The following is a 72,089-nucleotide window of genomic DNA, read 5'->3' on the forward strand; positions in this document are numbered from 1 at the left end:
ATATTCTGCTTGTGCAAGAACTCATCCAGGCCCCTCTTAAAGGCATTAACAGAATCTGCCATTACCACATCACTAGGAAGGGCATTCCCCAACCTCACTGCACTGTTGATTTCAGAACAGTTCCATTTGTTTAGGCTGATGGATCTGGGAGACGATGCCCCATCCACCCATGAAGAAGGGGCATCAACACAGGAATCTTTTTTGGTAATTCCAATAGGTTGGTGGAAACTGACCCCCCATGAGGAGTTATACATGGTCTTCTAAACTATTGGTGAGACAGTCATCCTACTGTAGTTCCAAGGCATATGAGGAGCACTGATCCAATTCTCACACTGAGTGGCCTTCAGCCTGGGCTCCCTTAGATCAAAATAAGGTTACAGATATAGAAACCATTGTTGTAACCATCCATGCAATTGTTCTAAGGCTACCCAGGGCACAAATAAACACTCACCCATTTGCAACCACCCTAACTGGCTTTCAGGCTGAGCCCCCTTAGCCCATAACAAGGTTACAGATATATAGAAACATTGGGGTAACAGTCACCCAGCTATAGTTCCAGGGGTACCCAGGGCACAAATAAGCACTCACCCCAAATCTCCCCCTAACTGGCCTTCAGGCTGGGCCCCCTTAGCTCATAACAAGGTTACAGATATATAGAAACATTGGGGTAACAGTCACCCTGCTATAGTTCCAGGGGTACCCAGGGCACAAATAAGCACTCACCCCAAATCTCCCCCTAACTGGCCTTCAGGCTGGGCCCCCTTAGCCCATAACAAGGTTACAGATATATAGAAACATTGGGGTAATAGTCACCCTGCTATAGTTCCAGGGGTACCCAGGGCACAAATAAGCACTTACCCCAAATCCCCCCCCCCTAACTGGCCTTCAGGCTGGGCCCCCCTGCTTAATGCTTAATTTCCCAGTGAGTAACTATACTATACTCTATGGCACAACTGAGAAGCATCAGCAGGCATTGTGGGGGCACGGGGAGGGGGGCTCTTTGCTTCTGCTCTCGGCTTGGCCCTTCTGTCCTTATTGTCATTGGCACCTCATCAACTCATCCAAGCAGAAGGCACCCAGCTGCGCCGGACCGCCTCACCTCAGTAAATCTGCCAGGGATAAAAGGAACTCTGCTAATCTTTTGAGAAAGGAAAGAGCTGTCGTGGAGGTCTCCTGGCTAGCCCTGACATTTTTACTTAACATAAATGGGTTCCCATGGAGATTCTCAATTTCTGAAATGCTTTCTGCTGCCACAAAATGCATTAATTCAGAAGACCTACTTTATGAGCCCAGGGGGACCCTTTCCACATCCCTACGTTGGAAGAATTACTTTCTGGCCAGGTAGGTACAGACATAGAAAACAAAAAGTCCCTCGTGTCAATTACGATAACAAATATGACTTTTTACTAATACTTATGATTACACCTCTACATACGAAGTATATATTCCTAAGGGGTCTATAAAATAATCTTATGATCCACTTCAAGCTACATCAATGTAGCACAAAGCCTTGAACATGAAGACGTTTGTCCTATTCAGTGGTAGCCATTTTGAATCCAAGATAGAAGCTCTAATAGCCCGGACCCTTATAACCAAAACCATATAACAGCTCAAAAACCTCCATTCACGTAAGATGCTAAGTCATTAATATAACACAGAAGGACCACCAGCTCAGAAAACAGAATTGGCTCATCTCTTCTTCATTTTTATTTGATTAAAACCAGTTGCTTTTCCCCCAACTTCATGTTTGTGCACAAACAGCATTTCATAGCATTCATTTCAATGGAAAAATGTGATAATGAAGGTATTAGGCCAAGACGGCTTAGACTGTATGTTCTACGGGAGGACCTTGTTTCTCCTGCACCTTAAGGTGGCCATGTCGAGGGAAAGATCCTCTATTTTGGTGAGGTCTCCTTAATACTTTTATACTAAGAAACAGTTAACTGGGTCACCAGTGACCTCCATCCTCAAAAGCCAATAAATGACCCCGAAGTCAGTCCTTCTCTCTTTGAGGTTTGTGGCCGCCATATTGGTAACACCAAGGGCTTCCCATGTCTGTTCTATTGAGCCACAGTGTCAATTGTGGATATTTCGAGTGCTAGGAAAGTGGCTATTCTTTAGGCACCATAACACATATCCATGAGTTGCTGAGAGTTTACTTGTCCTTCAACATTTGTTTGGTTCTCCCTGTTTTAAAGCCATAAACCATATTATATAAGTAGCCTGAACAGGGTTATCATTGCAGGAAGAGCATTCAGTATGTTCATGGACATTCCAGTACAGTATAGGCTTGATGGCTTTCCTTGCTATCAACAGGAGGTCTTGAACTGATATTGATGGAGGCATGGCTTTGTTCCCCCCTTAGCAACTCTGTAGTTCTGACCATTTCTAGGGGCTGATTCCCCTAAATACCGACTGTTAAATCTGTATCATCGGTTTCTCTTGTGCTTCTTCTACTTCAGGGTTAACAAAAAACTGAAAGGTCTAAAGAAGATACACTTGGCCAAGATAACTTATTATTCACTGTGTGTCTCATACTTTGATTAATAGTAGGAAATCTGCCACAAAATCTGTCAACACTTAATGGAAAACGTACCACATATATATAGAAACATTGGGGTAACAGTCCCCCTGCTATAGTTCCAGGGGTACCCAGGGCACAAATAAGCACTCACCCCAAATCCCCCCCTAACTGGCCTTCAGGCTGGGCCCCCTTAGCCCATAACAAGGTTACAGATATATAGAAACATTGGGGTAACAGTCACCCTGCTATAGTTCCAGGGGTACCCAGGGCACAAATAAGCACTCACCCCAAATCCCCCCCTAACTGACCTTCAGGCTGGGCCCCCTTAGCCCATAACAAGGTTACAGATATATAGAAACATTGGGGTAACAGTCACCCTGCTATAGTTCCAGGGGTACCCAGGACACAAATAAGCACTCACCCCAAATCCCCCCCTAACTGGCCTTCAGGCTGGGCCCCCTTAGCCCATAACAAGGTTACAGATATATAGAAACATTGGGGTAACAGTCACCCTGCTATAGTTCCAGGGGTACCCAGGGCACAAATAAGCACTCACCCCAAATCCCCCCCTAACTGGCCTTCAGGCTGGGCCCCCTTAGCCCATAACAAGGTTACAGATATATAGAAACATTGGGGTAACAGTCACCCTGCTATAGTTCCAGGGGTACCCAGGGCACAAATAAGCACTCACCCCAAATCTCCCCCTAACTGGCCTTCAGGCTGGGCCCCCTTAGCCCATAACAAGGTTACAGATATATAGAAACATTGGGGTAACAGTCACCCTGCTATAGTTCCAGGGGTACCCAGGGCACAAATAAGCACTCACCCCAAATCTCCCCCTAACTGGCCTTCAGGCTGGGCCCCCTTAGCCCATAACAAGGTTACAGATATATAGAAACATTGGGGTAACAGTCACCCTGCTATAGTTCCAGGGGTACCCAGGGCACAAATAAGCACTCACCCCAAATCCCCCCCTAACTGGCCTTCAGGCTGGGCCCCCTTAGCTCATAACATGGTTACAGATATATAGAAACATTGGGGTAACAGTCACCCCGCTATAGTTCCAGGGGTACCCAGGGCACAAATAAGCACTCACCCCAAATCCCCCCCTAACTGGCCTTCAGGCTGGGCCCCCTTAGCCCATAACAAGGTTACAGATATATAGAAACATTGGGGTAACAGTCACCCTGCTATAGTTCCAGGGGTACCCAGGGCACAAATAAGCACTCACCCCAAATTCCCCCTAACTGGCCTTCAGGCTGGGCCCCCTTAGCCCATAACAAGGTTACAGATATATAGAAACATTGGGGTAACAGTCACCCTGCTATAGTTCCAGGGGTACCCAGGGCACAAATAAGCACTCACCCCAAATCTCCCCCTAACTGGCCTTCAGGCTGGGCCCCCTTAGCCCATAACAAGGTTACAGATATATAGAAACATTGGGGTAACAGTCACCCTGCTATAGTTCCAGGGGTACCCAGGGCACAAATAAGCACTCACCCCAAATTCCCCCCTAACTGGCCTTCAGGCTGGGCCCCCTTAGCCCATAACAAGGTTACAGATATATAGAAACATTGGGGTAACAGTCACCCTGCTATCTATTGAAGGCACTGGTGCCCAAACAAGCCCCGGTCTGCCCTGTATTATTAGTTTGTATCACACTGGATCACATTTTCACAAAGAGTTAAATATCTCCCCCATTATATGAATTCCTGTATATGAATCTGCTGTAACTCCCCCTTGTAATAATTTTGTAGACAACTCTGGCCTCCAGTACATGTACATGAAATACTCCCAAACTCCTAGTTATCAGAGAATTATGCTTTACTCTGGCACAATAAAAAAAAAAGAGTCTCATGGGTAGCAAGATGTCTAAAATTAATTTAATGGGGTCTGCTAGGTTTAGTGTAACATAAAACCACTTTTGCCTGTATTGGACCTTCATTAGGAATGTAGTGAAATCAGAAACAAATGCTGAGAGAGAGGGAGGGAAAGAGGCTGGTGAGGAGGGGGGAGTGGGGAAAAGAGCTAGTGGGGTCTTAGTGAGTGAATCGAGAGATTTTTGTGAGACACACACATCTCTAAGCACAAATGAGCTCAGTAGACAGTGGCGGATAAATGAAGACACTCAACAGGATGAGTCTAGAACCTTGATTTATTTGTGTCCCTAAGAGGGTCCTCTATATCAGGGATCCCAAACCACACTGAGATGAAAAAAGTGTTGTTGAGCAACACAAGCATGAAAAAAGTTCTTTGGGGAGTAAAGCTCTTCTTGGGGTAAAGCTCTGTGCTTCAAGAACTTGCCTCCAAGCCAGAAATGTAAAAATGGGCACCAACTTGGGGCAACATCAAAGGGGGTGGTGAGCAATTTGTTGCCCCCGAGCCACTGAGCGTATAGCTCCTACTTTCAACATATGTCCACCCTTCTCCCTACTACAAGCAGGAGCAATCTCTGCACTTTTGGTTCCGACTTCTGGACCAATGAAGCAGAAGTCAGATGATTGAAAGAAGTGGAGAAGACTTCTTCAACACTGTAGAAGTTGGATTGTCTCAACTTCTTCCCCAGGTTCCCCTCCAATGTTCCTATATTTTGTGAGTTGCATTATGCATTTTCAAGGATTTCCTTAGAACCACCCATTATAAAGCTCTCATCTGGGAACTAATTGAACTCCATAAGATAAGCCCTTGGATAGAGGGTTGGACTGGTCTATGAGGTGATGAAGTCTTTAAAGTGTGCCTAGCTGGGCCACGAAACACAGCATACATACGCATACCCAATAAACGTGCCGCATTTCCACATCCCAAGGCTTAGACACGGCCCACCAGAAATCCATGGGAGATCGACTGGTGGACCAGCGATCGACGTCTTGGCCACCCCTGCCTTAGAACCAACCACTATAAAGCTCTCATCCTGGAAATAACTAAACTCCATAGGATAAGCCCTTGGATAGAGGGTTGGACTGGTCTATGAGGTGATGAAGTCTTTAAAGTGTGCCTAGCTGGGCCACCAGTTTACACAACCATGGGTGGAATGGCCTTCTGTGTTTGTACCATGGTCATTAGTGAGCAAGAAAACAGTCTGGAACAGCACCACTTGTGTTCGTAATTAAAATACCTTTATTGAATGTATCTTTTAGGGCATTACAGCAATGTTTTGGCCACCCCTGGTTTAGAACCACCCACTATAAAGTTCTCATCCTGGAAATAACTAAACTCCACAGGATAAGCCCTTGGATAGAGGGTCGGACGGGTCAGTGAGGTGATGAAGTCTATGGAGTGTACCTGGCTTGGCTCCAGTTTAAACAACCATAGGTGGAATGGCCTCAGTCAAGAAGAGCAAAGTATCTGAGGTATCTGACGATAAGGAAAGAAAGGGGGTGGGCAGAAAACCAGTTGAGGAAGGCTGAGGTTTCAAGGCAAATGAACTACTTAGTCACCAAAATCTCTTTTATGAAGATGAACTCCATCTTCATGCCATGGTCATTATTAGCCATGATCTTGGCAAGCACCTGTGATCTGTTGCACCTTAGTATAGAAGAACGTTTTCAAAATGTCTTGCTTGGACTATTATCTCCCTAATGACATTGGGCAGATACTTTGTGATTCCTTCCAGTCACCCAAGTTGGAAACAGAGTGTAAAAATGCAAGACATGTGTCTCCATTGATCAGAAAAACGCTGTCTGTGCCTGTGTCTGTGCTTGTTTTACGAGTCCAACCCTTTGCTTTGTGTGTAATCCTACCTGAATACGTTCATTTGCTTTCCAGAGATGACTTAAGCTTCTCTCAGTGGGAATTGAGTGATATAAGAAATTTGATAGGTGAGATGTGAGATGAAGAGAGTGTTCTTGGCATGGTAGATCTAATGAGAAGAAAATTCAGACACACTATACACACTAATAGCCTTGTGGGACTGTTGATGGGTGTTCCTGCCTTGGGTGCCAATACTTACAGTGTTATTACCCCCATAGGTAAGCTGTTTAAACAAATGTAGGGGCGCACTAGTCACAAATATAATCCATCCTGGTCCAGCATGCACTGGGACCTGCAGCCACTGAATTCTTTATTGCCATAACTGCTTGACATTGCACAGGTGTGTTCCTATTCAATTCCTGGCTTTGACCCATTGGCCGTCTACTGGACTTTGCTGATTGGTATCTGCATTGACCTCTTACTTGAATTTTGACTTACCCATTGGCCTCTACCCTAGAATTTTTTGTCTGCTCCCAGTTGTGACCCTGGCCCTGGACTTCTACACCATTAAGTCTCACAACTGTTGCTAAACTATATGGTCTCTCGTTGGCTGGCTCCCTGGAGGTACTGCTACAGAAACCTCCAGACCCCAACTACTTACACGGCACTTCAGATCAGAATTTCTGCAAAACTGTGTAGCTGGTCCTAGTACCGTACTGTTTGGTCTGATTCTTTTGATATCTTACCTTGGCCTGTTCCTGAATGTTGACTGTTCTCGGTTTTCCTTGACCATTGTGTCTTATTTTTCTGAAAGCCTGCTTCCTGATCCCAATATTGCCCACCTGTAGGTGGGGGATATCGGGAGAAGATCCGCTTGCTTGGCGACATCGCCAAGCGAGCGGATCTGAAGGTGTATAGGGACCTTTAGTCCTTAAGGAGCTAGGCCAGGAGATTGGGCTGGTAGATCACAAGTGGCTCAAAACGAAAGAGAAGTGGAGCCTTTTATACCAAAAATGGCCACCACCCGTACCACATTACCCATGCTTCCAAAAATCAGCCACCATACCTTTGGGCCCCATACAGAGTGTTGATAGTGACCACCATGTTTGGTCATGGCCTCCTGTCAAAACCCCTACTGCTGTGGTCACTGACCAGGAACGTGTACACTGGAAACCATACAGGTGCTACATGTTCCATAGAACAGCAGGCAGAGCACTCAAACTAGGTGGCCAACATCCAAGTGGGAAGCTCTGCATTGGGGGAACAGGGCTAGACTGAAACTTCTAGGCTTAAGTCGCAACAAAGCACCCAGTTGAGGGCCACCATTCTCTCATCAGAGATCATCAGTCTGACTTAATAAGATGGTCCAAGTTTCTTGGAATACTCTATCCCCCAAAATAGGATGATTTGGTAGAATGAAGGGTCTCTCCCAGTGCATTGGGCACTGTAGATAGCAGACATTTATATTAGTATTGCTTCACCCCTGAAGCAGTCAGACAGTAATGGTAAGGTTTGATGGATGGGCATGACTTCAATTTATATATAACCCAAGGCAACCATTTGGCTCATGTTGGAATATTGGAAAAATCCCTTTAAACTATATTTCCTAAGAGTTGTTCCACTTCAAAGCTCTGCTGAATTCTCTCATTTATTTTACATTTTTGTTAATTCTGCCGTTTTTCACAAGGAATTAAAATAAATATGAAGTGACACAAATTAATCCCAGCACTGAGCACTGAAGATCTGGGAGAGAACAATCTGCTGCATATTGGATGTCTCTTCTGGACTGGGAAGAGCGTGCCAGGAAAATCTACAAAGCTTCTCTTTTTTTTTGGTCTCTTGCGCTGTGTGCGACCCTCTCCCGAGTCTCTCTGTGACTTCATTGTCATCTCTCCTCCCTGACAGTCTGGCCCGAGAACTGGATCCAACTTCCAAATGAGTTTGTTCTTGGTGGCCCTGTTTTGGTTGGCACTGGGGCTGGAAAGACATTTAGCCTTGGGTCACCGACATATTAAGTGAAATGCGGAACAGTATATTCCAGTTCTACAGAATGAAATGTTATTCAGTAAGTAAGCTTGTATAAACACAGGCCTTAGGCCAGGGATCCCCAACCTTTCTTACTCGGGAGCCACAGTCAAATGTAAAAAGACTTGGGGAGCAACACAAGCACCATAAAAGTTCATGGAGGTGCCAAATAAGGGCTGTGATTGGCTATTAGGGGCCTCTATGCACACTATCAGCTTACAGGGGCTTTATTTGGTAGGAAATCTTGTTTTTATTCAACCAAAACTTACCCCCAAGTCAGGAATTCAAAAATAACTACCTGGTTTGGGGGCACTGAGAGCAACATCCAAGGGGTTGGGGAGCAACCGAGCCACTGGTTGGGGGTCCCTGCCGTGATGTAGCTAATGGATGTTCAAAAGGGCCTGTACCAAGTAGTTCATATGAAGTGTTCCTCATAACTAGGCCTGTAACAGTTAGTCAATATACTATCTTGTCAGCTAGAATAGTAAAAACAACTTGTTTTGTTGCTAGGGGTTACCACATAGCGCACATGTGTTCTTGGTTATTGTATATCCTATTATTTTGATTGGTAGGTTTATTTTGGACTTCAAAATGGACGAATATACTGTATATATAGTGAATCAAGTGCCCCTATTGTAAAATATAGGGATATTATAAGTCACAGAGGAGTTCCATGGTCATATAAAGGTTATTTGTGGCTCCTGTATATTATATAGTGAATAACGTACCCCCTATTGTAACATATAGGGATATTATAAGTCACAGAGGGGTTCCATGGCCATATAAAGGTTATTTGTGGCTCCTGTATATTATATAGTGAATAAAGTACCCCCTATTGTAACATATAGGGATATTATAAGGCACAGAGGGGTTCCATGGCCATATAAAGGGTATTTGTGGCTCTTGTATATTATATAGTGAATAAAGTGCCCCCTATTGTAACTTATAGGGATATTATAAGTCACAGAGGGGTTCCATGGCCATATAAAAGCACAAGGCTCACAAGTTTTAGTGAGTCATGTGACAGAAATTACATTACTAAGCTCCGATTATAATAATTCCCCATTGGGAAATGACCAAACTGTACATTATTACAGGTATATATATATATATGTGTGTGTATGTCTTTAATAAATGGGTCCCCCCCCCAAAAACAAAATCAAGCATTTTATTGCCCTTCCTTTATAAAAAAAAAAAGGATTGTTCTTGTTATGTTTATGGGTAAAATCTTATTATAAATTGCCAGCTCATAAAACACGGAAGGTTAAATGTTTCCAAGGAACGTTGATCGTTCCAAGCTATTTTTCTATTTCACCATTGTTTCCCTTATATCGGAGCAAGTTCAGCTTTACAGGGCCTTTTCATTTCCCCGAATACAAAGCCTGGTTTCAACAAAAAATGTTTGTCTCTTTTAGACAACAATCCCCTTGGCTTTCTGAGAGAGGAAGAAAGGGTTTATCGAGTAAAAAGAAGAAAAAAAAAAGACTTTAAAAATTCCTTCCAGATGTGCTTGGGCTATGCGCTCTTGCCTTTTATTGAATCTTTACAGCGCCCCGGCCCAAGTCGACTTAGTAGAGTCCTGTCTCTCTCAGTAGAACGTAAATCATCCGGTAGAAAAGAGTTACGTCCAGCGCTTGTTGCATGTCCTGCCAGAATTCCGGATGCGTTCCAAGCATCTCAGAACCAATAACTTGATTATTAAATGAAATATATCACTCACGTACATATTGCTCCGTGCAGTGCCTTTGCTATTTAGACAATAGGGAGGTGTGGTTGCTGGCAGCAATGGGCCTTTTGACCATAAATGTTTTTCCAGGGCCTACACAAAAAAGCCATCTACTATAAGCCTTAGACCGGCCTTGAACTAAGAACCAAAGCAGAGAACCTCTTTCCCCAAAAATTCCAGGTTGGTTATAAAGGTGAGCTATGGAAACTATGATAAAAGGCTCCCTAAGCATGGGGTGCATAAAGTATCCTTTTATCTGGAACTATAGGGGTTCGAACCCTGGACTTCATGGGATCGGTTGCCCTAATGTCCCCTCTGCCTTTCTACCAGTTTCCCTGTCTATATTGTTCATCACATGTGTGGCTGCTTTGGTAATCACCAGACTATATAAACCCTCTCTGGGCTACACCCAGTGCCTGGAGAGCCTGGTCTTGCCACTTCCGATTCCTGATTCCTGTGTTCCCTGCCTTGTTCCTGTTTGGTTTTTTGTGATATTGACCCCTGCCTGACTAACGGATCTGCTAGAACTCTGCCTGGACTGACCCCTGCCTGATTAACGGATCTGCTAGAACTCTGCCTGGACTGACCCCTGCCTGATTAACGGATCTGATAGAACTCTGCCTCGATCGACCCCTGCCTGATTAACGGATCTGCTAGAACTCTGCCTGGATCGACCCCTGCCTGATTATCGAACTTGCTAGAACTCTGCCTGGACTGACCCCTGCCTGATTAACGGATCTGATAGAACTCTGCCTCGATCGACCCCTGCCTGATTAACGGATCTGCTAGAACTCTGCCTGGATCGACCCCTGCCTGATTATCGAACTTGCTAGAACTCTGCCTGGACTGACCCCTGCCTGATTATCGGACTTGCTAGAACTCTGCCTGGACTGACCCCTGCCTGATTATCGGACTTGCTAGAACTCTGCCTGGACTGACCCCTGCCTGATTATCGGACTTGCTAGAACTCTGCCTGGACTGACCCCTGCCTGATTATCGGACTTGCTAGAACTCTGCCTGGACTGACCCCTGCCTGATTATCGGACTTGCTAGAACTCTGCCTGGACTGACCCCTGCCTGATTATCGGACTTGCTAGAACTCTGCCTGGACTGACCCCTGCCTGATTATCGGACTTGCTAGAACTCTGCCTGGACTGACCCCTGCCTGATTATCGGACTTGCTAGAACTCTGCCTGGACTGACCCCTGCCTGCCTTCGGATTCACCTGTTACTGGACTCTGTATCTTATCACAGGCTTGTACATTACTTTTATTTCCATTCTGTTTTGTTTTCATTAAAACTCCTTCGTTCATCTCACTTGGCTGTCTGGCCCTTTAAGGGAGTTCTGGGTTATCTGCACATAGGCTCCTACCTGCCAGCCACCCACCTGTGGCTGCACCTGACACCTTTATGGGCCCCATTTGGGAGGTGAACTCCCAAAGAACTTATACAAAGTTATCTTGGTTGAATCACCACCACCATGGCACACTTGTGAGCCCCACAATGGAGATTACTTTACCCTAATGAGTATCGGCCCTATGGTTGACTGCAGTTTTAGAACCCTTCCTGATACCCTCCTGTTATAGTTGAATAAAAAAGATTAAGATGCTCGCATAGCTCAGCCTGGCAAAAAGACTTGAACCTCACAATTGATCCAATTGATTGGAATATAGCCTTTGCAATTATATCGGCTATTTCAAAATCAGTCAGGCTCATGGAAACCAGTATCAAACTCATGCTCAGATGGTATCTGGTACCCTCAAGGCTTTATAAGATTTACCCACAAACAGCCACTAAAATGTGCTGGAGAAAATGTGCACATCTGGTGGAACTGCCCTAAAATACAAAAGTACTGGCAAGAAGTATTGGAGTTAACAGTGTAATTAAGCAGCCGATGAACCACTCACCTTCAATAGCTCTTCTGAATCTGGATTTGGACTTTCTGAAATTTTCCAACAAACTCCTTGTAGTGCACATATAAGAAGCAGCAAGGCTTCTTTTAGCTCAAAAATGGAAAACCGATCTTATTCCCTCAATGCTAGAACTAAGAATCCTTATCAGCCTCTCATGAACCCTTGAATATCACAACGCAAGGATTAAGAACTCTCTATGTAACCCCCATAAGAAATGGGACTCATGGCAGAACTTTACTGAGGCTGATACCCAGGAATTATAGCTAAGAATTTATATTATTTGCTCTTCATATTTTTTTTTCCTTTCTTCTTTCTCTTTCCCCTGTTCTCTTCCCTTCTCTTTCTTCCTACTTCACTTCCTTCTCTCTCTATGCTCTCTCTTCCTGTGATTGTATGTCTTAACACGTACAGACACATTCAGTATTTGAGATACATGTAGATATAATGCAAATCTTGACTGTTAAACTTGTAAATGCAAAAAAACTGTCAAAAAAAAAAAAAGATTAAGATGGTCAGATATGGTAGGATTTCCCTATGATCCATATACCTAATGCCCAGTGTCGGGCTGGCCCACACTGGGCATTAGGTATATACCAGGAAAACTCCCGGTGGGCCCAGGTGTCAGTGGGCCCTCCCTACTGCTTCATAGTAACATAGTAACATAGTAAGTTGGGTTGAAAAAAGACATACATCCATCACGTTCAACCATAATGCCTATATATAACCTGCCTAACTACTAGCTGATCCAGAGGAAGGCAAAAAACCCCATCTGAAGCCTTATGGTCATTCCCTATTTCTGAATGGGAACAAAGAGGATAAATAGATGGAAGGATAGATGCTAGCGTGTAAATAAAAGAGAATAAAGGAGAATAAAGACGTTGAGTGAGGAAAGGAGACAAAATACTTTGGAGACCTTGGGTCTAAGGCAGTGATCCCCAACCAGTGGTTCGTGAGCAACATATTGCTCCCCAACCCCTTGGATGTTGCTCCCAGTGGCCTCAAAGTAGGTGCTCATTTTTGAATTTCTGGCTTGGAGGCAAGTTTTGGTTGCATAAAGCCCAATGTAAAGCCAAACAGAGACTCCTGTAGGCTGCCAGTCCACATAGGGGCTACCAAATAGCCAATAAGAGTCCTTATTTGCACCCCCAGGAAATGTTTCCATGCTTGTGTTGCTCCCCAACACTTTTTCCATTTGAATGTGGCTCCCGGGTATAAAAGGTTGGGGATCCCTGGTCTAAGGTTTTCTGGTGGGCCCCTGGGTCCCAGTCCGACATGACTAAGGCCACACCTATTGATGGACAAGTTACAGAGGTAAATAAGAGATCTGTGTGTTTGGCCTTCAGGCTACATAAGCAGATTGATAAGCATGTAAATAACGGTATAAAAAGTGGCCAGGCTGACCAAAGACCACAAGCATTCCAACTGAGGTCCTCATTCAGTAATATTTCCAAAGTATCAGCTGGTCAAAATGAACAGTTTTAGTCCAATCAGTATAGAGTTTGATACAACCTAGGAGGCTCATTTACAAATGGATGCCAAAAACAAAATATATTGCACCCAACTCATCATTTTGTGTTGGGTGCAACACTGTGTAAAGCTCTAGCCATTTCCATGCCCACTGATGTGCCTGCAGTCACTAAAGAGTCCTCAAGTCTATGTAATGCTTTGCACTTCCAATATAACCGTGCCTAGTGCTTTCACATGTGAATGTTCAATTAAAAAGGGCTAAATATGAGAATATTGGAAATGTGGCCATAAATAGGCACCTAAGGGTTTGTAGGGGGGGAACATTTCTTATTTTGTAGGCAACAAAGAGGTCAGTGGAGAAGGGGAGGAAGGAGCCTCGATGAGGAAATACCGGATTTCAGAACTACATTAATTCCAGACTAACTTTATTACCCTCCTACCTTAATGCGTGTCACTAAACCCCGCTGACCTCCAGTAAAAGTGTGAGAGGTGATCAAAATGAAAGAAAAACTCCCTGCCGTTCTAATAGGGCCCATTAATGTTTCCTGTGGGAAAAGTGGAATTTACAAGCAACACGGAACACACTGCAAAGGGGCTGGTGGGGTGGGGGAGGCTCTTGGGTTTCTACAATAGAAGCGCTACACGGAGAGGTCATGGAGAGGCACCGAACCAAGGTCAGAGTCAAACCAAATGAGTGCTATCATAAAAAATATTAATAATCAGTTTATAAGAAGGGTACTGTATATCCTCCATTTATTTACCCTTAGAAATATTTTATTGTGTGCACAATTCCTACTCTTCATACTTATGTATACATAGATATATTGCTTGCCTCTGCTAACAGCTTGTATTGATCATATATGTGCCTTGTGCCTTACTCACATACATTTGGCCTACGTTTCTCACCGGTGCCTCCCAAACTATGGCACTAGCTGCAATGGTGCAAGTAACGTGGCCCATTATAAAGGCCAGTTATGTCCGAAAGCTCATTTTTTGTTGTGGACATCACTTTTACTGTAGGTGGTGACCTGTAGGCCTCAATATCTAACCCTAGTTTGGATTGTACGCCATTTAGAAGGTTGACTGGACTTTTACTCAAGCACAAGGCTACACAGATATGGATACACATCTTCTCTTCTTCCATAAGGAGAATCTTTATTTTATACACCACAAGGTGGAGGTGGTCACTTGACTCTTGGGCGCTGCCCTAGTGATCCCATTCTTCATCATGGAGACAATCTATGGAAGGTAGGTTCTTCTTTCCTTGCTCCTTTGCCTTGGCCTTGATGCTCTGAGTGCTTTGCTGCCTTCTCCTACTCATTGATGACCATTGCCAACCTTCCTTGTCTGAACTGCCACTGTTCTTGCCTAAATTACTGTCCTTATCTAATTGACCTATAATCATGTTTGCCTCTTTCCCTGACCTTCTACCTTCCATAGCTCTTGTTACAGACAGGGCTGGTTATGAATAGAGCTTTATTGTTCACATAAAAAATTCTAATGGGATCCAAATCATATTATCTCCCCTAAGCATGCTGGGAGGCATCCATATTGGATAAGTGCAGCTTTAGGAGACACAGATATGAGAGACTGGCAACGTCTGGGTCGCCTCTAATGTCTACTCTCTGATAGTGGAATTCCTAATAGAAAATGGATGTCAAGGCCCGACAGCCCTTATTGGGTTGAAGTCCAAGGAGGAAGCTTGTATAGTCCAATTTGCAGTGTCCAAAGGGTTAAGAAGACTCTTAGTCATATTCAGGCAAAAAACAATGGTAGCCAGAATCAAAGCAAAAAGTCAGGATCCAGGCAAACAAGTCAAAATAGCAATTTAGACGCGCCCAGGAACTCACAGAGTAAGACTTATATTTGGGCATTGAATACAAGTCTTCAGAGTGATCCATTACTATGCGGTGGTCATGGGAGCTGCCATCTTGACGAAGCGGAGTGCTCCTAACTGGAGAACTCCTGACAATGGGTTATGGAACATTGGTCTGGAAAAAATTTTTACCCTCCCCCCCAAGTAAGTGATAAGTGGAATATGGAAAAGTGACAATATGGAAGGTCATGATTGGTCAATATTTATTATGTTATTTCTAGAGGTGCTTGGTAGCTACCAGCTTTATCCTTTTGCCTATATGTTGTATTATATGTGGGGACAGAGAATGGGAACTGGCTGCTCCTGGTGACCCTGGGGGATAGCAGGTATATGAGGACAAGGCAGGAACAGTAGAGCGAGACGATGATGGTTTGGACAAGATGACATCAGTAGCGCAAGATGATGATGGTTGGACAAGATGACATCAGTAGGACAAGATGATGATGGTTGGACAAGGTGACATCAGTAGGACAAGCTGATGATGGTTGGACAAGGTGACATCAGTAGGGCAAGATGATGATGGTTGGACAAGGTGACATCAGTAGGGCAAGATGATGATGGTTGGACAAGGTGACATCAGTAGGGCAAGATGATGATGGTTGGACAAGGTGACATCAGTAGGGCAAGATGATGATGGTTGGACAAGTTGACATCAGTAGGGCAAGATGATGAAAGTAGAATAAGGTGGAGACAGTAGGGCAAGACGGTATGGGGAGCTCAATAAAATCCATTTACCCAGTGGTTTATTAACCACCTTGGGAAGGGGCTGAAGCTCTGCCGCAGTTCTGCAGAAGGGTTAAAGCATCGAGAGCTAACATTTCCTCGGCTGCCACAGACCAACGTGTTCCAGCTTGTGCTCCTATGAGCAGCGGCAGGCGGTGTATAAATACTTTCCTTCTAAGCGCCGTACCCAGGTAATATATCAAGGGCCCGGGACTAACAGCTAATGAAAAGCAGCTGCCAGATCCTGCAGGAGTCAGAGCGAGGAAGCGCCAAATGACTTTTCCACTGTGCCCATTGGCCGCGGCTCAAAGCAGCCCCTGGAAAGTGAATATGTCCTTTCTAAAGGCACTAATTCTCATTAATTCATTCAAAAGGGGTGATGTGAAAACTGCCATTGTGTGTGGGTATAAGGCCCGGCTGGTACCTGAGGGATTAGGCTGCTACACTTCCACCATGTACGTCTGCAGTGTGACACAGTCTGTACAGATTGAGTGCAGTCCTATAGGACTGTGGGATACTATGCTTAAACTGCCCCCCTCCCACACTATCTGAGGCTTAATTTGGGGTGAGTGCTTATTTGTGCCCTGGGTACCCCTGGAACTATAGCGGGGTGACTGTTACCCCAATGTTTCTATATATCTGTAACCTTGTTATGGGCTAAGGGGGCCCAGCCTGAAGGCCAGTTAGGGGGGGATTTGGGGTGAGTGCTTATTTGTGCCCTGGGTACCCCTGGAACTATAGCAGGGTGACTGTTACCCCAATGTTTCTATATATCTGTAACCTTGTTATGGGCTAAGGGGGCCCAGCCTGAAGGCCAGTTAGGGGGGATTTGGGGTGAGTGCTTATTTGTGCCCTGGGTACCCCTGGAACTATAGCAGGGTGACTGTTACCCCAATGTTTCTATATATCTGTAACCTTGTTATGGGCTAAGGGGGCCCAGCCTGAAGGCCAGTTAGGGGGGGGGGGGATTTGGGGTGAGTGCTTATTTGTGCCCTGGGTACCCCTGGAACTATAGCAGGGTGACTGTTACCCCAATGTTTCTATATATCTGTAACCTTGTTATGGGCTAAGGGGGCCCAGCCTGAAGGCCAGTTAGGGGGGGATTTGGGGTGAGTGCTTATTTGTGCCCTGGGTTAAATATCTACAATTTTGGGTTCTCCTATAGGGACCAGCCCTATATACTGGAAACCTGAGTTCTAAGCTAATCTGAACCGTGATCCCCCCACTACTTGGCTGAAATAAATTTCTGCTTCAAATATATCAACAGCCTAAAGGAGTCAAACCCCTCCCGCTGGGCTATGGGATGAGCGAGTGTGTTTGTTTTCCTACAGTCGGGCGCGGTGGGTTCATCTGCGGAACGTGAGCACTTGCCAGTTGAGTACCGGAACATCTCCAGAACGTTTGATGCAATTGTTGAAGCCATTGGTTTGGTGCCTTTAGTTACTGGGACACCATTATTGTATTTGTTTAAAATTAAATAGATATACTATTAATTTCTAAACTCTTCCCACCCACCGGAGACACCACCTACATTAGTAGCCCACAGAGGGCGCCACTGAGAGATCAGTCCCATTTATCACGTTAATATCCATAGATAGAGTCAATGGTGTAACTATCTATACAGCAGACCCCGTGGGATGGGGGGGGGCAGACAGCAGGGGGTCGGGGTTTGCTTTACCTTAGTCCCCCCTCTCCTGCCTTAAATATAGGGGCTTCTTACAAGTCAAATTAGGATTTCACCCAACCTCAACCTGTGTCCTACTTTTAATGTGAATTACCAGAAGCCATGACTAGTGATGAGCGAATCTGTCCCGTTTCACCATAAAATTCGCGAAACGGCGAGAAAATTTGTGAAACGCATTTGTCGCGCAATTTGTTTTGTCGTCTGCGTCTTTTTTGTCACTCGTGTCTATTTTTTGTCGCTTGCGTCTATTTTTTGTCGCCTGCGTATATTTTTTTGTTGCTTGCGTATATTTTTTTGTCGTCTGCGTCTCTTTTTTGTCGCCTGCGTCTATTTTTTTGTCGTCCACGTCTATTTTCTGCTGCTTGCCTATATTTTTTTGTGGCCTGCGTTATTTGACGCAACCACACCCAATTTGGACATGACTGCGCCCTTTTTTTGACGCAACTGCGGCCAATTTGATGCTTGACAACAAAAATTCTGTGCAGTGAATTTTTCTGCGGCGAATTTTCATGGAAGTTTCCCGCAAACAATTCGCCACTGGCGAAATGCGGAAATTCGCTGCGAATCCATGCCTGGCGAAAAAATTGGCTCATCACTAGCCCAGACAGGTAGCCCGGGATGAATCTGATAAATAAACAGGCGCAGGAAGGTGGAATAAATGTGGGAAAGTTCCGTATGGAGCCGCTCACATCCCCGTTCCTTTAGGGACAAGCTGAATAACCAGCCGGCAGGTCTCCCTGTTGCCGGAGCCAAGATCAGCTCATTGGGTAAACGCTCAGCGCCAGGGGTAAGTGACTTTGATAGCAGGAATGTGAGCGCACTTCCTCCGTCTCCTCCGAGGGCCGCGGAGAAACAGATATACGCGTCACGCGGAAACCTGCTGATTGGATTGGATTTTCCATCATTTATCATCGGGTCGGGGAGTGGAAGTTTTTAGGCCAGACCTTTAACCCCCCCGGGGGAGAGATAAAACCGGCGGCTCTCCATATCCAGCTCTGTCGGCCTCTCCCGGGACTTTATGTTGACTTTTCACATAGACCTGAGCGTTTAGTATTTCATCCGTAGAGCAAAATACATGTCATTAACTGAAAGGCACGCGGTGCAGAGCATGGAACTCATAAGGATGTCATTAACATCAGGGGGCTGTTCCTGCTGAATTATGCTTAGTACAGGGGAATCCCTATCTGCCATAGTTTTATGGTATCTCTCTGTACAGGCTATGAGCAAACTTAGGGGGCTGTTCCTGCTGAATTGTGCTTAGTAGAGGGGAATCCCTATGTTGCCATAGTTTTATGGTATCTCTCTGTACAGGCTATGAGCAAACTTAGGGGGCTGTTCCTGCTGAATTGTGCTTAGTACAGGGGAATCCCTATGTTGCCATAGTTTTATGTTATCTCTCTGTACAGGCTATGAGCAAACTTAGGGGGCTGTTCCTGCTGAATTGTGCTTAGTACAGGGGAATCCCTATGCTGCCATAGTTTTATGTTATCTCTCTGTACAGGCTATGAGCAAACTTAGGGGGCTGTTCCCGCTGAATTGTGCTTAGTACCTTAATACCTATATTGTATATGTGCCATACTTTCTGCAGGCTGTAATAGGAAGTGTGTGGATGGCTTGGAAAGTGGGAAGCAGAATATCTGATGTCCTACAGTAGGTGGCGCCATTGCTACACGGAATCCAATACATTTATTTAAAACAGGGGAACTGTTGAATAAAAACAGGATTGGGGGGGGGGGGGGGCTCCCTGCTCACAAGAGCTCACAATCAGATATTCAGTTGCACACCTGTATTGGCTGATGGGGGGAGGTGCCAGCATTATATATATAATAATGACACTTTTCATTCACTGCAGACAATACGTGACTACTGACAGATCAGCCTGACGACGGTGTGGCCCACCCAGCCTGCAGCGTTCCTACCTGCCTTCCCTTTCATCAGCTCCCATCTGACTAATGCCCCAAATATTTCCCATCATTTCATTAGTCTCTCTTCCTATTGGCTGGAGCACAATGCAAGGGAGACTGATTAAATATGTGGAGAATGTGGGGACAATTAACCCTTACAGCGTCTGCCAGAGCCTGAAACAAACACACTGGGCAAGGTGGTTACAGACCCGCTCTCTCACAGCCCATAGCAACGACTGAACAACTGCCTCCGATTGGTCTAGGAGGATTTAAGTATTGATGACAGCAAATAGATTGATTACCAGTAATTAAACAACTTCTGGATAATATATCCCTGGAGAAAACATTCATACCCCTTGCAGATAGTGTTCTGGTCCAAATAGAGCTCAGTACCCCAGAGCTGCAATCAGGCCAATCACCGATCCCCACGTCATAGCCCTGCACCATGACATCATGGTTCAGCCCCTAACATCACTAGCCCTGCCCTCTGGTAGTGCAACCTGCTGAAAGGTGGCAACTATGTGAACAGAAGTGAGATGGGGTGCAAACAGGGGGGCGGATATGTAAGTGGTGGGGGGGCTAGAGCGAAGGAGTCTATGGGTGCAAAACCTTTATATCTGACCCTGGCAACAAGGTAGCAGTGCTAACCAATGAGCCAATGTGCACAGCAAAGCCGCCATATCCACAATCAGTGAGGGGGGGGGGGGGCGGAAATAAACCCTACAGGGTCCCACAGGCCCGCCATCAGAAATCACAGGGCCCCTCACAACAACATTTTCTGGCCCCCCTCCCACAGGGCTACTCCCCCAATGGCCCCTCCCATTAGTGTGCCCCCCAATACATTAGTGACCAGGACCCCCCTAACACATTGTTAGCTAGTGTGCCCCCATAACACATTGCTGGCCAGTGTGCCCCCCAAATACATTGCTGGCCAGTGTGCCACCCTAATACATTGCTGGTCAGTGTGCCCCCCTAATACATTGCTGGCCAGTGTGCCACCCTAATACATTGCTGGCCAGTGTGCCCCCCTAATACATTGCTGGTCAGTGTGCCCCCCTAATACATTGGTTGCCATTAAACTTTTTCTTTCTTTGTAGTCTTTTTTCTTCTCTTCCAGGGTCTTCCTTCTCCGGCGGCTTCTTCAGCTCCTCCGGGGGCTTCGGGCCCCTCCAGCGAGATTCTTCCTTTAAGATGCCTACATATCTGCCCCTGTATGGGCACATTTACTACACTGGGGCAACCTATGTACATACTGTATGACTGTTTCTGCCCCATGAGAGGGACTAGTTACACACGTTGCTGGGGAAGAGTTAATCCCTGACAAACCCATTATCAGTTCCCTAATCCTTTACACCCTGAGCGGATCTCTCTCCTGATCCAATTACACGTTCTGCTCATCGTTTATTTACTCGCGGTTCCTTCCAGAATAGGAGCCCATTTAGAAGACGTTCCAACTCGCTGCGGTTAATGAAGACAGGTTGGGGATGACAGATTCTAATCCCCTTGGGAAAAGCCCACCCCTGGCGCTGGGTGAGACACACGTTGTATTTACATTCGGGGCAGGTTGGGGCAAAACCTGTATATTAGTAATGAATGGCGCCTCCCCCCCTACAGGCTCCCTGTGTGTTCCCTCTGCCCCAGCCCTGCCCCGGCCCATCGGGAGTAATTCCCCCTTTATTGTCTTCCCTCTGCTCTATTCAGTATTGGAACTAATCTGTGAAATTGACCTTTTCTTATCTATTAATGTTAAATAAACTACCATGTCTCTATCTCTCTACTGTACCTACTATAGGCACCATCTCTCCCTACTATACCTGCTATCCCACAGCCCCAGTCCCTTCCCAGAGGCTATTATCCCCCCACTGCTACTATAGGCACCATCTCTCCCTACTATACCTGCTATCCCACAGCCCCAGTCCCTTCCCAGAGGCTATTATCCCCCCACTGCTACTATAGGCACCATCTCTCCCTACTATACCTGCTATCCCACAGCCCCAGTCCCTTCCCAGAGGCTATTATCCCCCCACTGCTACTATAGGCACCATCTCTCCCTACTATACCTGCTATCCCACAGCCCCAGTCCCTTCCCAGAGGCTATTATCCCACTGCTACTATAGGCACCATCTCTCCCTACTATACCTGCTATCCCACAGCCCCAGTCCCTTCCCAGAGGCTATTATCCCCCCACTGCTACTATAGGCACCATCTCTCCCTACTATACCTGCTATCCCACAGCCCAGTCCCTTCCCGGAGGCTATTATCCCCCCACTGCTACTATAGGCACCATCTCTCCCTACTATACCTGCTATCCCACAGCCCCAGTCCCTTCCCAGAGGCTATTATCCCACTGCTACTATAGGCACCATCTCTCCCTACTATACCTGCTATCCCACAGCCCCAGTCCCTTCCCGGAGGCTATTATCCCCCCACTGCTACTATAGGCACCATCTCTCCCTACTATACCTGCTATCCCACAGCCCCAGTCCCTTCCCAGAGGCTATTATCCCCCCACTGCTACTATAGGCACCATCTCTCCCTACTATACCTGCTATCCCACAGCCCCAGTCCCTTCCCAGAGGCTATTATCCCCCCACTGCTAGTATAGGCACCATCTCTCCCTACTATACCTGCTATCCCACAGCCCCAGTCCCTTCCCAGAGGCTATTATCCCCCCACTGCTACTATAGGCACCATCTTTCCCTACTATACCTGCTATCCCACAGCCCCAGTCCCTTCCCAGAGGCTAATATCCCCCCACTGCTACTATAGGCACCATCTCTCCCTACTATACCTGCTATCCCACAGCCCCAGTCCCTTCCCAGAGGCTAATATCCCCCCACTGCTACTATAGGCACCATCTCTCCCTACTATACCTGCTATCCCACAGCCCCAGTCCCTTCCCAGAGGCTATTATCCCACTGCTACTATAGGCACCATCTCTCCCTACTATACCTGCTATCCCACAGCCCCAGTCCCTTCCCAGAGGCTATTACCCCCCACTGCTACTATAGGCACCATCTCTCCCTACTATACCTGCTATCCCACAGCCCCAGTCCCTTCCCAGAGGCTATTATCCCACTGCTACTATAGGCACCATCTCTCCCTACTATACCTGCTATCCCACAGCCCCAGTCCCTTCCCAGAGGCTATTACCCCCCACTGCTACTATAGGCACCATCTCTCCCTACTATACCTGCTATCCCACAGCCCCAGTCCCTTCCCAGAGGCTATTATCCCCCACTGCTACTATAGGCACCATCTCTCCCTACTATACCTGCTATCCCACAGCCCCAGTCCCTTCCCAGAGGCTATTATCCCCCCACTGCTACTATAGGCACCATCTCTCCCTACTATACCTACTATCCCACAGCCCCAGTCCCTTCCCAGAGGCTATTATCCCACTGCTACTATAGGCACCATCTCTCCCTACTATACCTGCTATCCCACAGCCCCAGTCCCTTCCCAGAGGCTATTATCCCCCCACTGCTACTATAGGCACCATCTCTCCCTACTATACCTGCTATCCCACAGCCCCAGTCCCTTCCCAGAGGCTATTATCCCCCCCACTGCTACACTGCCACAGCCTATCTATGGAATGTAAGGTTACTCCTTCCTGCCCTGTAACTACACTTTCTGCCTGAAGGGGGTGCAAGAGTTACAGAGCTGGGCCTCAGTTCCAAGGGATGAGTAGGTCGGATCTAGGTTGAGTTATTTGTACCAGTCATTACCATCTAAGCCAATAAAATCATCACATTTACACCATGTTTGTTATGCTTCAGAAGTAATGGGTTCCTAAGGCTGAGGAGCTGGAGGGATAGGGAGAAACTGGGAATCAGGGAAACAAGGTGAGACAATGGGAAAGGCTGGTACCATTGGATCTCCCAGCCCAGTAGAACTCCCAGCAGCCCATCCCTATTCCCCAGTAGAAGGATCAGCAGAGAAAAGTGGGACTGAGGCAGAAACAGAGAGAAGGAAAAGACTTGAGAGAAGATCAAAGTTGCAGAGAGAAGAGGAAACAATGGGGAGGAAAGGGACAAGTTGGACAGATAAATAGAAACTGGTTTGGTCAATAGGCCCCATTTGTCTCTTTATTTAATAGCTAGCTGGATCCTCCAATAGGGCGCCGGTATTCAACTGGGCAGGCGGTTAATCACCAACTAGGGGTGGGGCCAGAATTACAATTTTACCAGCAATGTAACTACCATGTGTAACACCCTACATATCCTTCCCTTCCCTGACCCTCTCTGCTACAGTATTACTCCTTATAAGTACAGACCCGCCCCTTCCCCCGCCCATTTCCCCACCCTAAAACATCATTGCCCCGCCCTATGTTATGCCTCCACCTACTCCCCTGGCCCAAAAAGAGGGTGGCATCCCTCCCTTCAAGCAACACCCCAAAACTATAAGGTGTGTCATTGCAAAATATCAGTCCCATTTGTCATGATTATCACCCACAATGCATTGTGGCAACATAGTCACTTTAGGGGTATGAGTAAGCTGGGAAAAAAGGGGAGTCCCTGGGGGTGCACCATGCAAAGGAACCCTGGGAATACTAACTGCCCCAGGCAAGGGGTAATAGCAGGGTTAACCCATGTTGTACCCGGGGCTGGCACAGACCATTCAGGTAATTAGGGTTCCATAAGAGTAATAAGGAGCAGATATAGGTGCAAGCACCTTTGCTGGGGGTATAACTGGGTGCAGTACTGACACCCTATCTGCCCCCATTGCCCGGAGCCTGGGAATGATCCCTGTGCTGTTTTGTATTGGTTGCAGGACCAGATTCCCCTTTGTTCTTTGCACTTCCTGCTCACATTATTTGTATTATTACAGGATTATGGGGTTTTGCACATTTCCCATAAAACTGGGGATTCCGTGCCGGAGGGAAGGGGTAGAAAATGTTAAAAAGGGTTATTTTTCATTGGGGGGGGGGTGAGTTGTTGGATTAATCAACAGGTGGGACTGCAGAGAGGGGTGTTGGAGCCCTCCCCGGGGCAGCAGGGGGGATGCTGTATTACAACAGGAGCAGCAGACAGACAGGGGGGGGGGGGGGGGGCAGTATATATAGAGAGAGCCAGCAGAGCGCTGCATTAGTCCAACCTGAGAGGCACACAGGGAGTGCAGCAGTGAGTAAGCGTCTGGCTCAGCCGTGCCCATACCAGGGAACTAGAGCCCGACCCAGGGAGCAACCCAGCACCGTGGTACCAGCCGGACACCCCAATACCCCCTGTGACCCCCTTCTATCCCAGCCAACATGCCCAACTTCTCAGGACACTGGAAAATGAAACAGTCGGACAACTTTGAGGAGATGCTGAAGGTTTTGGGTGAGTCTGGTACTGGCTGGGCGGGCATCTTTATGGGCAGGGGGGTATTGGCTTGGCGGGCATCTTTATGAGCAGGGGGTATTGGCTGGGTGGGCATCTTTATGGGCAGGGGGGTATCATCTAGGCAAGCAGGGTGCCATCTGGGCAGGAACGTTACCCCCATTCTGGGTCCTATCGTTGTGCCACCAACACTGAATGGAATGGGAGAAAAGAAACAGCTGCCCCATTAAGTCTCTCTGATATGGCTTTACATCTGCACTAAGCTTCTTACTGTATTGATGGGTCCCTACCACCCCTGCTGAGAGGCCGTTCCATTTTCCTACGGAATACTCCTACCACTGACTTCTTCATCACTCACAAACCCAAAACATGTATGTACCTGCCAACATCTGTGTCTCATCTCTCCCAGTATATACGGCAGCGGGGGCAACAAACCGTATACACGTGCACCTACCTCCTATCCATTCTGAGACATATGGGCACCTACCTCCTATCCATTCTGAGACATATGGGCACCTACCTCCTATCCATACTGAGACATATGGGCACCTACCTCCTATCCATACTGAGACATATGGGCACCTACCTCCTATCTATACTGAGACATATGGGCACCTACCCCCTATCCATACTGAGACATATGGGGACCTACCTTCTATCCATACTGAGACATATGGGCACTTACCTCCTCTCCATACTGAGACATATGGGCACCTACCCCCTATCCCTTCATACTGAGACATATGGGCACCTACCCCCTATCCCTTCATACTGAGACTTATATGCACCTACCCCCTATCCCTTTATACAGAGACTTATGTGCACCTACCCCCTATCCCTTTATACAGAGACATATGTGCACCTACCCCCTATCCCTTCATGCTGAGACATATGTGTACCTACCCCCTATCCCTTCATACTGAGACATATGGGCACCTACCCCCTATCCCTTTATACTGAGACATATGGGCACCTACCCCCTATCCCTTTATACAGAGACATATGTGCACCTACCCCCTATCCCTTCATGCTGAGACATATGTGCACCTACCCCCTATCCCTTCATGCTGAGACATATGTGCACCTACCCCCTATCCCTTCATACTGAGACCAAGTGCACCTACCCCATATCCATTCATACTGAGACATATGGGCACCTACCCCCTATCCCTTCATACTGAGAAATAAGTGCACCTACCCCCTATCCCTTCATACTGAGACATAAGTGCACCTACCCCCTATCCCTTCATACTGAGATATAAGTGCACCTCTCCCCTGAAGCCATAGAAATCTATCCTGGTGACCCCAATATACCTACACGTGCCACTGATTGGCATTTAATCTACATTTCTCCCTGGGGCACAGGGGTGATTGCCTCCCCCACCCCAGGAGCAATATGGCAATGCTGAGGGTGCCCCAGATTAGCAGACTAAGCGCACTACATAGATATGATAGCAATCTATCAGCACCCTCCCCAACTGGCACCCCCCGCTGGGCCTATAAATATAGGAAGCCGTGTCACATTGCCGCCACTTAGCTCTCAGGCAGGGACACGTATTCCTTTTCCCAACGTGAGAGTCAGACATAGGGTTTGGGATTTACAAACTGAACTACAATTCCCAGCATGCTCTGCTGCCAGCTAGACACTCATACCCATGACTCTCTATTGATTCTGGCTGACTGAGGCTGCTGGGAGTTATGCTTCAGAACTGTTGGCAACGCTTCTCGTTGGGTCTATGATTTATAGAATAGAGATACCCCAATGTTATAAACAGGCAACAGTTACTCTCTATAAGATTCTATACAACTCTATGTACCCTTGTTAGCAGTTACACACCCAGCGTGGCACTGACTGGTAAAATCAATATACAGGGGATCCCAAGTCCCATCAAACTCCAACCCATATTGCACATAGCATACGTACTAACTGAGATATTCTGTGGGGGTGCTTGTTGTTTGTTTGGGGGGTATTATTATAATTGTTACTGGTCTAATAATTCTTATTAATCAATCAGATTTCCATCTGCTGATTGGTTACTGCTTTATGACATCATGAATGTTAAACTATTGTAAAGATGTTACGGAGTGGAAAAGAGCATTTATACAAGGCAGAAGGGGCAGAAGGGGGCGGTAGTGTGCATAGTGGGGTATATACCCCTTGATGTGGCTGTATCGCTGGTGATGAGAATGTGGTCATTTATATAATCAGCTTGAGGAATGGTCAGGATCTGTAAATGGTGGGAATAAAAAGTCTGCGTTGAATGGAAGCTGTGCAGAACTGCAACCCCTACCATCTGTTGGCATATAGGCAATTCTGAAAGCTTGCTGGGAGCTGGGGCTCTTAGTGCTCCTCCAAACTCACTATCAGGGTGAAATGGTGGATCCCGACATCTGCAAAATCCCATGCAGGAGTCCGATTTGGTGCCAGGACTATTCCCAGAGGCCCATTTACGTGCCGAAAGAGAATACCCCCTACATTCTCTCCATTGTCTATAGGAAAACAAGCTTCTCGTGTTGGTATCTGCCCAATATATGGACGTTCACCTTCATATTGGTCTTCACTGAAATACGCCCCCCTAGCATTTTGCCCCAGTGTGGCTTTACCCAAGGTTTGTGCCAATGCTCCCTCACAGATGATCTAACAAACAAGTCTCAGTAGTTGTGTGCACTTGTGTTTAACCTGTGGCTATAATCCATTCCCATTCTATCGATAGGGCTTGCACCCAGCTAAGCTGAATCCATGATGGACCATACCAAAAGCCTTAACCGGGGGTTAGAAGTAGATCTCCTGTGAAAAGTATCTTTACAGTAAAGGACTTTTGTTGCTGCATGTAATATAATTATTATCATTATGTTTAATGCTAGGTCATCCATTTTATGTTCTAGTGAGATAAACGAACTAATAAGAAATGTGAGGCAAAGCGATTAAACTGCAGTCCCGGGTTACCTGTATGGGCAGCTCAAGCCTTTACAGAGTGCGTTCAAATAGGAGGAGGGGCTGGAACTATTATCCCTCTGCCCCCAGGCCTGTAGCCCTTATTAGGCAGAACTAACCCACTAATTGCACATATCCTGGAAGTTTCCCTTTGCCCAGAAATACATAATATTGATTATTCACCAATGTTAGAAACGTAATGTGTCACCTTTGCTACATGGTAGGAAGGGCTGTGAGCTGATACCGACTGAATGCATTGGCCTCTACCAATAGAGAGAGGGGGTAGAGTACTCAGGTAGTGAGAAACAGGGGAGGGGATGGGGAGTAATGATGGGAAAGTGGAAGGAATAAGGGGGAGTAAGTAGATTGGGGGTGAGGGGATGGAGAGTAATGATGGGAAAGTGGAAGGGATAAGGGGGAGTAAGAAGTTTGGGGGTGAGGAGATGGGGAGTAATGATGGGAGAGTGGAAGGGATAAGGGGGAGTAAGAAGTTTGGGGGTGAGGAGATGGGGAGTAATGATGGGAAAGTGGAAGGGATAAGGGGCAGTAAGTAGATTGGGGGTTAGGGGATGGGGAGTAATGATGGGAGAGTGGAAGGGATAAGGGGGAGTAAGTAGATTGGGGGTTAGGGGATGGGGAGTAATGATGGGAGAGTGGAAGGGATAAGGGGCAGTAAGTAGATTGGGGGTGAGGAGATGGGGAGTAATGATGGGAGAGTGGAAGGGATAAGGGGCAGTAAGTAGATTGGGGGTTAGGGGATGGAGAGTAATGATGGGAAAGTGGAAGGGATAAGGGGGAGTAAGTAGATTGGGGGTTAGGGGATGAGAGTAATGATGGGAAAGTGGAAGGGATAAGGGGGAGTAAGTAGATTGGGGGTTAGGGGATGGGGAGTAATGATGGGAGAGTGGAAGGGATAAGGGGGAGTAAGAAGTTTGGGGGTTAGGGGATGGGGAGTAATGATGGGAAAGTGGAAGGGATAAGGGATTTAAGAAGATTGGGGGTGATGGGATGGAGAGTAATGATGGGAGAGTGGAAGGGATTAGACCAGACAGCACAGGGAGTGAATTGGAAAGGGGAATGGAGCAGAGTGCAACAGGAGTGGGAATGGAGCAGAAGAGAGTGCAACAGTAGTGGGAATGGAGCAGAGTGCAACAGGAGTGGGAATGGAGCAGAAGAGAGTGCAACAGGAGTGGGAATGGAGCAGAAGAGAGTGCAACAGTAGTGGGAATGGAGCAGAGTGCAACAGGAGTTGGAATGGAGCAGAGTGCAACAGGAGTGGGAATGGAGCAGAAGAGAGTGCTACCGGAGTGGGAATGGAGCAGAGTGCTACAGGAGTGGGAATGGAGCAGAAGAGAGTGCTACAGGAGTGGGAATGGAGCAGAGTGCAACAGGAGTGGGAATGGAGCAGAGTGCAACAGGAGTGGGAATGGAGCAGAGTGCTACAGGAGTGGGAATGGAGCAGAAGAGAGTGCTACAGGAGTAGGAATGGAGCAGAGTGCAACAGTAGTGGGAATGGAGCAGAGTGCAACAGGAGTGGGAATGGAGCAGAGTGCAACAGGAGTGGGAATGGAGCAGAGTGCAACAGGAGTGGGAATGGAGCAGAAGAGAGTGCTACAGGAGTGGGAATGGAGCAAAAGAGAGTGCTACAGGAGTGGGAATGGAGCAGAGTAGAAGGAGGGAGGGCGGCCATTGCTCAGTTACACAGCAGCCCCATAACTTGCACAGCTCGGTGCCCTACAGGGAGGGCAAAGCATTGACTAGAAATGTGATCTCCCCATTTACAATTCACACAAGTGCCTGTTGTCTCCTAAATCCCGAGGATTATCAGCTCCCTGTAGCCCCTGCCAAATGGGGCCCGTACCCTTCCCTAGCGGCAGCGCCAGGGTTACGGGGAGAAATCCCCCAACCTTTAGCAGAGACCCAACAGGTGCAGGTGCATCAGGTTTCCCTCCAGAGGTTCCGCACAGATCAGAGAGGCCAAGCGCTGGCAGAATTCTGGCTCCGGCCCAGGGTAGGGCTGCCAACTGGTTCCAGCAGGAACAGCGTGATACTATGGGCTCTGTTCCACCTCCCCGACGAGGTAGAAAACATGGATTCCTCTCAGCCTAGGCCCCTCTCTGGCAAGAAGGAAACCAATGGGGTTTAAGTGCTTTTGTTAAACTGCAACTCCCATCATCCCTTGAAGACAAATACAGTTCATGGCTTGTTGTGTGCCCAGAGCATTCCATCTCTGTATATTTGTATTTATAGTTATGGGTAGGGGCTGCCGTAGTGCTCCCCATAGACAGTACAGTATGAGAGCATGGCTTGCTGTGTGCCCAGAGCATTCCTTCTCTGTATATTTGTATTTATAGTTATGGGTAGGGCTGCCGTAGGGTTCCCCATAGACAGTACAGTATGAGAGCATGGCTTGCTGTGTGCCCAGAGCATTCCTTCTCTGTATATTTGTATTTATAGTTATGGGTAGGGCTGCTGTAGGGTTCCCCATAGACAGTACAGTATGAGAGCATGCCTTGTTGTGTGCCCAGAGCATTCCTTACCTGTATATTTGTATTTATAGTTATGGGTAGGGCTGCCGTAGGGTTCCCCATAGACAGTACAGTATGAGAGCATGCCTTGTTGTGTGCCCAGAGCATTCCTTACCTGCTTAGTTGCATTTGGAATAAACATTAGTTGCTTATGTTGAGAGAAAGGGGTAAATCCATTATGCCGTAGCAGGGGGCAGGGTTGGACTGGGCCGGCAGGGCACCGGGAAAAAACCCAGTGGGCCCTGGCCCTTGTGGGGCTGCCGAACCAGTAAAGACCATTAAGGAAATGGAGGGGAAGGAATTTATTTTGCTGCCTTGGGGTTTATAATGAGTTACTTACATCCAACATCACCTTCCTGCCATATAGCTGGTACCACTGTTTGCCTGATTACTGCTTATTGTAAGGCCCCCCCCCGCCCATGCCTTTAATAGGCCTTGATTTTCCTCTTCACCCTTATAACCCCTGTATATTGGGCTGTTAGCCTGGACTTCAAACAGCCGCCCCTATCTCTCTATTACAGCTCAACTTTTCACACCAATTCACAGGCACAAACAGCCCTTGAATGGTTAATTCCAGTTCTATTGTCCCACACTGGTGTAAATCTGGCTTTATGGCCTCTTGCTCTATCTGCCTGGGACTGGATATGGGTGGGGGGGGGGGGGGTGGGATCAAAGCACTGCCTCGTGCATTCATATAGTCATAGAGATCCTTGGTAACATCCCTATATTCTGCAGTATCACTCATGTATTATAAGGGATAATGTACCCCCTACTGTAAATGATAAGGATATTAGCAGTCACTGAGGGGTTCTGTGCCCATATAAAGGCACAAGGCTGCAGGCTGAGTTATACAGGGAACTCTGAGTATCACTCATGTATTATAAGGGATAATGTACCCCCTACTGTAAATGATAAGGATATTAGCAGTCACTGAGGGGTTCTGTGCCCATATAAAGGCACAAGGCTGCAGGCTGAGTTATACAGGGAACTCTGAGTATCACTCATGTATTATAAGGGATAATGTACCCCCTACTGTAAATGATAAGGATATTAGAAGTCACGGTGACTATATAAGGGCAGAAGGCTGCAGGCTGAGTGCTAGAGGTCAGGTAACTCAGTACCACAGACAGAGAGGAGCAGATTGTTAGGAGCTGTGGAATGGAACAGGTTGGCAGCGCTCGCCAGGAGTCAGTCCCTTGGCAGCCAAACTGCCAGACATACAACAAGGCCCTTATTCTCTATTCATTACAGACAAGATGAGTTTTATATAAGGCAAATGACAGCTTTCTCCCCCCTCCTATCCGGCTGCATCATGCCTGTTTGCTTTGCCTCCCGGTAATCACATGTCTGTTCCATAGAGTTGTGCTCTCGGGGCAAACACCTCACATGGCGGATGGGGCACCCGTATCTGGAAGAGCTTTATTGGGTTCCTCAGATCCCCCCACGTGCAATTAGTTCAGCCTGTCTCCTCTTGGAAGGAACACACATGCTTTCTTATTTATAGAGCGGTTACACTATGTCTGAGGGATTCTCTATCTGCTCGGATATAATAGGCCGTACCGCCTGGCAGACTATGGGTCTCCCCCAACCAAGTGCCAAGAATCATCTATGCCGTGCCAACCCGCGGCGCTTTGCCTTCATGTCAGCCTTACGTCTTATTAAGCCCTATGTGCAGTAAACATTGCATTATATACAGGGATATTCTTCTCTCACCACTTACCCTTTGACAACAGGGCAGTAACCTGGATAGTGGCAGCCAAGCAACAGCAGGTGTGGGAGTGTAAAGGGTGTCCTCTGTTCTACTGCCGACAGGTCTGATGGAAGGTGGTTCTGAAACATCTGTTTTGGCACTCACCCCAAATCCCCCCCTAACTGGCCTTCAGGCTGGGCCCCCTTAGCCCATAACAAGGTTACAGATATATAGAAACATTGGGGTAACAGTCACCCTGCTATAGTTCCAGGGGTACCCAGGGCACAAATAAGCACTCACCCCAAATCCCCCCTAACTGGCCTTCAGGCTGGGCCCCCTTAGCCCATAACAAGGTTACAGATATATAGAAACATTGGGGGTAACAGTCACCCTGCTATAGTTCCAGGGGTACCCAGGGCACAAATAAGCACTCACCCCAAATCCCCCCCTAACTGGCCTTCAGGCTGGGCCCCCTTAGCCCATAACAAGGTTACAGATATATAGAAACATTGGGGTAACAGTCACCCTGCTATAGTTCCAGGGGTACCCAGGGCACAAATAAGCACTCACCCCAAATCCCCCCCTAACTGGCCTTCAGGCTGGGCCCCCTTAGCCCATAACAAGGTTACAGATATATAGAAACATTGGGGTAACAGTCACCCTGCTATAGTTCCAGGGGTACCCAGGGCACAAATAAGCACTCACCCCAAATCCCCCCCTAACTGGCCTTCAGGCTGGGCCCCATTAGCCCATAACAAGGTTACAGATATATAGAAACATTGGGGTAACAGTCACCCTGCTATAGTTCCAGGGGTACACAGGGCACAAATAAGCACTCACCCCAAATCCCCCCCTAACTGGCCTTCAGGCTGGGCCCCCTTAGCCCATAACAAGGTTACAGATATATAGAAACATTGGGGTAACAGTCACCCCGCTATAGTTCCAGGGGTAACCAGGGCAGATGTATTGGTAGCAGGGGATCTAATGATCATTATCTGCACTGCCCCCTCTTTATAACATCTCCCATGTCTCCCAGGAGTGAATATGATGCTGAGGAAGATCGCTGTTGCTGCCGCTTCTAAACCAGCAGTGGAGATCAAGCAGGACGGAGAAGTCTTCTACATCAAAACCTCAACAACGGTTCGGACCACCGAGATCAGCTTCAAAATTGGGGAGGAGTTTGATGAGCAGACAGTGGATGGGCGCCCTTGCAAGGTAGAGGAACCTATGGACAAGCTGGGAATATTCAGCTTTGCACTGTTGGACTTGGTCTACTAGGGCCAAATTGTATATGTTTTTATTTAGGTCTTTTGGGAGCTGAAGAGGATCATCCTAAGATGGGGCCCAATAGGACCTGGTCCCACTGGGAGATCCCTGGCACCCCAATAGGCCAACCCTGGGTATTTGTCTTCCAAACAGTATGAGATAATAGAGTCCTTAACAAACTAGACAGCCCAGGAACCAATAGAGACCCACTAGGAACAGAGGATACAGGAATATAGGGTGCATATAGATTAGTTTCCCCTAGGTGGGCAGATTGTGAGTTCTTGGGGTACAGCCCCTTCCATTTTACCATTGAGAGGCACCGACTGCCCTTGATTACGTAGCAGTAAATGGGATACTCCTGGGATACTCTCTGTTAAACTGCCTTTCTGGATGAAGGGATTATAGGTACATTGGATCCTCACTACACTTAGCCCCGAGGGGGGGGGGGGGGGGGTAAAAAGCCTTGTTTTGATTGTTTCTGTTCCATTAGTTTTTTCCTAAAACAGACTGTTGAGTATAAGGACTCATTTGCACGGGATAGTTCTTCCAGGCGTATTTTGCATTTGTAAGGAGTGGGATCTGCCATGTTGCTTACATCAGCAAAAGCAATCAATGGAACATTTTGTTGGCTAATAGAGTCCTCTGCTAATGATGCATTTAATTAAGGGATTATAAGGAAAAGATAAATAAAGATATTTTCCTGTTAATGGGCAATGGCACACAGGGCAATTTTTGGGCATTTTGCCCACTGGCAAGGAACAAACAGCAGCCCAAATGCCAGAGGCCGGCCCTGAGCTCTAGGGCCCTCACCGACAGTGAGACATTCACATCCCTATAGACAATAGGAGCGCTTACACCCACACTCTCCCATCCTGGAAAGTCAATATGTCTTTTGTGTGACTAATGAATGTAAATAGCTGTGTTTGATTGGCACGCAGAGGGTAGGAAGGTGCTAGATTCCACTTGTCCTCTGGCCTCTACAATAATAAAGATAACAGCTCCACGGCTCAGGAGCCTTTGGGCTAATGTCACATGGGGAATTTTGTTGCCCACATAACTGATCTGCTAGTCCAACCCCCACTTGCTTGGTGTAAAGGTGGCAAGGTCGCCAAGCAAGCGGATCTTCTCCCGATGTCCCTGCCTACGGGTGGGTGATATCGGGTGAATTCAGGCTAATTCGGTCCTGGGGCCAAACGACCAAATTAGAACACCGGTAATAGGCTCAGTCGGTTCCGGGACCGCATCCACGAGCTGATGCAGTCCCCAATCCAACTAAATTTTTTAACTTGCCCGATCGATATCTGGCCAATTTCAGCCCACATGTCGGTTGGCAGGCCCGTTATTTTGTGCCCCTACATGGGCCGATAAGCTGCCGAATCTGTCTAAAGGTGGCCATACACATTAAGATTCCCTCGCTTGGCGAGATTGCCAAATGAGCGGATCTTCACCTGATATCCCCACCTACGGGTGGGCGATATCGGGGAGCGTGTAGGCTAATTCGCCGTGGGGCCAAACGATCAAATTATATTGGCGGCAATGGGACAGTCGGTTCGGGGACCGCATCAACAAGCCGATGCAGTCCCCGATACGACTAGATTTTTTAACCTGCCCGATTGAGATCTGCTCAATTTCAGGCCAGATATCGGTCAGGCAGGCCCGTCGGTAGTCCCCATACACGGGCCGATTAGCTGCTGAATCGGTCCAAGGAACCAATATCGGCAGCTACAATCGGCCCGTGTATGAGGAGCTTAAGGGACCAATATCGGCAGCTAGAATCGGCCCGTGTATGGCCACCTTAAGGGGTTTATCACATCATTGGGGGTCTGTGAAAAGAGACAAAGTTCTGGCCAGGCAGCCAGTGAACTATGGAGTCTCATGTACGGCTGAAACTGCAGGATGACTCCGTAATCTCTTAGTGTAGCCAAGACAATCACATCAAGAGAGAGCTCAGATAAAATAAAAAAACATTACTAAACATATGCTGAGTAACTAGAGGAAGGATTCTGGGGCACAAATTTGCCCCCCCCGAGCCACGTGCTCTTGGGTAGAATGAGGTTATGCTGAATCCGGGCCATAATGAAACCCAGCACCGATACACGGCTGTGCCCATCCATAAACTGTGTCAGATCAGCGGAGCCTCCCTCATTAACGCTGGTTAAGCTGCTCATTACAGAGATGTAGGTTTAATCCTTAAAGTGCCAGGGACGGTCCCATGATGCACAGTAACACCCTGGGGTGCTTCATAGGAATGAGTCTCCCAGGCTGAAATGCCGATTCCCACTTGTGTTCTATGGTGCAGGGGGCAACGCAGACTTTACTACGCCATGAGGTTTTGAACTACAGTTCCCAGATCCATCAACAGCCTTTGGCCGTCAGTATATTAAGAACTATCCCTCAGCTCTGGGGCACTCGGCTCAGGATCTTCTCTGGCCAAAAATATCTCATGGCCCTATTTGAAAGGGGAATCATCACTATTTAATAAGCATGATACATTCCCTGCACGTGGCACGGTGCCACCCGGCACAAAAGCCACTGATTAGTTCTTCCAAGCATGACCCTGAGCGGAACGGCCAATTTGCTGCGTTTGCACAAGCCTTGCACAGCTAATCAGTGGCCCTGTAAGGCTGGAACATGAGGCCACGGTGCACGTGGATAGTTCTCGGAGATAAAGTGACGGAAAAGTAACTAATAAATATCTCATATACCTGCTACCTGGGTGGATTATAACTGGGGTGGGGTCAGGGCAGATCAGGGGATAGATCATGTTGACAAGGGGCTTTTATTTCATTATAGCCCCTTATACATGTTGGTAGGGTCCACCACTCAGGGGGCTAATAATTGTAACCCACCTAAGGAGAGGACTAGCTAACCTAGTAGTATAGAGCCCTATGATTACTGATGGTGTCTGTAACCAGGAAAATAGGAGGGCATTAGCTAACACCCATAATGGGAGGTATATTGAAGGCATAGTTGTAGGCAGGGCCGCCATTAGAAATCACGGGGCCCCTCACAACAAAATTTTCTGGGGCCCCCTCCCACCAGTACAAAGGACTCACGGAGATGAGACATTGGTAGCCAGCAGGGCCCCCCCCTAGTTCATTGGTAGCCAGCAGTGCCCCCCCTTGTACATTGGTAGCCAGCAGTGCCCCCCCTAGTACATTGGTAACCAGCAGGGCCCCCCCTAGTACATTGGTAACCAGCAGGGCCCCCCCTAGTACATTGGTAGCCAGCAGTGCCCCCCCTTGTACATTGGTAGCCAGCAGTGCCCCCCCTAGTACATTGGTAACCAGCAGGGCCCCCCCTAGTACATTGGTAGCCAGCAGGGTCCCCCCTAGTTCATTGGTAGCCAGCAGTGCCCCCCTTGTACATTGGTAGCCAGCAATGCCCCCCTAGTACATTGGTATCCAGCAGGGCCCCCCCTAGTACATTGGTAACCAGCAGGGCCCCCCCTTGTACATTGGTAGCCAGCAGTGCCCCCCCCTAGTTCATTGGTAGCCAGCAGTGCCCCCCTTGTACATTGGTAGCCAGCAATGCCCCCCTAGTACATTGGTAACCAGCAGGGCCCCCCCTAGTACATTGGTAACCAGCAGGGCCCCCCCTTGTACATTGGTAGCCAGCAGTGCCCCCCCCTAGTTCATTGGTAGCCAGCAGTGCCCCCCTTGTACATTGGTAACCAGCAGGGCCCCCCCTTGTACATTGGTAGCCAGCAGTGCCCCAACCCTAGTACATTGGTAGCCAGCAGTGCCCCAACCCTAGTACATTGGTAGCCAGCAGGGCCCCAACCCTAGTACATTGGTAGCCAGCAGGGCCCCAACCCTAGTACATTGGTAGCCAGCAGGGCCCCCCTAGTACATTGGTAGCCAGCAGGACCCCCCTAGTACATTGGTAGCCAGCAGGGCCCCCCTAGTACATTGGTAGCCAGCAGGCCCCCCCCCCTAGTTCATTGGTAGCCAGCAGTGCCCCCCCTTGTACATTGGTAGCCAGCAGTGCCCCCCTAGTACATTGGTAGCCAGCAGGGCCCCAACCCTAGTACATTGGTAGCCAGCAGGGCCCCCCTAGTACATTGGTAGCCAGCAGGGCCCCCCTTGTACATTGGTAGCCAGCAGGGTCCCCCTTGTACATTGGTAGCCAGCAGTGCCCCCCTAGTACATTGGTAGCCAGCAGGGCCCCAACCCTAGTACATTGGTAGCCAGCAGGGCCCCCCTAGTACATTGGTAGCCAGCAGGGTCCCCCTTGTACATTGGTAGCCAGCAGGGTCCCCCTTGTACATTGGTAGCCAGCAGTGCCCCCCTAGTACATTGGTAGCCAGCAGGGCCCCAACCCTAGTACATTGGTAGCCAGCAGGGCCCCCCTTGTACATTGGTAGCCAGCAGGGTCCCCCTTGTACATTGGTAGCCAGCAGTGCCCCCCTAGTACATTGGTAGCCAGCAGGGCCCCAACCCTAGTACATTGGTAGCCAGCAGGGCCCCCCTAGTACATTGGTAGCCAGCAGGGTCCCCCTTGTACATTGGTAGCCAGCAGGGTCCCCCTTGTACATTGGTAGCCAGCACAGCCCTGCACAGAACGGAATAGCACAGCACAGCACAGCCCAGCCCCCCTTGGCTGCGGCGGCTCCTCTGGCGGCGGCTCCTCCGGTGAGGTACTTCGTTGACGGTTCCTCTGCAAGTCTGAGTGCCGAAAGACGCCAGCCCTTTTATAAGGTTGCGCCCTGTGCGTACCGACGTGCATGTACGCACGGGGCACGACCAATAGGATCACCCGCTGACCACCAATGACAGGGCCCGGAATTCATTAAAGGGGGCCCGAGCTACTAAGTAAACTGTAGCACCGCCGGGCCCCTTTTTAAAGTTAGAATCGTCCGGGCCCGGGACGACTATACCCCCTGTGCCCCCCTGATGGCGGCCCTGGTTGTAGGTGACATAGTAACATAGTAAGTTAGGTTGAAAAAAGACGTACGTCCATCACGTTCAACCATAATGCCTATATATAACCTGCCTAACTGCTAGTTGATCCAGAGGATGGAAAAAACCCCATCTGAAGCCTCTAATTTGCCTTCCTGACTCCAAGATGGCAATCGGACCAGTCCCTGGGGCAACTTGTACTGAGAGCTATCTCCCCTACCCCTGTATTCCCTCACTTGTACTGAGAGCTATCTCCCCTACCCCTGTATTCCCTCACTTGTACTGAGAGCTATCTCCCCTACCCCTGTATTCCCTCACTTGTACTGAGAGCTATCTCCCATACCCCTGTATTCCCTCACTTGTACTGAGAGCTATCTCCCCTACCCCTGTATTCCCTCACTTGTACTGAGAGCTATCTCCCATACCCCTGTATTCCCTCACTTGTACTGAGAGCTATCTCCCATACCCCTGTATTCCCTCACTTGTACTGAGAGCTATCTCCCCTACCCCTGTATTCCCTCACTTGTACTGAGAGCTATCTCCCCTACCCCTGTATTCCCTCACTTGTACTGAGAGCTATCTCCCATACCCCTGTATTCCCTCACTTGTACTGAGAGCTATCCCCCTACCCCTGTATTCCCTCACTTGTACTGAGAGCTATCCCCCCTACCCCTGTATTCCCTCACTTGTACTGAGAGCTATCCCCCCTACCCCTGTATTCCCTCACTTGTACTGAGAGCTATCTCCCATAACCCTGTATTCCCTCACTTGTACTGAGAGCTATCCCCCTACCCCTGTATTCCCTCACTTGTACTGAGAGCTATCTCCCCTACCCCTGTATTCCCTCACTTGTACTGAGAGCTATCTCCCCTACCCCTGTATTCCCTCACTTGTACTGAGAGCTATCTCCCATAACCCTGTATTCCCTCACTTGTACTGAGAGCTATCCCCCTACCCCTGTATTCCCTCACTTGTACTGAGAGCTATCTCCCCTACCCCTGTATTCCCTCACTTGTACTGAGAGCTATCTCCCCTACCCCTGTATTCCCTCACTTGTACTGAGAGCTATCTCCCCTACCCCTGTATTCCCTCACTTGTACTGAGAGATATCTCCCATAACCCTGTATTCCCTCACTTGTACTGAGAGCTATCTCTCCTACCCCTGTATTCCCTCACTTGTACTGAGAGCTATCTCCCATACCCCTGTATTCCCTCACTTGTACTGAGAGCTATCTCCCATACCCCTGTATTCCCTCACTTGTACTGAGAGCTATCCCCCCTACCCCTGTATTCCCTCACTTGTACTGAGAGCTATCTCCCATACCCCTGTATTCCCTCACTTGTACTGAGAGCTATCTCCCATACCCCTGTATTCCCTCACTTGTACTGAGAGCTATCTCCCATACCCCTGTATTCCCTCACTTGTACTGAGAGCTATCTCCCATACCCCTGTATTCCCTCACTTGTACTGAGAGCTATCTCCCATACCCCTGTATTCCCTCACTTGTACTGAGAGCTATCCCCCCTACCCCTGTATTCCCTCACTTGTACTGAGAGCTACCTCCCATACCCATGTATTCCCTCACTTGTACTGAGAGCTATCTCCCATACCCCTGTATTCCCTCACTTGTACTGAGAGCTATCTCCCATACCCCTGTATTCCCTCACTTGTACTGAGAGCTATCCCCCTACCCCTGTATTCCCTCACTTGTACTGAGAGCTATCCCCCTACCCCTGTATTCCCTCACTTGTACTGAGAGCTATCCCCCTACCCCTGTATTCCCTCACTTGTACTGAGAGCTATCCCCCTACCCCTGTATTCCCTCACTTGTACTGAGAGCTATCTCCCATAACCCTGTATTCCCTCACTTGTACTGAGAGCTATCTCCCCTACCCCTGTATTCCCTCACTTGTACTGAGAGCTATCCCCCCTACCCCTGTATTCCCTCACTTGTACTGAGAGCTATCTCCCATAACCCCTGTATTCCCTCACTTGTACTGAGAGCTATCTCCCATACCCCTGTATTCCCTCACTTGTACTGAGAGCTATCTCCCATACCCCTGTATTCCCTCACTTGTACTGAGAGCTATCTCCAATACCCCTGTATTCCCTCACTTGTACTGAGAGCTATCTCCCCTACCCCTGTATTCCCTCACTTGTACTGAGAGCTATCCCCCATAACCCTGTATTCCCTCACTTGTACTGAGAGCTATCTCTCCTACCCCTGTATTCCCTCACTTGTACTGAGAGCTATCTCCCCTACCCCTGTATTCCCTCACTTGTACTGAGAGCTATCTCTCCTACCCCTGTATTCCCTCACTTGTACTGAGAGCTATCCCCCCTACCCCTGTATTCCCTCACTTGTACTGAGAGCTATCTCCCATACCCCTGTATTCCCTCACTTGTACTGAGAGCTATCTCCCATACCCCTGTATTCCCTCACTTGTACTGAGAGCTATCTCCCCTACCCCTGTATTCCCTCACTTGTACTGAGAGCTATCCCCCCTACCCCTGTATTCCCTCACTTGTACTGAGAGCTATCTCCCATACCCCTGTATTCCCTCACTTGTACTGAGAGCTATCCCCCTACCCCTGTATTCCCTCACTTGTACTGAGAGCTATCTCCCATACCCCTGTATTCCCTCACTTGTACTGAGAGCTATCTCCCATACCCCTGTATTCCCTCACTTGTACTGAGAGCTATCCCCCTTCCCCTGTATTCCCTCACTTGTACTGAGAGCTATCCCCCCTACCCCTGTATTCCCTCACTTGTACTGAGAGCTATCCCCCCTACCCCTGTATTCCCTCACTTGTACTGAGAGCTATCCCCCATAACCCTGTATTCCCTCACTTGTACTGAGAGCTATCTCCCCTACCCCTGTATTCCCTCACTTGTACTGAGAGCTATCCCCCCTACCCCTTTATTCCCTCACTTGTACTGAGAGCTATCCCCCCTACCCCTGTATTCCCTCACTTGTACTGAGAGCTATCTCTCCTACCCCTGTATTCCCTCACTTGTACTGAGAGCTATCCCCCCTACCCCTGTATTCCCTCACTTGTACTGAGAGCTATCTCTCCTACCCCTGTATTCCCTCACTTGTACTGAGAGCTATCTCCTATACCCCTGTATTCCCTCACTTGTACTGAGAGCTATCTCCCCTACCCCTGTATTCCCTCACTTGTACTGAGAGCTATCTCCCATACCCCTGTATTCCCTCACTTGTACTGAGAGCTATCTCCCATACCCCTGTATTCCCTCACTTGTACTGAGAGCTATCCCCCTACCCCTGTATTCCCTCACTTGTACTGAGAGCTATCCCCCCTACCCCTGTATTCCCTCACTTGTACTGAGAGCTATCCCCCCTACCCCTGTATTCCCTCACTTGTACTGAGAGCTATCCCCCATAACCCTGTATTCCCTCACTTGTACTGAGAGCTATCTCCCCTACCCCTGTATTCCCTCACTTGTACTGAGAGCTATCCCCCCTACCCCTTTATTCCCTCACTTGTACTGAGAGCTATCCCCCCTACCCCTGTATTCCCTCACTTGTACTGAGAGCTATCTCTCCTACCCCTGTATTCCCTCACTTGTACTGAGAGCTATCCCCCCTACCCCTGTATTCCCTCACTTGTACTGAGAGCTATCTCTCCTACCCCTGTATTCCCTCACTTGTACTGAGAGCTATCTCCTATACCCCTGTATTCCCTCACTTGTACTGAGAGCTATCCCCCCTACCCCTGTATTCCCTCACTTGTACTGAGAGCTATCCCCCCTACCCCTGTATTCCCTCACTTGTACTGAGAGCTATCTCCCCTACCCCTGTATTCCCTCACTTGTACTGAGAGCTATCTCCCCTACCCCTGTATTCCCTCACTTGTACTGAGAGCTATCTCCCCTACCCCTGTATTCCCTCACTTGTACTGAGAGCTATCTCTCCTACCCCTGTATTCCCTCACTTGTACTGAGAGCTATCTCCCATACCCCTGTATTCCCTCACTTGTACTGAGAGCTATCTCCCCTACCCCTGTATTCCCTCACTTGTACTGAGAGCTATCTCCCCTACCCCTGTATTCCCTCACTTGTACTGAGAGCTATCTCCCCTACCCCTGTATTCCCTCACTTGTACTGAGAGCTATCTCCCCTACCCCTGTATTCCCTCACTTGTACTGAGAGCTATCTCCCATACCCCTGTATTCCCTCACTTGTACTGAGAGCTATCTCCCCTACCCCTGTATTCCCTCACTTGTACTGAGAGCTATCTCTCCTACCCCTGTATTCCCTCACTTGTACTGAGAGCTATCTCTCCTACCCCTGTATTCCCTCACTTGTACTGAGAGCTATCCCCCCTACCCCTGTATTCCCTCACTTGTACTGAGAGCTATCTCCCCTACCCCTGTATTCCCTCACTTGTACTGAGAGCTATCTCCCCTACCCCTGTATTCCCTCACTTGTACTGAGAGCTATCCCCCCTACCCCTGTATTCCCTCACTTGTACTGAGAGCTATCTCCCCTACCCCTGTATTCCCTCACTTGTACTGAGAGCTATCCCCCCTACCCCTGTATTCCCTCACTTGTACTGAGAGCTATCTCCCATACCCCTGTATTCCCTCACTTGTACTGAGAGCTATCCCCCCTACCCCTGTATTCCCTCACTTGTACTGAGAGCTATCCCCCCTACCCCTGTATTCCCTCACTTGTACTGAGAGCTATCTCCCATAACCCTGTATTCCCTCACTTGTACTGAGAGCTATCCCCCCTACCCCTGTATTCCCTCACTTGCTAAATACCCATCCAGCCCCTTCTTAAAGCTATATAATGTATCAGCCAGTACAACTGATTCGGGGAGGGAATCCCACAACCTCACAGCTCTCACAGTAACAAACCCTTTCCCAATATTTAAATGGAACCTCCCTTCTTCTAAATGGAGTGGGTGCCCCCGTGTCCGTTGGAAGGACCTACTGTTAAATAAAACATTAGAGAGGTTATTATATGATCCCCTTATATATTTATACATAGTTATCATGTCACCTCTTAAGCGCCTTCTTACGTGGAACGGCTGCAGGGACCATGTCATTGCTGGGGACCTTAAAAATGAATATATACTATGATTTAGTGCAATGATCCCCAACCAGTGAGCAAAATCAGCCAGATGTTGATGGGGTAGCCTTGATTTTCCCATTGGATGGAGGACCACTTCAGCTCATTTATGTGTTCCTCACTCCAATGGCTTGTATCCCCTTCATTGTAATGGGATTGTTTGGCCCTAGGTGGGGAAAGATTGGGGGAAAGATGAGGTGAGGTTGCCACACGAGCCAATCTTATAGTGTATGGCCACCTTAAGGGTGATCCTGCTGTTCTTGTTTTAAAGAGACATTGGCTATAATATATAAAAGTTTTTATTACATCGGTTCCTAAATGTTCCCAAGGTGTCCATATGTCAGTTGTCTTGAGGTTACAGCCTACAAACTATGTATGGGCCCAAGAAAGCCACCTTCACATTCATTTGTGATCAGGACTTATAGAGTGCATTCAATCTGACCAGTAATGGCCTTCCCAAAGCTAGTCTAGATAGAGATCAATAATGTAAACCCAACTCCCAAGTTAACTCGAAAGAAAAATAAATATTTTGGGAATTCCTCCTCTCTGCCATCGGTTAATGATTCCAGCTCAAACCGAGAAAGCTATTGAAATTCTCTTGCACTTTATCTGTGCAGATCGATCAGGGAACCTTTGGACTGCAGCTTGTCTTTCTGTTGATGGTATCTCCCTGCTCCCCCATTCACTTTCAGCCGTCCCATTTAGGAATCAATAGAAAGTCAGGGACGTGGGGGAATAAAGGAGCAAATGGAGTGTGTGTCAGGATTCTTAGGAATGTGTTTCCACGAGGACATGGTTGTCTCCTCTCTGTGATGGATGGTGGTGGAGGTATAGGGTGTCCTTGTCTGGAGGGTCTGTTTGTTATGTAATTAGAGTGAAAGCCTTCTTAACACAGAAGGTATGTTCCTGCCAAATGCAAAGCATTTCACACCCGTGCTTAAGGAATTATGGGTGGAGACAGTATCCCTGTGGGTAGCTCTTCATCTAAACTTATTAGTCTATTAGCTCCGATACAGAATGATACAACCAAATTTGCAGACCGTCTGTCTCAGCCCTGTTAGTCTAAAGGATATTGGACATGGAGAAGAACCAACTAGAGGAACTAGAGAAGGTTAGAATTTTTCAAGCTTCCTCAGAAGACATGATCATTTCTTCAGTTGATGATATCTTACAAGGTCCAAACACCTATCTGCAAGTTTAGCTCTGAATGTTTCTGATTCCCTGCCCATAATTCCTTATCCAAGGTTTAAAGAAGACTTTTACTTTATTCACTATACATGGGCCCACCTCACCCTAACCTCTCTGATTCTTCTGATATAGAGTAAGCATCTCCTAACATATCTTTAAATTGTCTTTCATCTTCCTCTAGAGTCTGGCTAAATGGGTGAGTGAGAACAAAATGGCTTGTGAACAGAGACTTCTCAAAGGGGATGGACCCAAAACAGCCTGGACCAGAGAACTGACCAACGATGGAGAGCTTATCCTGGTAAGTCATTTATATAATATGCCAGCTGCACCCTACCTAATATTTATATAAATATTTTATAAATTCAAAAAACATGGCTTGCAAGAATTATGTCTCTCATTTTAACATAGTATTGTGCCTTTATATGGTCACAGAACCCCTCAGTGACTTCTAATATCCTTATCATTTACAGTAGGGGGTGCATTATCCCTTATAATACATGAGTGATACTCAGAGTTCCCTGTATAACTCAGCCTGCAGCCTTGTGCCTTTATATGGGCACAGAACCCCTCAGTGACTGCTAATATCCTTATCATTTACAGTAGGGGGTGCATTACACCTTGTATACACACTAAGGTGAAAAGGTTCTGAATTCATAGGATTTTGTCGCAAAGAAAATAATAGTTGCTTATCAAGTGTTTCATCCATTTCAGACCATGATTGCCGATGATGTTGTCTGCACACGGATTTACATCAGGGACTAATTTACAGGACTCTATGGGATACGAGGCACCATCCTCATCTTCCCCAGCCTAACCTAGACTCCGAAACCTTTAACAACCAATCCCTGTGAAGCAGAGAGTACCCAGTTTACAGCACACTATGAAGCCAGCAACACTCCACCAAGTCCACGTTCATCCTCGCTCACACAGGTTCCTCTGTGGTCCATGGCAGAACGTTTGCACCAGAATTGATCTCCTCCTTAAGGCTTTTGTTGGATCTCATTGACCCTGGTAGTTTTTGAATTGTCTTATGCCAAGCTATTGCCCTTAGCATTACTTAATAATACAGTTATCCCAGATGCATCTCGAGTTTGAAGCCACAATGGATTTTGAGCACTGCTAAAGAAGTGCTCTATGTTTTTAGTCATTGGCCTGCTCCACCATAACTGGTCATTCATGGTCTACATGGCTCGTCTTTTCTTCTTCTTCTTCTGAACTCAAAAGTAGGGAGTGTTGAAAGCACAACTGGTTTCTGAAGAAGGAACTGCCATCCATGAAGATCGAGGGAAAAGCCGCCAAAGTAGAACTGGAAATCGAAAAAAGTTCATGAAATCTCATAATATTATCAATAATCACTAAGCGAATTGGAAAATGTTGCTGATTTTGCTGTCAATTTGCAGGTTTTCCTGTTCTCTTCAAAGAAATAATGGCATTTTTTTTTCTGGAGAACATATTTCTTTGACTTCAGTAACCGAGTGTGCCTTCTAGGCTAAGGTTCTGAAGAGCCCAGTCCAATAGAAGAGCCTGATTGGGAAAGCCAAGTGGATAGACACTAGGCCAGGCGTCTGTAAAAGTTTTATTTTGCACTAGATTTAATAAGAAAGATTTGTCTGTATTCTTTTAGATGGTATAAGCAAGGAAGCCACCCAGAGAAGACCTGAGATGATTGGAGTAATATCTATCATATTACTATCATAGGGGTCCCATACGTTGAGGTCCTTCATGGCTGTATGGGTTTAAGGGCCATAGACGGACCTCAGAGTATAGGCTACTATAGGCAACTCTTCAGTAATATCTACAGAATCATTCCTTTAATGTCCCAAATCCCAATCATCTTGTGGGTCAATCCGGCCAAGTAAACCAGATGTAGGTTACTATAAACGAACAGATATGATTGTTTATGATGAAACTTGAGTCCCGGAGAGTGAGAAAGTCTAGTATAGATCAGAAATATGGAAGTATTGTGAATCCCTCCACGTGCCATGGACTTTACAACGTGGCTTTGTGATAGGACAAGACGAGGACTTGCCCTCATACCAAGGTTATCAAATGCTATACATACATTTGCAACATACTTTCTGCATTTACTTTTGGCTATATTGTCACTTTATTACCAGCTCTGTATTTTATACGATTCTGAGCCAGAGAAGTCTTAAGGGTATATGCACACTACCCACAACTGCTATTGTGAGAGTCAGGGCTATCTTTGGTGGTGGCAGAGTTCAATGCCAAGAAACCTTTGTGGGATCATCGGGGTCCCATATTTTGAGGTTCTTTTTTGGTTCTATAGGTTGAAGGTCCATAGAGTATAGGCTACTATAGGCAACATCTCTTCCTTCTTCTACCTGCCAACCCACAGCCACAGAACCTTCTTAGATACCTCCAAAGACAACTGGCTGTGTGTGTGCCCTTTTGACGCTGGAGTTCTCTCTGCCCGATTATTTTAGGATGGTCTAACTCTTTATGCTTTAGCTTCAGTATTGCTTAAGAGAGGGTTCCTAATGGACGAGAACATAAGATTTGCTAAGAAAATGGAGATTGCTTCTTCTTTTTGTTAGTGGCCTTTACACCCATTACATTTTATACCGTTTCCGTGTATGTTGACACGTCTGTAGGAAATGCTTTTCCGTAGTCTAACGCTTCCCTTCGTGCGGTAGGAAACACTAACGATGCGCTTGTCTTGTCTCTCTAGTTTATTACTATGTTCAGTATTTATTTGTCAATATGTTTTTTTTATAATTAAAGAGAAAATACTAGAAATGTTGTTCATTTGTGGTCATTGAAAGGGGATATAAACATGATTACATACCTAAAGGCAGACTGTTGGAGTAGATAAAACACTCACTATGTAGAATATTGGGGTGTGTAATGTAGTTTTGGAAACAAGCAAGGAGGAAACTAGGTCATTTGTGGCCACACCCTGTTACTCCCCTGACCACTCCCCATTACAACTGACCAGTCATCTCATTCCTTACACTGAGGGAGTGCCTGTGGTCCCTTGCAGTCCACAACAGGGCCCTGTATTTATGACCTGTCCTATGGCAGAGCAGAATACTGCCCCTGCCAGAAGGCCAACCCAAGTAGGCACTACGGGGTGAGCATTTACATTCTATAGAGTGGAGGTCCCCAACTCTTTTGACCCGTGAGTCGCATGTAAAAACGTTGGGGAGCATGAAAAAAGATCCTGGGTGATGCCAAATAAGGGCTATGATTGGCTATTTGGTTGTCCCTATATGGACTGGCACCCTACAGGAGGCTCTGTTTGGCAAGTACACCTGGTTTTTATGCAACCAAAACTTGTCTCCAAGCCAGAAATGTAAAAATAAGCACTTGCTTTGAGGCCACTGGGAGCAACATCCAAGGGGTTGAGGTGCAACATGTTGCCACTGGTTGGGGGTCACTGCTCTAAAGCAAGGAGGAATTTATTTCCTGCTAAGTGTATTTAGATGATTTGTGGTCACACCCATGGAACACCCTGTTACTTCCCTGACTATACCCAATCACAACTGACCAATCACCTTACTTCTGACACCTGGGGCAGCCTAATGTCGCCAAGCGAATGGATCTTCTCACGATATCCCCACTTACGGGTGGGCGATATCGGGAGAATCCAGAATAATGCGATCATTTGGCCCTGGGGCCAAACGATCGGATTGTAACAACGGGTATAGGCAAAGTCGGTTCCGACTAGATTTTTTAACCTGCTCGATCAATATCTGCACGATTTCAGGCCAGATATCGGTTGGGCAGGCCCGTCGGTAGTCCCCATACATGGGCCGATAAGCTGCCGGATCTGTCTAAGGGACCAATATTGGCAGCTAGAATCGGCCCGTGTATGGGGACCTTTAGAACCCTTCACTTGAGGCACTTGTAAAAGATCTCTATTGTCTTAAACTCTTTTAGATAATCATAGTTCTAGTTGTACCAGCATGTTGCTCCTACTGAAACACAACTAAAGGTCCCCATACACGGTAAGATCTGCTCCCTTGGTGAGATCGCCTACTGGTGGGCGATATCGGGGAGCTTGAAGTTAAAAAAAAAATAATCCGATCACAACGACCGGATTATGTAGGCGGCAATGGGGCAGTCGGTTCGGGGACCGCATCAACGAGCCGATGCGGTCCCCGATCCGACTGGATTTTCTAACCTGGCCGATCGATATCTGGCCAATTTCAGGCCAGATATCGGTCGGCCAGCCCGCTCGTTTCTGCCCCTACACGGGCCGATAAGCTGCCGAGTCGGTCCAATGGACCAATGTCGGCAGCTACTATCAGCCCGTGTATGGGGGCCTTAAACTGAGGCACTCAAAGAACATCTCCGTACCCTTTTTGGTTGATACCACAGGATCTGATAGACGGAAAACACAGACCAATCAATCTGAGTGTCCCATCGGAATGTTCAGCAAACACTGAATAAACAATAAAGTCAATCCAATTATGATGTTAAACAAAGATAGGAGTGACTGAAGTATTTGGTAGAACTCTGAGGACACATTGGAGGCCAAGCCTGGGATACTGAATCCATTGCATATGTCGTTCTCTTGTATAACAGGGAGAATGGAATTACTGACACGGAAAATAAAAGCAATTCTTAAAAAATATGTGAGAACTTATTAGCCAAACAATGCATCTTTTCTCCCCTCCGTAATGGCAGGGAAATCATCCAAGGGCAGAGGCCAATTGCCTACAAGGCTTGCTCGGATTTTAATGATTCCGGCTACAATGCCCAATTAATTGTCAGCACAAAGGCGTACAAGGAATAGCCCCCAGCCAACGCCGAATCCTCTGTCACTGACTCATTAATTTAATAATAATAACTCAAAGGCAATTTGCTCTCATGAAAAAGCATGCTCCGGGCTTCCCAGATGGAAACAGAGGATATTTCATACTTCATCATCTCCATTCATAATCGACGGGGGCCTCACAATAGCTGCTATGGGGCCCAAGAGTACATGGAGCCCCCAGCAACTGCAACTGAGGGTTTGGGGAATGCTTAACACATTTCGCTTTGGGTTCCATTGTCTGCCATGTTGAGTCCCAATGAGCATTCCCACCTGGCATTTCCAAAATATTGCAAGTTGGTATTTTGCACTGGATTTAAAGCTGCTGCTCAGGTAGGAAGCTTGGGGTGAGGGGATAATACCATGGAGTATTACTGTTCTCTTTGGAACTTAGACATCATAGGGTGGAAACATACAGAGCCCTTCCATTACCTTCCTGTTCACAACCCTATGCAGACTGACTGTGCAACCATTTAGCTCACCTAAACCCTCTAGTGACATCATAGAATGTAGGTCCAGGTAGGTTCAAAAAGCCTCCTAGCTTTTGGGGGTTGTTGACCATGGGGAAAAGCAATGGGTCGATGGTAGCAACCTTAAGAGACTGCCATAAGAGCTTTGTAAATGGACATTGCAAAGACACACTGGTGAAATATCCATGGGAATGTTGGGCATCCCAGGGTGAATGCATCTTTCCCTTTGGCACAGCCTGTCAAGTCTGGTCCTTGGTCGGGTAGATAAGCAGGCCCAGCGTCGGCAGGTAAATGGACCACCTTGCAAAGCCCATAGTTTGTGCTTAGCCACAATGTGCTGCTGAGTAGGTCTTCAGTGGAATGGCACAATTTGATTGGTCAGATGAACATGTAATTGGGGAGTCAACAACTGAAGCTCATCACACTTGAAAATCCCTAGATAAATTGTCCTTAGTGACAATGTTGAGTAGTTCTACAACCCTATAGTACTGGGGTAATCTCATTGGTCAGAGAGATAGGTGGGTGCTTTGCTGGATCATCATTTTTCAGCCTCTATGTGCCAGGTCCAGTCTAGAGGCAGGATGGGCATCACTCAATACACTCAATACAACCAATCACTAGACAGAACCATGGAGATAACAGAATCCCCTTTGACTTTGAATAATTGTAAATTTCTAGCACTTCAAAATGAGTGCGAAGGCTCTATGATAACAAAGTGATAGAAACTTCCCAGCATGCCTTAACCCTAAAGGTGGCTATACACATGCAAACTGAAGCTGTTGATTCAGCCCATTCAATAGGGGCCACCGACAGGCCTGACTGATTGATATCTGGATAAAAACTGGGCAGGTTTGATAGTCTCATTGGACGAGGGGCACATTTATGCAGTCTTCATCTGAGAGGTCTCTGTAGGCCCCAATGGATGATCCAATTGTTGCATGTGTGTAGCTAAATGAGGCCTAGATCTGCTCAGTTGGGGACTTTGCTAAAGCAGATCTGCCCATATGTGGCCACCTTTAGGGTAATGTCACAAGCCCTTGCAGGTGATTCCCATAGAAGCTGGTGGAGTTGACTTGGAAATCTCCTCCAGCGGACTTAGCCTTATTGTTACCCCTAGGGGCAGATTTATCACAACTCAAGATGTTCTCCCATAGCTTGATTTCAACTAAAAAAAAACATTTCTGGATCCAAATCTGAGACGTTTATAAGCTTTTCCCCAGTTGTTTCTCACCAATACGTCTCAGGAACCCTGAGGCACCGCTCTATCCAATGGGCACACTGGTCATTTTTACTCTTGAATAAACTGAACCTTGTGGTTTTCAAGCAGATTAATCTCAGGTGCCCCCCCCCCCCCCCAAAAATTGGGGCAAAAAATAAAAAAATGAATGTAATAAAAATGTATTTTTTCTTTTAGAAATCAGTATAATTTGCCTTTCTGGGCAGGTTTTTGGAAATGTGTCAGGCCAGTGCCAAGGGCCCGTGACTTCAAAGCCGAGCTGGGTGCTTTCAAGCCTAATGAGTCCAATGAACGCTCTTTGCACTAAATCATCATTAGGGAAGCTTACAGCAGAATTAGGCAACTGTCTCTATGCGACCCCTGTGGCTAATGTGGCTTGTATTCACACCACATGTCCCTCCGTTTGATTGGACAACTTGAGGTTTCATTTAATGAGGGGGCTTATTCTGTGATGTGCCAGCTTGAACTTGCCAAAAAAAGTCCTTCCCCAAACATTCCCCCCCCCCCGATTTAGGGGGGTTAAAAACCAACAATTATGGGAAATGTATTTTTTATAATCCTCCATCCACTGGAAATAATTATTGTGCCCTAATGAAGCCCTGTCATTCCATATGAAAGGGGGGGGGGGGGGCATTTGTTGATTCCCAAGCAGAAAGGGCATCTCCGTGGGGGTCATTAGTGGAGCCGCCTGGGAGAACAGACGCATATTGTGCGAGTCCTTATTAATGTGTTACGGCACAATAAAGGCAGTGTGAGCCACATGGTCAATCGATAACAGGAGATAGTGAGAGGTACAGGGAATTTGTCTTATTGGCGTCAATATTTGAAGTAATGGAAGGAAAAATCAATGGAAGTCTGGAATTGTTAGGTAACCCCCACTGTGACTAAAGTCAATGACCTTCTACCCCTGACCTACATGCGCCTGGAGTCATAAAGTCGCCATTTTTAGGCTTCTCCCAGGGATCCCTTGTGCCTCTGGGTGGCTCTATAGGGGTTTATGAAGAACAGGTGCCTCAGCTTGGGGTACAAACTAAGCACTTTTAGTCAATGGAGGCTCTGCTTTGCTATATTGATTATAGGGGTCATTTACCATTGCCCCAGGTGCAAGGGCAATAGTACTAGGGGGTGCAAAACTGCTCCCCATTAGGGCCGATGCACTTACCTGCTGTGCCGGGGGCAATGGCGTCTGTGATCTGCACCTGGAAGCATCCGGTGCTGGCAGAGAGCAGTGTCATTGGGTTCAACACGGATGGGAAGTACCTTAAGGTGGCCATACACAATTGTAGCTGCTGATATTGGTCCCTTGGACTGATTCGGCAGCATATTGGCCCGTGTAGGGGCAGGAACGAGGGGCCTGCCCGACCGATATCTGGCCTGAAATTGGCTATAAGGCACGACAGCAAAAGGGCAGGTAATAGAGCAATTCGGGAAGGGAAAAAGGGTAAGTATGGGTGGGATTAGGGGCAAATAAGGGTATTACAACTACATTGCCGGCTAATTTGGAATACTGGCCCCGGCCCTGGCAGGTGTTTTGCTGGCTAGGCTGGTAAAGGTGGCAACCCTAGGTACAAGGGCTTAGTATCTTTTGCACTTTGCCCCATGCTTTGTAAATGAGGCCCTATGCCTAAAGCAGGCAAACAAAGGACTAATATAAGTGGAAACATACTAAAATGCAGCGGTTCCAGCAAACGACTAAAGGCCCGTGACTCACAAGCATTTATAAATGGGCACATTCTGTTTCCTATGGCTAATTGCTCCCATGAGTTCCGGGCAGCTGATTGGCACGAGAATTATATGGACTCGGAACCCTATAAGGAGGGGGGGTTGAGAAAGAGGGAAAAGATGATAGATAATAAAGATCCTATTGTTCCAATGTCCTACACTACACCTGTAGGGGCTCTGTGTGCTGGGGGGGCGGGGGGGGGGGGCGAGACTCCCGGTCACTGGGGGATCCTGGGAAATGACTCAGATGGAGATAATGTTACAGAACCAGCGGCTGCTCTATTAAATTCCTGAGAGATTGCTTTATGCGTGAGACGCCCCGGCCCCTCTATTAATTCAATTAGACCCAAGTCCTCCACAAAGAGACATTGCTATTCCTACATTTAGTTTATCTTAACCCTTTGGGGTAATGCATTAAATTCACAGCATATGGACTAAGGTGGGGGCACACAGTCTGGCCATAGGTGCAAAAAGCACTTTACCTGATGCCCCTTGTGCCTGGGCATTTCTGTATTTTCTCTGGCTACCCGGCATCATTTCATATGCAATGGGATTACCCAATGAGAAGGCTCCGTGCTCTAAGTGCTGCCAGGCCTCTGCATTTATGTTCAGTGCTCACTTTAGGCCTAAAAGCCCCCCATATCTGCACTGCCGGGGTTTTCAATTCAAGTGATTGAAACTAAAAGGGTCATTATACATTATTTTTAAATATTGTGGGGTATAACCTTGTTTTGTTACCCCTTGGCTTGCACAATGGGGTGACTGCCTTAGCCGGCAATATTCCTGCAGGTAAGTTTGTAAGGCTGGCAACCCTACCCATAAATCCCTCCCTTCCCTGACTCTCTCCATGGCCAATCAGCCCCTTTTAAAAAGAGACAGCATCTGCCCCTCCCATTTCCCTTTCCCCACCCCATACACCCATTCCCTGAATAGCCCATTTCCCCAACCCATGATGTCATTGCCACCCCCAAGTGATGTCACTGCCTGCTCCCCAAACCCCAAGGCCGGTATTCTAAAGAAAAATAGGTGGCAACCCTAGCCTTGCCTAAACTACCTTTGCCGTTCCTATTGTGCTATAAGGGGTCATTTACTTTGACCCCAGATTACTAGAGCACTCAAAAACGTGAAATTGCCCCACCCTGCCCACCTCTCATGAACACAACACGGTTTATGGGGGCATATGCTGGTCTCTGGGCTCCATGAACCTCTGGCAATTCAGGAAAGTGAAGGACGGGGTGCAAAACACAACATCATGGCAGTTTGCAGCCATTCTTTTGCACTTTGAACCCTGCTCTGCCCTTAGTATTTGACCCCTCTAATCCTCTGGAGCAGTGATGTCTAATTTATTATATATATTGGGCAAAGTATATCTCAAACAGCATGTTGGATGTCATATGGTGAAGTCTTACTTAGATTGTAAGCTCTACGGGGCAGGGACCTCCTTCCTACTGTGTCTCATACCACATGGTACTTATTCCCTGTGTATTTATATATATTTATTGTATTTATTATAACACTTGTCCCCCCTGTGTGTAATTGTGTATATTGTAAGACTGTACAGCGCTGCGTACCCTTGTGGCGCTTTATAAATAAAGTTATACATACATACATACATACATACAAGTCTATGGAGCCTTTGAGCAGACTGGGGGAAATACTTTGGGGGGGCCACATCCAGCCCACCAGGGGCAATACTGCCTCAAGCGGCAGCTCCCGGTAAGTTACCAGGGGTGGCAAAAAGCCGCTCCTGGCAACTTAAAGAGCCATAATTTTGATTTTGGTGCTATTACGCTCTTCAGACAGGTCTCCAATTAGACAGCCCTGCTGTAGAGTGTTAATCAGTTAGAAGCACTTTGCTATTCTATATGTCAGGTTTTGCAGTCTCTTCCGACAATACAACAGAGGGTGCCCATTTGGACCAGTGTATCTTGGCCCAACCCCCAGTTATGCCCTGTTATGCCCATGGCTAAGCATTTATCATCTTCTGTTGATCAAGTCCCATGACTTGGGTGGTCAAATCGATGAAGTCTCTACCTGACATGATAGATACAAATCCAAATGTGTCTTCATCACTGATTTATAAATAATAAGACCCACCCTTACCCCCCACCCACAAACACATTGCCGGTGCCAAGGCATAGCCCTCTCACAGCAGCCCCTGGGCATTATTATGAGTAAGTAGGCATATGAATGTTCTTGCTACAGCGTGTAGCTATTCCCAGTGTGTGTCTATAGAGCAACTACAGGGCATGTATGAACCAATGAGGCAATGTGCATGGAAAGGAGCTATAGGCGCAGCAACGTGACATGTCTGCACAGACACAATGAACAATGGAGTCATGTGGGGAAATGATTTCAGAGAGTTTATGTTGCATATTGTACATTTGGATACTGTATAAACTGTATAACCTCCCGTTGCCCCTTCTGGGTAAAACAGCTTCATTCATTGAAAAGACTCTACCCCCCAGATCCCGAGACCTCGGAACAATACGTTTTCTGAATTTATGACTGTATCATTGCCAATAAATCAACATGAATGCATAGTTGGGTGTCTGCACCTATAGCCCAACCAAGCAAGGGCTGGTCTCCTGTAATGCTAGGGCTTTAGCACCTTGTGTCTCAAATCTTTCTCCTTGTAGAGTGTAAGCTCTTTTGGGCAGGGCTCTCTTCCCCTCTTGTATCGGTTATTGGTTGCTTTATATGTTTGGGACCTTCATCAGCTGTTGCACTGAAACTCCCACTGCCCATCTTGGCTGTTAAAAGCAAATAAAGGGCTGCGGGTTGTGCAGCAGTGATATAAAGTGTTAATGTCCCTAGGCTTATGGGGATTTTTGTGTATCAGAAGGATAATAAAAGATATTTTCCTCATGGATTCCTTTGTAGTATCCCAGGTCCATTTCTATGTATAATACCCCAGAACCCACAGCAGGATAAATACAGTGCCAATTCCATGTATAATACCCCAGAACCTACAGCAGATAAATACAGTGCCAATTCCATGTATAATACCCCAGAACACACAGCAGGATAAATACAGTGCCAATTCCATGTATAATACCCCAGAACCCACAGCAGGATAAATACAGTGCCAATTCCATGTATAATACCCCAGAACCTACAGCAGGATAAATACAGTGCCAATTTCATGTATAATACCCCAGAACCTACAGCAGGATAAATACAGTGCCAATTCCATATATAATACCCCAGAACCCACAGCAGGATAAATACAGTACCAATTCCATGTATAATACCCCAGAACCCACAGCAGGATAAATACAGTGCCAATTCCATGTATAATACCCCAGAACCCACAGCAGGATAAATACAGTGCCAATTCCATGTATAATACCCCAGAACCTACAGCAGGATAAATACAGTGCCAATTCCATGTATAATACCCCAGAACCTACAGCAGGATAAATACAGTGCCAATTTCATGTATAATACCCCAGAACCTACAGCAGGATAAATACAGTGCCAATTCCATATATAATACCCCAGAACCCACAGCAGGATAAATACAGTGCCAATTCCATGTATAATACCCCAGAACACACGGCAGGATAAATACAGTGCCAATTCCATGTATCATACCCCAGAACACATGGAAGGATAAATACAGTGCCAATTCCATGTATAATACCCCAGAACCCACAGCAGGATAAATACAGTGCCAATTCCATGTATAATACCCCAGAACCCACAGCAGGATAAATACAGCGCCAATTCCATGTATAATACCCCAGAACCCACAGCAGGATAAATACAGTGCCAATTCCATGTATAATACCCCAGAACACACAGCAGGACAAATACAGTGCCAAGTCCATGTATAATACCCCAGAACACACAGCAGGATAAATACAGAGCCAATTCCATGTATAATACCCCAGAACCCACAGAAGGATAAATACAGTGCCAATTCCATGTATAATACCCCAGAACCCACAGAAGGATAAATACAGTGCCAATTCCATGTGTAATACCCCAGAACACACAGCAGGATAAATACAGTGCCAATTCCATGTATAATACCCCAGAACACACAGCAGGATAAATACAGTGCCAATTCCATGTATAATACCCCAGAACCCACAGAAGGATAAATACAGTGCCAATTCCATGTGTAATACCCCAGAACACACAGCAGGATAAATACAGTGCCAATTCCATGTATAATACCCCAGAACACACAGCAGGATAAATACAGTGCCAATTCCATGTATAATACCCCAGAACACACAGCAGGATAAATACAGTGCCAATTCCATGTATAATACCCCAGAACCCACAGCAGGATAAATACAGTGCCAATTCCATGTATAATACCCCAGAACCCACAGCAGGATAAATACAGTGCCAATTCCATGTATAATACCCCAGAACACACAGCAGGATAAATACAGTGCCAGTTCCATGAATAATACCCCAGAACACACAGCAGGATAAATACAGTGCCAATTCCATGTATAATACCCCAGAACACACAGCAGGATAAATACAGTGCCAATTCCATGTATAATACCCCAGAACCCACAGCAGGATAAATACAGTGCCAATTCCATGTATAATACCCCAGAACACACAGCAGGATCAATACAGCGCCTATTCTAATTCTATTTATTATATGCTAGAACATATAGTCATATATTATAAAACCCCTTCCAAATAGTCATTTTGACCAGTCAGCAGTCATGAGAAGTCACAATATGGTCTCATTCAGCCGTACAACACTGGGAAAACGCTTCTTCACCCCCCTCAGTTTATTGTTGATAGAATAACCAACCAAATACAATCTGTCTTGTTCAACTAGTCAATGAGGAAGACTTCTTCAATGAGCAGACAGCTAAGAATAATCCCCCCAAAAAATGAGTGAATGGGCTGAGGAAAGAATGGGTGAAAGCTTCCTGTCCATATGAATGTGAGCGCTTAATTATTAATAGCTTAAATCCACCTCCCATGGAACGCCATCTCGAAAAGCTTTTCTCCTCTGTTCCACCCTATGATGGATCGCAGTAACCTCCAATATTATAAAGTAGATGCTTCCTACAAAGCCTAGTCGACTTTCTCACACACAAATAGGTTTGAAGCCTTTATTCCAAAATCTGCTGGAGGCCAGATGTTGCCCTTTCTTTGGGAATTTGTCTCACCCTCTGTTTGGGATTCCACACTTCCTCCCCACAAGGATTCTGGGAGATGCTATGATTGCACAAGGAGCTTATTGTAGTGTGGGGTCCATTCCAAAGGCTTGTATGAGAGCATTATCAGATGTGTAAATGATGGTTTAGGAAGAAGTTCCTTTGTCCAAAGATCTCAAAACGGGAAACCCGAGATAAATTGCCCAGTTTGCCGTTACACATAAGGGCAACCTGTACTCGGAGAAAAAAGACCTTGACATTTCTAGGAGGCCACAGCATGTAATGGCATAGCAGGGCCCGGACTTTAGGGTTCTCTAAAATGATATTGCTCTGGGGCTTAGCCACCATCCTGCCTCTTCTGAAGAACACACTTGCTTACTACTGATTGGAGGCTATTGGAACCCTAGACTTGGAGAAGGGGAAGAAAAACAATTCAAAATTGACCTTGGCCAATAAAAACGAAGACAACCAATGATGAGATGAGAATGTCCTTCAGCTCAGAATTTCCCCTGCACAAAAGGAATACTCAGCTATTCATTCAGCCCCAGCGACACGGTGCCTCCGGCGTCACGCTTGGCTAGGGCCCGTGAGTGCATGAAGGAATTCTGCTCATTGAGACCGGTGAAAACAGCCTCTTATCTTCCTGCGCTAACGCTCCCCATTTGAGCGCACTGAGGCCGAAAATGCTACAGGCTTGGCCGAGGCCATGCTGAAACCTGCTTATTGGTGCCCTAGTAAGGCTGATACACAATAGCACAGGATATATTCAATCTATGTACTAGTAAGGCTCAATAAACCCTTCTAGATTGCATAGATACCGCATTGTTGTAGGTATGTCCTTGGGGAAAAGCATGTACAGGTACGGGACCTGTTATCCAGAATGCTTGGAACCTGTATAAAGGGGTTTTCTGTAATTTGGAAGTCTAATAAAATCATTTAAACATGAAATAAACCCAATAGGATTGTTCTGCCCCCAATAAGGGGTAATTATATCTTAGTTGGGATCAAGTACAGGTACTGTTTTATTATTACAGAGAAAAGGGAATCATTTAACCATTAAATAAACCCAATAGGGCTGTTCTGCCCCAATAAGGGGTAATTATATCTTAGTTGGGATCAAGTACAGGTACTGTTTTATTATTACAGAGAAAAGGGAATCATTTAAACATGAAATAAACCCAATAGGGCTGTTCTGCCCCAATAAGGGGTAATTATATCTTAGTTGGGATCAAGTACAGGTGCTGTTTTATTATTACAGAGAAAAGGGAATCATTTAACCATTAAATAAACCCAATAGGGCTGTTCTGCCCCAATAAGGGGTAATTATACCTTAGTTGGGATCAAGTACAGGTACTGTTTTATTATTACAGAGAAAAGGGAATCATTTAACCATGAAATAAACCCAATAGGGCTGTTCTGCCCCCAATAAGGGGTAATTATATCTTAGTTGGGATCAAGTACAGGTACTGTTTTATTATTACAGAGAAAAGGGAATCATTTAAACATGAAATAAACCCAATAGGGCTGTTCTGCCCCAATAAGGGGTAATTATATCTTAGTTGGGATCAAGTACAGGTGCTGTTTTATTATTACAGAGAAAAGGGAATCATTTAACCATTAAATAAACCCAATAGGGCTGTTCTGCCCCAATAAGGGGTAATTATATCTTAGTTGGGATCAAGTACAGGTACTGTTTTATTATTACAGAGAAAAGGGAATCATTTAACCATGAAATAAACCCAATAGGGCTGTTCTGCCCCCAATAAGGGGTAATTATATCTTAGTTGGGATCAAGTACAGGTACTGTTTTATTATTACAGAGAAAAGGGAATCATTTAACCATGAAATAAACCCAATAGGGCTGTTCTGCCCCCAATAAGGGGTAATTATATCTTAGTTGGGATCAAGTACAGGTACTGTTTTATTATTACAGAGAAAAGGGAATCATTTAACCATGAAATAAACCCAATAGGGCTGTTCTGCCCCCAATAAGGGGTAATTATATCTTAGTTGGGATCAAGTACAGGTACTGTTTTATTATTACAGAGAAAAGGGAATCATTTAACCATGAAATAAACCCAATAGGGCTGTTCTGCCCCCAATAAGGGGTTTGCAGGACAACTCATTTACAATGAGGGGCCTTGACTTGGTATGTGAGCTTATATATTTTGGCCAAAGTGTGATATTAAACTTCATTTTTTGTAAAAATAATCTAAAGGCAAACTGAGCACTGGCAATTTTCCCCTTTTTTTCCAACACCGGAAAATGTATTAAAGGACAAGTAAGCCCTGATCAAGCATAAGCTGAAGCTGCTGTAGTCTGACTAGAGCTGGTTGTGTGTTTTTCCAATAAAGGAACATAAAGTGGCCTTTAGGGTAGTTATTAGAGGCATGGTTAGTTGGTATATCATCTTAACCATGACACATTTATTTTGAAAATGCCTGATATTCAGCGGCCCGAAACTCCTGGCCAACTTTATAAGGATGCTTAGAGAGTTTTACATAAAGGAGTGAAGGAAGGTCATCTAAAAGTCTTAAGGTGCCCATACACGTTAAGATTCGCTCGCTTGGCGATGTCACCAAGAGAGTGGATCTTCTCCCGATATCCCCACCTACGGGTGGGCGATATCGGGGAACATGTAGGCTAATTCGGTCGTTTGGCCCTGGGGCCAAACGATCGGATGAAGACGGTGGTAATGGGCGCAGTCGGCTCGGGGACCGCAACAACGAGCCGATGCCGTCCCTGATGCGACTACATTTTTTAACCTGCCCGATCAATGTCTGCCCGATTTCAGGCCAGATATCGGTCGGGCAGGCCCGTCTGTAGTGCCCATACAGGGGCCGATAAGCAGCCAAATCTGTCTAAGGGACCGTTATCAGCAGCTACTATCGGCCGTGTATGGGCACCTTTAAGCTGGATATCAGGGTTGAACTGGGCCGTGGGGGCATTAGGAAAAAACCCAGACCCGATCCCCGCAGGGCACTCCCTGACAGGAGGTGGGGGGCCCTGGGGGGTGTGAGTGCCATGGCGGGGGCCTTTTGGGGGGTGCAGGGGCCCCTGAGGCCCCTGCACCCCCCCCCAGTCCAACCCTGCTGGACATAAATGGGCCGATATAACCTGGCACCCCCTTTAGACCAAATAAGCAGCTTATGTATGAGGCCCCTAGAAGAGCCTGCCTGACTGCTATGTGAATCAGCCAGATCCCTACAGAACAGAGTGCCTGCACTACAAAACTGGAAATGTTTCATCCCAAAAAAAGCTGGGGTCTACAAATACAGACTGGGGTCCATATAGAGGCATTCTCAATGGCCAAACAATGCAGTTACGGTGCCCAAAAGCACTAAGGTGCACCCTTTACTTGAATGCCCAGCGGCTGCAGAGGTTTCTCTTATCTACTCCATGTATAGTGGCAACAAAACCAGAAACCTTGTGTACAATTTCCCATTGAGCAAGAGTTAAACTTAACAAAGGGTAAAGAGATCCGTGCAATGTATATTTATGTATATGATGTAAGTTCTTGGCCTTATCAGGAATAGTTGCTCAAAATCTAAACGTATTAGAGATAAACAAATCCCAGTTTGGCCAGTTTGGCAACAGCGAGTGGAGGGCAGGTTGCACATCGGGGCTGTAAGTGATAGGTAATTGTGAAAGAGAGAGTTACGTAAGGCAGAGACAGCTTCTGATCCATGGTTTCTCTGCTTGTCTCAGCCCAGTATAAATGTGTTTACTTTGGCAGCGTTGTGTTCCAACAAGCACGGGTGCACTCCCATACATTGTGTCATCCACTGCAAGATACTGATCTAAGCAGCGTTCCCATGGTGGCACTCTATAGGGGCATCCGGCAGCCTCTAGGGGCAAACATAGTTGGGCATTAGGCATGAAAGAACACGCCGTGGGATAATGGGGGGGATGTCGGCAGCCTCTAGGGGCAAACATAGTTGGGCATTAGGCATGAAGGGACACGCCATGGGATAGTGGGGGGGATGTCGGCAGCCTCAAGGGGCAAACATAGTTGGGCATTAGGCATGAAAGAACACGCCATGGGATAATGGGGGGGATGTCGGCAGCCTCTAGGGGCAAACATAGTTGGGCATTAGGCATGAAGGAACACACCATGAGATAATGGGGGGGATGTCGGCAGTCTAGGGGCAAACATAGTTGGGCATTAGGCATGAAGGAACACACCATGAGATAATGGGGGGGATGTCGGCAGTCTAGGGGCAAACATAGTTGGGCATTAGGCATGAAGGGACGCACCATGGGATAATGGGGGGGATGCCGGCAGCCTCTAGGGGCAAACATAGTTGGGCATTAGGCATGAAGGAACGCGCCATGGGATAATGGGGGGGGATGCCGGCAGCCTCTAGGGGCAAACATAGTTGGGCATTAGGCATGAAGGAACGCGCCATGGGATAATGGGGGGGGATGCCGGCAGCCTCTAGGGGCAAACATAGTTGGGCATTAGGCATGAAGGATGTCGGCATGGTTCAGCAGTTACTGGATACACAGTAGTAAAATAGCAATTAAGCATGAAACAACACACATTCCTTGAGCTCAACTCTTCACTCAAATACTTGGCTTCTAGATGATCCAGAAGAAGGTTGAGGAGAAGCTTCTAAGGACTGGGGACACTCCTTGTGCTGCCCAAATGACTACTGGGCCAAAATAAAATAACAATGCCTTTAGGGACGGGAATTTGCCACATGGGCTAGACTTTGTGTCTCCGGCACCGCGCATGACTGACACTGGCCCTGTGCAATCTCCAGCTCTGCCCTGGCAAGACAAAGCCCCATTCCTGCCCAGCTGCCCAGCTCTGCCAGACACTTTTGCTCCTTTCATCTTCATCTACAAAGCCCCCTCGTTTGTCTTCCTCTCTCCGGTCCCTGACAGGCATGTGTTAGCTGTTTTAGCACCCACTCAATCACTGACACATGGGTCAGAGGCCGAGGAAGACTCACATCTCTTATCTTTTCATCATCATGTGGCAAAGACTGTCATCTATTCTGGCCTGTGCGGCTCAAACCAGAAGACTAATGGGAGCCAAACATCTGAGCTGAAAACATGTCGCCCTTAATGTTAGTCACATGGGGCATCTTGAGTGTCACAATTTAGTGCTGTTGATTGGCCCAAGACATTCCTCGTAACATCCAAGAATGTTGTTTTCTCATTGGATTGCCAACCATTTTTGTTGCTAGTCGTATTGTGGTGGTTAAACCAGTGGCGTAACTCTTGTACAGCCCCCGGAGGCACCGCTTTGCCTTATCCATTATCATTTGTGCACACACGGGTGGGGGGGGTGAGTCAGCATGGCGGGTTCCAGAAACTTTCTTTCACAAAGGGGCCCGTCGAAGGATTTTTACGCCACTGGGTGAAACCTGTTGACTAATGTTATACCATAATAAGCTATAATGCCCATTGCAGACCTTAGAAATTCAGTTTGGCATATAGGAACTTGTGTAGGTGCAAGTGCACAGAGCTGAAATGCATACAAAATTGAACATTCCATTCACAAAAGTACTTGGGTCCAATGTGCTCCTTAGCAACCAGAGTGGCAATGCAACCGCTCACCCTACTGTGAAAGAAACCTGGGATTTCTAGCAGTCTAGTGATTCCTGGGTTCTAGATAAAACTGACCTGCACCAAATGAATGGGCCACTAATGCCTTTTATTTGCTTCTCCTTTACTATCAAATTCCTTGCATCAAGCAGCGGATGTGGTCCTTTTCTGATGGATCTCCTATGTGACCTATGTCTTGGTTCATCTCCTCAGTTTGCAAATCAGGCAAAGATCTACTCATGTAGTGTCCTTGCAATATGAGTTCATACCCCCATGTATGGCCAGCTAAAGTTACCCAGGAAGTTTAATTTTATCAAGGAGTTGAATGACTACATGAGACCTGTAGCAAGTGGCTAGGATTTACCATAGAGACTTGGCATGAAGAGACTGATAAGATTAAATACTCTAGAACTATACAGCAGAGCCAGGCCTAGTAGTATTGGCCAGGGCAACTAGGGGTAGGCGGAAGCGGCACCTGTCTAGGGCGCAACGGTGGGGGAGGGGCATCAGACAGGTACCTCTAGTTCCAAGGGATGGCTAGTTGGGACGGGCCAAGCCGACCAGGTTGCCTAGGGCTTTAGACTGCATGTAGCCAGCTTACATTGAGATTTCCATGGAACACCGCAGTGAAGGTGAGTGTGATAGGGGCCTTAGATTGTAAGCTCCTCTGAGGCAAGGACTGATGGGAATGTGATAGGGACCTTAGATTGTAAGCTCCACTGGGGCAGGGACTGATGGGAATGTGATAGGGACCTTAGATTGTAAGCTCCACTGGGGCAGGGGCTGATGGGAATGTGATAGGGACCTTAGATTGTAAGCTCCACTGGGGCAGGGGCTGATGGGAATGGGATAGGGGCCTTAGATTGTAAGCTCACTGGGGCAGGGGCTGATGGGAATGGGATAGGGGCCTTAGATTGTAAGCTCACTGGGGCAGGGACTGATGGGAATGGGATAGGGACCTTAGATTGTAAGCTCACTGTGGCAGGGACTGATGGGAATGTGATAGGGACCTTAGATTGTAAGCTCACTGGGGCAGGGACTGATGGGAATGTGATAGGGACCTTAGATTGTAAGCTCCACTGGGGCAGGGGCTGATGGGAATGTGATAGGGACCTTAGATTGTAAGCTCACTGGGGCAGGGACTGATGGGAATGTGATAGGGACCTTAGATTGTAAGCTCACTGGGGCAGGGACTGATGGGAATGTGATAGGGACCTTAGATTGTAAGCTCACTGGGGCAGGGACTGATGGGAATGTGATAGGGACCTTAGATTGTAAGCTCACTGGGGCAGGGACTGATGGGAATGGGATAGGGACCTTAGATTGTAAGCTCCACTGGGGCAGGGACTGATGGGAATGGGATAGGGACCTTAGATTGTAAGCTCCACTGGGGCAGGGACTGATGGGAATGTGATAGGGACCTTAGATTGTAAGCTCCACTGGGGCAGGAACTGATGGGAATGTGATAGGGACCTTAGATTGTAAGCTCACTGGGGCAGGGGCTGATGGGAATGGGATAGGGACCTTAGATTGTAAGCTCCACTGGGGCAGGGACTGATGGGAATGTGATAGGGACCTTAGATTGTAAGCTCCACTGGGGCAGGAACTGATGGGAATGTGATAGGGACCTTAGATTGTAAGCTCACTGGGGCAGGGACTGAATATATTAGAGCTCAGTAGGGTAACTATAGTAGGGTTTGCTCGCTCCTGGGAAGCCATCATTAGGAAGCCTGAGGTCAGAGGTGAGCTCCGCATACTTAAGACCATCTGTTACCAAAACCCATTAATGTCAGAGAGTTTGTACAGAAGCCATAAGGAATGGTTCTACTGCAGGTTCTCTGGGGAGGGAGGGGGCTAAACACATGAATTTACTGCTGTTTTGGTGAGTCGGCCTATCTACGTAGGCTTAGGAACTGAGCAACCCCAATCAACTGATTAGAAGGGCTCCCAGAATGTTCTATAGACTAAACAACTTCTAATAATATGAAGACATACTTTGTGTGGATGATACGACTAATCCTGAATTATATAGTGAATACCCCCTATTGTAAAATATAAGGATATTATAAGGCACAGAGGGGTTCCATGGCCATATAAAGGTTATTTGTGGCTCTTGTATATTATATAGTGAATAAAGTACCCCCTATTGCAAAATATAGGGATATTATAAGTCACAGAGGAGTTCCTTATAATATATAGTGAATAAAGTACCCCCTATTGTAACATATAGGGATATTATAAGTCACAGAGGGGTTCCATGGCCATATAAAGGGTATTTGTGGCTCTTGTATATTATATAGTGAATAAAGTACCCCCTGTTGTAAAATATAGGGATATTATAAGTCACAGAGGAGTTCCATGGCCATATAAAGGTTATTTGTGGCTCCTGTATATTATATAGTGAATAAAGTACCCCCTATTGTAACATATAGGGATATTATAAGTCACAGAATATGAATATCCTCATATGTTACAACAGGGAGTACATTATTTATTATAATACACAAGTTTCAGTGAGTCATGTGACAGAGATGACATCACTAAGCAATGATTATAACTTATGACATCACTAAGCTCCGATTATAACGTATGACATCACTAAGCACCGTTTATAAGGATTTCATTTCCAGCTTTGTGCATATATCACTTCCAACCTACGTCTCACAGTGACCCTCCAGCCCCCGTAGAGTTAAGGAACCCCCCTGACACATTCCTAAGCATGAAACAAGTCAATGCCTAATCCTTCCTGAACCCTAACCCCCCTGCTGTGCCTGTCGCTCTGTAAAGACTGCTAATTCAGCCCCTTATCTCCATTCCAAAGGCCGGCTGCTGTGTCATTCCAAAGCCCCTCTTTTACATGGGAAAGGCAAACGGAGAATAATGCCTACGGGGAAGGGACACATCCCCAGCGAGGACAAAACAATCCCTTCAGCCGTCACTCAGAGAGATGAGTAGCCCCGCGGGAGAGGGAATGGGATGGCTGGGTGCCGCCATATTAAATGGCCAATGCTCAGGGGCCACCTTGTCACTGTTATCCAAAAACAATGTGTGTGCCCCCCAAACCCCCCATTGTTCTTGGCTAAATAACTTCTAACTGAGTCATAATCTGGGCTGGGGGGTTTCACCTGTCAGGACGGCCAAAGATCAGAGCAAATGGGTCGAATAGGCCAAGGTATCTCCATTAGTCCCCAGAGCAGAACATGGACAGAGAGTAGAAAGGGCCCAAGCCGGTAGGTAACAAGGTTATAACAAATGCTTTGAGCTCCGGGCTCTGAATGTGACACATTGCAGGTTGCCCAGGCCAACGAGCAGCAAAATCCCACCCATGGCCGGTCTGTCCTACCAGAGGAGCCCCAATATACCCTGCCCCTAGTGGGACCCAGCCTAGGGCAATATCCATAGGCCTCTCCTTGTTTCTATCATAGGTCTATATAGAAACCTATGTGTAATGGCACCATCCATATCTAACGGCTGTGAGTTCCAGGCCCATTGTGCCCTATGGCAGCCCCGGGGTACCCACCTCTCTCCTGCCTATTAGGGACAGAGCTACAGCTACTGGGACTCCTACTTGGTTTGGTCAGAAGTTGTTTTACATATATCATATGTTATGATAGAGATAGATAGACAGACGGACGGACGGACGGACGGACGGACGGACGGACGGACGGACGGACGGACAGACAGACAGACAGACAGACAGACAGACAGACAGACAGACAGACAGATAGATAGATAGATAGATAGATAGATAGATAGACAGACAGACAGACAGACAGACAGACAGACAGACAGACAGATAGATAGATAGGTAAATAGATAGATAGATAGAGATAGATAGATAGATAGATAGATGATAGATAGATAGATGATAGATAGATAGATAGATAGATAGATAGATAGGTAGATAGATAGGTAAATAGATAGACAGACAGACAGACAGACAGACAGACAGACAGATAGATAGGTAAATAGATAGATAGATAGAGATAGATAGATAGATAGATAGATAGATGATAGATAGATAGATGATAGATAGATAGATAGATAGATAGATAGATAGATAGATAGGTAGATAGATAGGTAAATAGATAGACAGACAGACAGACAGACAGACAGACAGATAGATAGATAGACAGACAGACAGACAGACAGACAGACAGACAGATAGATAGATAGGTAAATAGATAGATAGATAGATAGGTAAATAGATAGATAGATAGATAGATAGATAGATAGATAATAGATAGATAGATAGATAGATAGATAGATAGGTAGATAGATAGGTAAATAGATAGATAGATAGATAGATAGATAGGTAAATAGATAGATAGATAGATATAGATAGATAGATAGATGATAGATAGATAGATGATAGATAGATAGATGATAGATAGATAGATAGATAGATGATAGATAGATAGATAAATAGATAGATAGATAGATAGATAGATAGGTAGGCTGGAGGAGATCTGACCCTTTGCTACATTGTATAACAAGTCAGAACCAGCAGTGCAGTACGGGGCAATGGCTGCTCTCAGTAGTAATTACCTGTACAAATGAATTGTAAGCCCACTGGGACCGTATAATGACTTTATATTACAGAGTTCAGTACCAGTTTACATTAGGGTTTCTATGTTTCCGTTTACACAAGGCGCTAAGGCTCAGTAGCCCCGGCCCATTCCCTCCGGTTCCAGCTGATACATTGGCCCCATTAGATCCTTCCTGCCGCGGAGAACTCTTCCCAAACAGCTTAGCACCCTGCTGGGGCTAAACCCCTTACCTGCCCCTAAGCCCCTGCAATAATAACATCAAGGGCCCCGGTGCCTCTGTTCCTCCCAGAGCCATTAAGCCTTTGTATTTGTGTGTCCCACATGCCTTCATTCCCACTTAGCTGCATTACATTGCAATCGGCATACTTGTCCCTTCCTGTAATGTAGCTAAACTGCTAATCGTTTGGTTCCTCTCTGCCTTTCAGCGGAATGTGACCCCCATGGCAGCCCCTACAGTGACACAATGATTATGGCTGCCCGGGTCAGCAGCGACCAGTTACATGCTCAGCATTGTGGGGCTGTAAAACTAAACCCCGTGAGAAGTCATGTAGGTCATGTAGGTCAAGGCCAAGAGGTGAGGGGGGAATGCAGAATAACTGCCCCCCACCCTTCCAGAGGTTACAGATATATAGAAACATTGGGGTAACAGTCACCCTGCTATAGTTCCAGGGGTACCCAGGGCACAAATAAGCACTCACCCCAAATCCCCCCTAACTGGCCTTCAGGCTGGGCCCCCTTAGCCCATAACAAGGTTACAGATATATAGAAACATTGGGGTAACAGACACCCCGCTATAGTTCCAGGGGTACCCAGGGCACAAATAAGCACTCACCCCAAATCCCCCCCTAATTGGCCTTCAGGCTGGGCCCCCTTAGCCCATAACAAGGTTACAGATATATAGAAACATTGGGGTAACAGTCACCCTGCTATAGTTCCAGGGGTACCCAGGGCACAAATAAGCACTCACCCCAAATCCCCCCCCCCTAACTGGCCTTCAGGCTGGGCCCCCTTAGCCCATAACAAGGTTACAGATATATAGAAACATTGGGGTAACAGTCACCCCGCTATAGTTCCAGGGGTACCCAGGGCACAAATAAGCACTCACCCCAAATCCCCCCCTAACTGGCCTTCAGGCTGGGCCCCCTTAGCCCATAACAAAGTTACAGATATATAGAAACATTGGGGTAACAGTCACCCCGCTATAGTTCCAGGGGTACCCAGGGCACAAATAAGCACTCACCCCAAATCCCCCCTAACTGGCCTTCAGGCTGGGCCCCCTTAGCCCATAACAAGGTTACAGATATATAGAAACATTGGGGTAACAGTCACCCTGCTATAGTTCCAGGGGTACCCAGGGCACAAATAAGCACTCACCCCAAATCCCCCCCTAACTGGCCTTCAGGCTGGGCCCCCTTAGCCCATAACAAGGTTACAGATATATAGAAACATTGGGGTAACAGTCACCCTGCTATAGTTCCAGGGGTACCCAGGGCACAAATAAGCACTCACCCCAAATCCCCCCCTAACTGGCCTTCAGGCTGGGCCCCCTTAGCCCATAACACGGTTACAGATATATAGAAACATTGGGGTAACAGTCACCCCGCTATAGTTCCAGGGGTACCCAGGGCACAGGCCTGAGCCATTGCACACCCAGTTCAGCAAAAGACTTTTAACCAGCTGGCTTTTGTTTCAGGAGTCAGAACCAGCAGTGCAGACAAATAGAGAGATGGAAGCTTCCTATAGGGACAGGCCCTTACAAGTCACACAGAGCGCTGCTGACTGTACTGAGTTCATGGAAACTGATAGTCAAACAATGAATGTGATGTGTCAGTAGTGAGCCAGACGCACACACCCAGTTATACCTACCTACCCCGGGGCACCCCCAGCCATGCCCCGTCCCCATACTGCCCCTGCTGGTGAGCAGGCAGCGAGCGATTAGAGATGGAGAAACCCGCCATTGTTTGTCCCCAGCTGTTCTGGCCGCATTTAGCAGAGGAAATGGCCGGGATGTGTGAATAACTTAGCAGCCCCTTGAGAATGGTATATGGCCCCCGGCAATAAACTCCCGGCACTCGCCCATAAAGCTTCCCCCCTATAAGTGTAGACACAAGTGTGTGCGCAGGTGTCAGCTCTCCGGTCCAAGGCTGGACCCTGAGAAAGTAACCCTTCCACAGCCATATCTGCTGCCCCTCCATTATTATTACTTGCAACTGCCGCTCTATGGGGCCCCACTACATGCAGGATCCAGGGGGCAATAGCTCCTATCTGCTCTGCCGGCATTGTGCCTTGTAAAACAGTTGCCCAGATCCTGGGTGTGTATCTGGAATCCCTGCCATAAAGCAAGTTGCTACTGCTGTTTTCTCTTAGAAAAGATATGACCCTCTTCCTCCCTTCTACAATATTACTTGTCACTCTGAGGCTTGAGTAAATGATGTAACTATTCTGTCCAGATGGGATTAGGTGGCAGTTTATGGTGTGGGGCAGCAGTTGGTATGGGGGGGGGGGTCATTAAACGAGCCCTAGAGGGGCAAATAAATGGTAGTTGGAGTTGCAGTTCTGTTAGGAGTTACTTTGGAGTTGTAGGATTCAGTGGCAGAACTATAGAGAAAGCAGAACCCGGGGCTGCTGGGGGGACAAGGTGTAAGGGGCCCAGTGGTCCCTAACTGCCAATGTTTAGGGGCCCTAAAATGATGCTGTGGGGCCCAGTCACTTCTAGTTATGCTGTCTACATAAAAAAATGCTATTGGCTGCCAATGAGGTCACATGTGCCGGAGCAGGCAGTTTATTGGACCAGGTATGGGGCTGAATAATATCTGTTTGCGGTTCAGGAATGCTGGGAAATTGCCCAAGTGGGCACTTTTGGGTGCCTGGCACAGTACCAGTCACAATGCCCCCTGTGCCAAATATCCAGCAGCGGCACTTTTCATACTGAAAATGTTCTTGGCTTCCCACTCCAGCCAATAGGGGGCAACAGGGAGCACTTTGGGGAAGTTTTAAGACAGTTTGTAGGGTTCATTTACTGGCGCCACTTGCCATGGTCAATGCGGGATTCTGTGCCAGTCATTCATGGTACTGGCATCTAAAGCTTTTGTATAGCTTCTGCCTCCCCTCCTGCCGGCCCCTAGTCCGTGCTCCCTTGCCCCTGCCGCTTGTCATTGTGCGTGCCCCCCCCCCGACATCCCACGGGGGTAAATTAAAATAAAAATATCATACAATCAAGTGTATGGATCATTCAACCAGACTGGGGGCCATAAAAATGCCTTGGAGGGCCACATCCAGCTCACAGGCCTCCAGATGGACAGTCCTGTTCTAACGCATCAACCCCAACAGCATCAGACACATTGCCACGTTGAGCCTGCAATTATGGGGGGGGGGGGGGTAAAAAGCATGGCAACTTGCACTCACAGTTGCACTTTGCACACTGCACTTGTATTAGTAAATAAATCCTAGGGCTGTGATACGGGAGGGGGGGCAAATTTGAGCAATGTCGGTGCTGGACCCCCTCCCCCACAACAAAATCTTCCAAAAGCCCCCAACCCCATTACCTCACAGCCTCAGGTCCCCCCCCCGCCTCCCTTTCCACTCTCAGGTAGGAGAACAACTGGGGGGAGTGGGATTTCTACACAATTATAGGGGTCTGGGCCCCCTCGTTCCTGAGGGGTCTTCTTGTTCTTCTACAGTTACCCCATTGGGTGTCCCCCCACTGTTCCGTAGCCCGTTGGGGGGAGGAGTCCACTCTCAGAATCCCCTATCCATCCGTTTGAATGGGAATATCCAGCAAGAGCAATTTATTGATCAAATCAATCATTTATTGATAAAGTCAGTTATTTGTTCCACTCAGTTTCTGTACCAAACTGCCAACTCGTTTGCCTAAGCGCTCACTGGCCTGATTCTCTGACCCACCCCCCCCTGGGATCCTTATCAATTAATGGGATAATTGGCTGTGTGTGCCTGCGGGCAATGGCAATTAGGGGACTAATGTCTCACAAATGAAGCTCATCTGCATTGTATCTGAATGGCTCTCTCTAAAGTCTCCGGCCAGCAGGGAAGCCCCCCATCTCTCCCACTATAATCCCACTCATGCCAAAGGCAAACAGCATTAGCTGAAAGCGAGCTGGGCCGGCTGGGGAGCGGGGTTGGCTATCATTGTGCAAATGGGCCAATCAGAATATT

At 47.1% G+C, this 72,089-nt stretch overlaps 1 protein-coding gene across 1 annotated transcript; it reads left to right on the forward strand.

The window, feature by feature from the left end:
- Positions 1–24,637: 24,637 nt before the first annotated feature.
- Positions 24,638–47,220, forward strand: crabp2 (cellular retinoic acid binding protein 2). The gene is made up of 4 exons (NM_001006862.1): positions 24,638–24,853; positions 33,043–33,221; positions 44,642–44,758; positions 45,172–47,220. The coding sequence occupies exons 1-4, from the start codon at positions 24,784–24,786 to the stop codon at positions 45,220–45,222; spliced, it is 417 nt and encodes a 138-aa protein (NP_001006863.1). The 5' UTR covers positions 24,638–24,783; the 3' UTR covers positions 45,223–47,220.
- Positions 47,221–72,089: the final 24,869 nt, after the last annotated feature.

Source organism: Xenopus tropicalis, chromosome 8 (assembly GCF_000004195.4).
Source record: "Xenopus tropicalis strain Nigerian chromosome 8, UCB_Xtro_10.0, whole genome shotgun sequence".
NCBI lineage: Eukaryota > Metazoa > Chordata > Amphibia > Anura > Pipidae > Xenopus > Xenopus tropicalis.

Bases quoted from the DNA above. Each gene is read 5' to 3' on its own strand.
- crabp2 (NM_001006862.1), top strand. From the start codon at position 24,784: ATGCCCAACTTCTCAGGACACTGGAAAATGAAACAGTCGGACAACTTT. The intron at 33,222-44,641 runs GTAGAGGAACCT...ATCTTCCTCTAG, and splicing joins TGGATGGGCGCCCTTGCAAG to AGTCTGGCTAAATGGGTGAG. The intron at 44,759-45,171 runs GTAAGTCATTTA...CATCCATTTCAG, and splicing joins ACGATGGAGAGCTTATCCTG to ACCATGATTGCCGATGATGT.